General features: G+C 40.9%; 1 protein-coding gene across 1 annotated transcript; it reads left to right on the plus strand.

The window, feature by feature from the left end:
- The first annotated feature begins 715 nt into the window (after positions 1-715).
- Positions 716-30,557, plus strand: EPDR1 (ependymin related 1). The gene is made up of 3 exons (XM_055147123.1): positions 716-1,149; positions 27,023-27,231; positions 28,810-30,557. Exons 1-3 carry the CDS (start codon positions 731-733, stop codon positions 29,004-29,006), a joined length of 825 nt encoding a protein of 274 aa, XP_055003098.1. The 5' UTR covers positions 716-730; the 3' UTR covers positions 29,007-30,557.
- Positions 30,558-72,089: the final 41,532 nt, after the last annotated feature.

The raw sequence follows: 72,089 nt of genomic DNA on the forward strand, positions 1-72,089 counted from the left end.
TGCCAGTAACATCCCCATTGTGAGACTTGATGTTACTGTTTTTGGCATATAGAATATGCCACGGGTAGCTTGCCAGGCTCTGCCGTGCGGTAGCTTGCTGGGCTCTCCAGGAGGCACAGAGGAATTGAACAGGGTCTGCCATTGCAAGGCTTCTTATCTGATGTATTGTGTGCAAATATTTTCTCCCATTAGGTAGGGTGTTTTATTATGGTTCAAGTTTCTTTTCTATGCAGAAGCTTCCTAATTTTATGTAGTCCTCTTGTTTATTTTGCTTTCATTGTCTTTCCCTCTGTGGTCCTTTCATTGAAGAGAACTGGGAAGTCAATCTGGAAAGATTTGCCAGTGTTTTCTTCCATACATTTTATGGATTCCAGTCTAATGCTGAGGTCTTTAATCCACTTTGAGTTTCGTTTGGAGGTTTGGTTTTTTTTTTTTTTTTTTTTTTGGTTTTGGGGCCCCACCCTTGGTGCTCAGGTCGTACTCGTGGCTCTGTGATCAGGGATCACACCTGGTGATGCTCGGGAGACCATATGGGATGATGAGATGGAGGTAGCGCCCTACCCACTGTGCAGTTGCTCTCGTCCCCTGTTGCAAACTCTTTATTGAGGTTTTGTGATTCTCAGCACCGTAGTGATGATTCCATGCACCAAAACGCATCGTCACAGAGTGCCCACTCGCCCGTTTTCCAGTTTGGGGAAAGCAGGTGAGGTTCTTGACCAGGACCAGGAGGATGCGGCAACCTTGCTTTTCAGACGCGCCCTGCCTCGGCCCGCAGCGCCCGGGAACGGGCGGGAGCGCCCGGATCGGCGCGCGCCCTTTAAGGCGCGGAGGCCCGGAGGGCGCGGGTGGCACCGCTGCCACCGCATTTCCTGCCGGCAGCCGGGCGGCGGCACCGCGAGCGCCCGACGCGGAGCCCAGGCTGGCCATGGCGGGCCTGCTGCGGGCCGGCCTGTGGCTGTGCGCGCTGGCCCTGTGCGTCCCGGCCGGGGCGGCCCCGCGCCCGTGCCAGGCGCCGCAGCAGTGGGAGGGTCGCCGGGTGCTGTTCCGGCGCGACAGCGGCCTCCGCAGCCGCGCGCTGCTGGCCTACGACGGGCCGCAGAGACGCGTGCGCGTGCTGGAGGAGAGGAAGGCGCTCATCCCGTGCCGCCGGTGGGTCAGGCTCGGGGCTGGGGCGGGGGGCCGGGGCCGGGGTCTGGGGGCCGGGGGCGCTGGAGGAGAGGAAGGTTCTGGTTCTGTGCCGCTGGCGGGTCGGGGTCTGGTTTCCGGGGGGTCGGGGTGCTGGAGGAGGGGAAGGCGCTCATCCCGGGCCGCCGGCGGGTCGGGATCGGGGTCGGGGTCGGGGTCTGGGGTCGGGGTCTGGGGTCGGGGGCACGGGGCGGGGGGAGAGGAAGGCATTCATCCAGTGCAGCCGGCAGGTGCAGGCGGGTGGGCGCCGGGAGACCCCGCCCGGATGATGCCCAGCCCTGGTCAGCGGGCCGCCGCGGTCCCCGGGGACAGACCCGTGCCAGGCCTGAGTCAGGCCGGGAGGGCCAGGCCGCGTCCTTCAGCTCAAGGTGCCTTGTGCCGCTGGGCCTGAGGAGCCGTTGTAAGGTGGGTTTCTCTTTAAGGGGACAGGGCCACACTGGTCAAATAGGACTTCGCTGGCCAAAATGTGGGGAGTCCGTTGAAAATATAACCTCGCCCACTTGGAAACATCAAACTATGACGTTTAAAAAAAAAATGTTTACCCCCTGGTAGTTGGGGCTGGGTGGAGCCCCCCTCCGATGGTGCTCCAGGATTACTCCTGGAGTTCAAGGGTCACTCCTGGCCTGGACCTCCTGGGCCTCAAGACATAATGTGGTGCCCGGTATGGGGATGGAGCTTAGCCGTGCAAGGCAACCACCATACCCTGTCTACTATCTCCAGGAGCCCTTTCAAGAACATGACTTTATTTTGGTTAGTTTTCACAGGGCAAACAATGACATTAACCACAAACAATTTTTGAGTGGTAATCTCCATCAGACATGGCCCTGAGGATTTACTGTCACTGTCACTGTCATCCTGTTGCTCATCGATTTGTTCGAGCGGGCACCAGTAACGTCTCATTGTGAAACTTATTGTTACTGGTTTTGGCATATCCAATACACACGGGTAGCTTGCCAGGCTCTGCCGTGCGGGCACGATACTCTCGGTAGCTTGCCGTGCTCTCCAAGAGGGGCGGAGGAATCGAACACGGGTGGGCCACGTGAAAGGCAAATGCCCTACCACTGTGCTATCGCTCCAGCCCCCGAGGATTTACATATATGGTTTTTATAGTTCTCACAAAAACTTGGGAAATGTAGGTGTTATCTCTGTTTTGCAGAGAATATGAGGTCTGAGAGATTAAAAAGCTTTCTTAAGATGACAAAATGAAGTTTATTGTGTAACAAACCATTCATTCAAAAAGCAGTTTTCAATGCAAAGAAGGTGTTTAAACAGTGGATTTGGGACTTCAGGAAGAACATCATTGGAATCACAGTTTCCATACAGTATGAGGAGAGATGACCTGGGTGAAGTGAGGGCATCCTGGATGTGCTCCTAACCTAGGCATCGTCAGGGTGAGGAGTGAGGAAATGATTCCAGGTCTCCGTGTGTGCATCATGGAGCACGTGGGACTGAACGTGTTCCCCAGTCTGCAGGCTAGTCTCCCTCAGGGATGTACTGCGGGCCCGGTGGTTAGGTGGGACATCCACTGAAGGATATTTAAAACAGGAAGGCAATGACTGAATTATGAAAAGATCACTGGCAACATCACTGACGATGAAGGAGAACAAGAGTGGAAGGAAAAAAAAAAGAGACAACTTTTGTAGAAGTTCAGGTGAAAGACTGTACACTGGTTATAAGAAGTAGATGCCTGAGTGATTTATGGAAGAGGCTGGTTGAGTCTGGATCATGTGTGGGAGGGGCAGAGTCCTATAAGATGTCAAGAGGCGCCTTCCTTTCTCATCCAGGTGGGCCTTCTGAACTTCTGACTAAGCGTTGATTATTACTCTTTTGTTTTGCTTTGAAGTCTTGATGTATGCGTACGTGAATGGTGGAATTGAAGCTGGGCTGGGAGAGCTTTGAAGCAGAGTGCCACAGCCAGTCAATGGAGCAGGCCTCTCTCCACAGAGTATCTGCATAGTTGAAGAAATGCATCTCATTACAAAATGGCAAATATAGCTCTGAATTCAGATTCACAGTATAGATCTTTAGAGAAATCACTAGAACTTTCTGAGCCTGGTTCCTCATTAACAGAATATAGAGGATAATTCCTAATCCATTGCATTTTAATGGGGACTAGCCCAGCACGTGTCTACATTATAGCTCATAATCAACACCCTAGAGAATTTAGGGCCCAGAGACTTGCCCTCTGCCCTGTGGCTCACTCAAGGGCCTTTCCCTTAAGGGGAAGCAAGCTTAAGTACTAAACTACATATCTCAGTGAGTTCTATTACTGGTGAAGGCCAGAATTCTCCATTATAAAGACTAGGTCTTGGGGACCAGCATGATAAATAGGTAGGGCGCTTGCCCTCCCTGAGTTCAATCCTTGGCACCTGATAGGATTCCCTGATCATCTCCAGGAGTAATCTCAAAGCACAGATCTAGCAGTAAGCCCTGAGCACTGCTGACTGTGGCCCAAAACAAACAGAACCAAAAAAGACTATCATTCTGTCCTCATAGGAAGGACTGTGTGGGGGAGCCAAAGAATAGTCACGAACTGGTGATCAAAGAACTGGAGCAAATTTATTGCACCTCATGAGTGCTTGCTCATGAGTAATTTGCTCAATGTTGAGCTTTCCATCATGAATAGGACAGCCCCAATCAGACAAAGATGAAGGGATGCTTTCATCTATACCACTGGATGACTTATGGGTGCTGGTTCAGTGCTATTCCAGTGATGTTATTCCGGTAATGTTGATCGGACGCCGTTTCCCCACAGAGCCTGTATGGACAGTGCTTAGGTCTCTCCCAGCAACTTTCTTCTATGACTCTGTGGCTGGCGGGAATAATCTTTAGAAATGGGTATCATATCTTAAGTGGGGTCATGGCCAAATCTTGCTAGCCTAGAAACTTTTTGTTTTTCTTGTGGGGATTCTTCATTTCTCTGTCCTGTGATCCCTTTAGTGCTTATTTCACAGTTTAAATTTTACCAATTTCTTGGCAAAATTCTATCTCAAAATCTTTTCTGTATCAGATATAGAAAAGACATCATGGGCAAAATACATTTTTAAGTGCTTTGCATGAGATTCGTTGAATAAATCGGAAACTTTTCCAGGTATTAGCAATTTGGCCAAGAAACCAGATGTTATTTGAACAAAATATGGACGGGTTGTCACTTCATATTTATTAGCAAGTTGAAAAGTAAGTTTTAGAATTGGATCAACTTCTTAAGATTTTTATTTTGCATCCAGATAGTTATGGAAAATCCCACTGATAGTTACTGTGAAATGACTAGGATTTTCCAGACTTTCTTTTCCCTGAAATGATGGAAAACATGAAATAACTTTATGAGCTTCAGATAAGACAAGTTTTAGCAGAGAATGGGAATTATTAGTAATTGATCCCATTTTGTTGTCATGTCCCAGCTGTCTTTCTCACTCCTTGATTAAACTCACAGTATGATATTTGGAACACTGAGATAAAACAAGATTACTTAAATTTTATGGTAGAATCAATGTCGGTATTGAATGAGTCCTGGTAAGCCATCAGCAACACACTGCTGATTACTTACAAAAGAGTTACTTGGCATTGCAATTAATGAAGTATCGAAGTAGCATGAGGAAGAGACATTAAGAAAACATACATCAGTGTGGAGTCAGGAGTATTATCTTAGAAGACTTACACTGTCAATGCTATTAGTTTGAGACCATTAAAAATAACAAATTAAGAGAAAAATATGTCTTTGATGGAATAGTGAAAGGATAAGTAGTGAAATTTTTATCATTTCAAATTCTTTATCCAGAACATTGATTCTTTTTTTTTTTGGCTTTTTGGGTCACACCTGGCAATGTACAAGGGTTACTCCTGGGTCATGCACTCAGGAATTAACTTTTGGCAGTGCTCAGGGGACCATATGAGATGCTGGAAATAGAACCCGGGTCCGCTGTGTGCAAGGCAAATGCCCTACCCACTGTGCTATCGCTCCAGCGCCCTAGAACATCATTGAATATTCTTGAAGAAGAGAATATTCTTTCTCTTCTATTTTATTGATAATTGTCAAGTGTAGGTAGGAGAGAGCACGTGTGGACAGCTGTGGATGCCAAACATGCTCTTTCAAGTCTGTCTGCACCACAGTAAGACTTGAGACTTTTCAGAATAAGTTTTTTTTTTAATCTTTTAATTTAACTTTTATGCTATCTACCATGTTGATTTGAAATAATGCTGATGTTTTCTTCCTTAAAAGCTAAGTTCAGATTAGATTCAATTAAACTACAAAGCATGTATTCTGCTTTTATTATATCAAACTAATTCTTCTTTGTACCATAGTGCAATGAAATTGATCTCAGTTTGCCTCTTTTTGTAGCTGAATTAAAATTCTTCTTCCTCCCTTCTCCTTTACACCTAAGCTTGTGTTCATGGAGAAGTATCTAACCTTAAATACTGTGGTCCCATCTGCAGAAGACTGTCTTGTCTTGGAGGCGCCTGGTTACTCAGGGGCTGCCTAGAACTGCTCGCAGAAAAAGCATCTGCTGTGTAAGATAATTCCAAAAGAATGTTATCACACAAGATAACTTCAACGATCCTATGTGTTTGCAGGTCAGGATAAGACCCCCACTCCCTAAGCACGCTGGCACAGGGCTCCAGCCAAGCTGGAGACCGTGGGAATTGGGGGAGATGGTGGCCACTGAGGTCCATCACTGGTTTATTTGCGCCACCACCAACCCCATGGGTTGTCAGTTGTAAGTGAAGCTCCTAGTGAAAAAAAGGGGGGGAGCCCTGTGCTAGTAACCTCCATAAATATGTACTGTAATAATTTGTATATAGAAAAATTACTATAAAGTTTAACTTTATTCTTCCAGGGAAAAATAGAGAGTTCTTATCGTCCCCTCAAGTACATAATTTTATTTTATTCCAAAACCATGTCACTCTTACATGAAAATTGCATTCATAGTACATAGAGCTCCCCCACTCCAAACCATTTGAAAGTGCTGGTTATCAGCTTTAAGCCAGATATCACCAACCACAGATATTTCCTAAAGAAAATGAGAACATTCTCCTGTTCAACTGCCACACAGCCATAAAAATTAGGAAATTAAGATGGGTTCATTTCTGCCACCTGAAATTCAAAACTCACTTAAGTCTTGCCAAATCTTTTAGTGCTAGTCATAGAAAGGAACAATTTGCATTCAAGCATTACATTTAGGCATTGTGCATTTTTAGTCGTTCTGTGAGAAAAAGTTCCTTAGTTTTCCTTGCACTTGCACTTGATATTTTTGAAGGTTACAGGTCAGTTACTTGGTTCAATTTGTTTACCTGGTATTTTCTCATGATTGGATGTGAGTTATTACTATAAAGTAGAAATATCACAAAGGCGATGCTAATTGTACCTGATGTAAACCTCTATAAGTTTATTAACTGATGTCATCTGCAAGATTTCTCCCACATAAACTAATGCATCATAGGAATGTATTAGTTTATATGGGGGAAATCTATTATTTTACAGAGATATTTAAATTACTTAGTTCATGTGTTATTAACCCTTACATTTTTTGTTTATATTTACACGTACTTAAAAATTTTAATTCACTGCATTGTTCTTACTATTTTGGGGTTCACATTGTGGCATATTTTCCCAGTGGGGACTTCTCTGTTCATTTGACTTGTCTCCCTTATTCTTAGCTTTTGTACTCAAGAATGTCTTGAGTACAAAACATCATCTGTTCTTCTACTACAGTTTCAGAATATGACATACTTCAAGGTTAGTTACTTTCGTTCCTGACATTTTAGAAACTCCGCTCTCTGTCTCGGTCTTGGTTATGTCCTTGCCTATTGCGTAGCACTATGTCCAGGTCCTCCAAGTGAACAAAGCTAGGGCATGTACACATCCCAAACAACAAAAGCAACCTGTGCTGGTGTGGATGTGGGGAGAAAGGGACTCTCCTTCACTGCTGGTGGGAATGCCGACTGGTTCAACCCTTTTGGAAAACAATATGGACGATTCTCAAAAAATTAGAAATTGAGCTTCCATTTGACCCAGCAATACCACTCCTGGGAATGTATCCCGGAGAGGTAAAAAGGTATAGTAGAAATGACATCTGCATTTCTATGTTCATTGCAGCATTGTTTACAATAGCCACAATCTGGAAAAAACAGAGTGCCCCAAAATAGATGATTGGTTAAAGAAACTCTGGTACATCTACACAATGGAATACTATGTAGCTGTCAGAAAACATGAAGTCATGAAATTTGCATATAAGTGGATCAACATGGAAAGTATCATGTTGAGTGAAATGAGTCAGAAAGAAAGAGACAGACATAGAAAGATTGCACTCATATGTGGAATATAAAGTAGCTGAGAGGTACAAGCTTGCAATGATGCAATTTCTGGCAGATATTTCTCTGGACTTAGTTACTAAAATACTAAAATACAGAAATACAAAACCATGCGGCCACTAGTGCGGCCACTCAACCTCATATCTCTTCATTCTCAGCAATAGAAAAGAAATGATCAAATGCTTCCTTTTCAGCAGATCCGACTTTAGGGGGGAGAAATTCCAAACAATATTAGTGAGTTTTTTGTTGAAATATTGAATGTAATCAAATTAAAGTGAAAGTAAAGTGAAATTTATCAGTTACACAGGCAGGGTGAGGGTCTTGAGGGGTGGGGGGGAGGTTTACTGTGGTTCTTGGTGGTGAAATATGTGCACTGGTGAAGGGATGGGTGTTCGAGCATTGAATAACTGAGACTTAAACCTGAAAGCTTTGTAACTTTCCACATGGTGATTCGATAAAAGAATAAATTAAAAATAGCTAGGGCATGTAGGTTTGAATGCACACACACACATATATACATATATATGCAGACATACACTCATATATCATATATGTGCCCTCATTTACTCAAATATATACCCACCTTTACATCGACATTTATTTCTGAATCTCTGATTCCAGTCTGCCACTGCATGGCTCATCTTAATTTGCTTTCTTTCTTTTTTGTTGCTTACATTATTCAGTTGTGGTTGTTAGTCAACTGTTTCTCCTGCTGCCTTCTGATATGAGGATATCCTCGTTCAACTTGAATTCTGCATTCCCACCCAGGCCATGCTGATGCCCCTCTTACTTGACCCTTCATAGTAGCTCTGGACTAAATTTCTCAGTGTGAGGGAGGGAAAGATCATGGCTTTTTAATTTCTGTTTTGACTTTTACGGGGTTACATAATTTCAAGTCCACAGAATATGTGTGACTGGAAGAGGTAAGTTAAGTTCCACAAATTTATTTGATTATTGACCATGCTTTACATGGATTGGGCTATCATTTAAATAAAGCATGACTCAGGATTTCAGGAGAATGACTGTATTCTGCCTCTATTTCCTGCTCTTACCTTTGATGACCAGAGTCAGCATTTCTCTTAATTATCTCAGGAACTAAAACATCTTTGGGCTTATTGATCCTCAAAAACAATAAACCATTCTGATGTGCAATTCTGACTCATCTGGTGGGTTTATTGACCCAGGATCTCAGAGGGTTGATGTTGTCTTGTAGTAAGAAATAGACAGTGATGAAAATAAAGCTCCAAAAGGAGATAAGCTCAGGTGAGTAAAGGTAAATAAAATATAAAGCTAAATATTAATAGGAGGCAGAGATGGTCATCAAACTGTTCTTAAAGCATCTATATACTTCTCTTCTGGTATTAACCTTGAACTTTTTCTTTCTGATTCTGACCTCAAAGATGGTGGTCAAGGGCAAAATGCCCAAAGATCTGAAAACATTCCATCAATTAGTGGTTTGTTTTTCCTGGAATATATGTGATAGTCTTATATTTCCCCAATTCCAGTAAAATTCTTCCATTTCCCCCTCTTCCTAATTTTTATTTTACCCAGCTTTTAAGAAAAAAAATTCTCTGCTCCAACCAGCTAAAACACCACTCTCTTCTTCTGTTTCAAGCCAACCTCATGCTAACTCATTTTTGTCCTCTGATTATCTCCTGAACCCTCACCAATCAAACTTTCATCATCAGAACACAGAAACTGCAGTCAAGACCAGTATGCTTCACGTTATTAGTCAGTTGATTCTTTATCAGTTCCTATTATATAGTTGGTCATCTCCTCCATGCTGATTTGTTTTCTTCACATGACACCACCTTCACTGGGGTTCCCTCCTCCTCCTCCTCCTCCTCCTCCTCCTCCTCCTCCTCCCTCTCCTCCTCCTCTTCCCTCTCCTCCCCCTCCTCCTCCTCCTCCTCCTCCCTCTCCTCCTCCTCCTCCTCCTCCTCCTCCTCCTCCCTCTCCTCCTCCTCCTCCTCCTCCTCCTCCTCCTCCTCCTCCTCCTCATTTCCTCTACTCAGTCTCCATTGGTTTTCCTACTCTTCTCTTGGAACATGAATGCTGGACTTCTCCAGGCTTAAGCTCTCCATCCCTTTGCTTCTCTACACTCCTCTCCTGGTGATTTTCCTCTAGGTCATGAGTTGAATTGTCATCTGCCACAGAGAACTCCTTCATGCTTCGGTATCTGCAGCTGAGACCATGTCCCTGAACTCTACACTCATATGTCTAAGTTCTTGGTGGAGTTCTATGTTTAGGTCTCAAATAGGGATCTCAGTCTCAGCACATAGAAAATGAATGTATCCTCTGTAAACAAACAACAAACTAGTTAGTCTTCTTTCATATTACTTTATTTCAGCTAATAGGAACTCTAGTTTCATAAGACCAACCCTTGCTTGGAATTATCTTTTATTCACATATCAGCAAGCAATCCACAAGCGAATATTGTTGGCTCTAATTTAGATATAGGCCCAGAGTTTGAGTATAATCTCACTGTGTTCCTGGTCCAAACCTTGTCACTCTAGGTTGGATTTTTTTTGCTGGAGGCTTTGTCCAATTGGTCTGTTCTCAATAGAGCAGCCTGAATGATTCTGCTAAACAATGTATCATGTCACTTTTTTTGCTTGAAGCTCTCCAATGTCTCTTTCTGCTACAGAAAAAATAATGTCCCAACAAGGGCCTGACATCCCACAGCATCTGTACCCCAACCTCCTCTCTATATCTCTTTCTTTGTATTTTGGTGCTTTTATTTGGAGGTGAGGGTGATTCCCAGTAGTGCTCCATGCTTACTCCTGATGGATCGTACACAGTTCTTGGGATTGAACCTGGCCTTGTATGTGCCTTGTCCACTCTTCTACCTCTTCAGTCCCGCGTCTCAACTTTCACCTCCTCATTCTGTCAATCTACCCATCATCACCTTCTCACCAGATCCAACCCTCTGTCTCTATTTCAGCTTGCCTACCCCACCCATCACCACTGCGTGGCTTTGCATTGTTTTCTCTTCTTAGAAAAGCATTTCCCTTTAAAGTTGGATGACTCACTCCCCAGTTGGACTGTCCTCTTTGTCATATACCCCACCTTGCTGCCATATATATGTGAGATGCTATTGTTCAATAGACTGTTCATATTTTTATGTCTTTTCCGCATCTATCCCCCCACTCCCCTTTACCCAAAGGCTCTGTAAGGTCAGAGATTTTTGCTTGGTTGTTGCTGTTTCTCTAGAACCCTAGAATAGGACCTAACTAAAAATATTTTCTGGATACATAGTAAAATATGATTAATTATAACATATGTCCTTCTAGAAAACACCTAAAATGCAGATATACAAATAAAAAATTAAAAGATTATCTGTAACTTTCCAATCAACAGGATTACTATTTACTATCTTATTAATATCCTAAGAGACTGCTGGATGCACACTATGTAGACTATAGCACAAAATGTCCATAATAGAATCCCCCTCCTCAACACTATATTAATGTAAACCCATCCACACATATCGGTCTATTTCTGTTATCTTTGAACTTCCGACTTCTCCACACTTAGGTTTCAGTTCTTCACTTACTTAGAGGTTCCTTCTCTGATTATCCATCCCTTCCCTTCTCAAAGACCTTCCTCATCACATTTGGTTCTGTTTTCCTCACCTTGTTTTCACGGTGTGACATTGTCTTGGCAGTAATTTCTCTGGTGCTTATTATATGTCCCTCTTGAAACACATATAATTTTTGTCTTTTTTTTAATCAAATCCTCAGCATGTATAAGTCTTTGATAGATGGTTAGATTTAATATATATGTTAAAAGAACAAATAATATTTTATGGCTTTTGGATTAGCAAAATTATAAATATTCATGGTAGAAACATAAATATTGTGGAAGAGCAAAATAAATCAAATAAAGACTACTCATACACAGTTTGTCTAGCCACAGTTAATACTAGTATAGATATCTTCCAGATGTTTTCTGTTTCTGTAAGTACAATTTTAAATTTAAAATGGAAAGATACTATGTAACTTTTTGTTTAGTAAAATATTGCTCATATTCTCATGTCACTAATTTTTACAGAATAATTTTTAACATTTTTATGTTGTCACTAGCTTGTATTTTTTTGCACTTTCTATATATTGACCCTAGACATTCTATAACTCTATAAAAGAATTAGCAAACTTTCTTTCAGTCCTGCAGTCTTGAAGTTAGAACCAAACAAATTCATAAGCCCCCCAAAGTAAGCCTCTGGTCTTTTCTTGGGTTTAGTATCTAAGAATTCGCTAAGACATTATAAATATTTTCCCTCTGATTTGATCCATTTAGCATTCCTCAGAGTGTTGTTCATGTCTATAATTTCTTAGAAACTTTTTCATTTCATCAAAATGAATTATAGTAAATTCACACGATAGTCTCTTAATTTTACCTTACAAATCAATGATATTCTGTTTTTTCCAATGTCCTATATTCTTTTTTCCTTCCCAGTTATATTTTAATAATATAATCATGGATTTATATTTTATTATTTATTTATATTTTGTATCATCTATCTTATTTATAGAAGAATAACTTTCAGCCAGAAATTCTACAGACTCTCCATATTTTGGAAAGTGTTAAGTGTGATAATAGTGAACCTCTAGGCAGTTCACATAGATAAGGGAACACCAGTTAAAGTGTGGTTTGAGGATCCACACGGGATGGGAGATGTGCACTGAAAATAGAATATAGACCAAACACGATGGCCACGCAGTGCCTCTGTTGCAAACCACAACACCCAAAAGGAGAGAGAGATCAAAAGGGAATGCCCTGCCACAGGGGTGGGGTGGGATGGGGTGGGAGGGTGGGAGGGATACTGGGAACACTGGCGAAGGGGACTGGGCACTGGTGGAGGGATGTAAACAAAATGCAAACATGAAAGCTCATAAGTTTGTAACTGTAACTCATGGTGATTCACTAATAAAAAAAATAGTGCTTCCCCTCTAGAAGGGCAGATCAAGCATCTGCCAGAAAGATCCCCCAGATTCCTTTTATTTGTGAACCACTTTGTAGTCACTCTTTCATCAAGCACTGTCCTCAATATGCATTTTGCTCTTCAGCCTCTTTTGGAGAATGTCCCCCAGTATGGGTCAAGTTTACTGGGTCCAAGCCATTTCCTTTAGAAGCAGTGCCTGAGTGGAGAGACCCTCCGTGAGGCATTTTACCAGGTCCCAGCAGTTTTCTTCAGAGCAGAGACCATCTGAGTGGAGAGACCCTCTGAGATTCAGTCCTCTACCTGGGTGTGTATGATACCCTCAGACTTCCAAGGAAACGGAAAAGTCCCGGGACAGGTGGCTCCCAAACAGAAGGCATCCACCCCTATACAAAACTGTGTGGTGGTGCTTTGAATGACTCCTACCCTTCATGAAAAGCTGATTTTGTGTCCAAAGTTCAATTACCTGGGAAAGTTCTAGAATGTGAGCTCTGCCAATGAGTGAGTACCACCAGCCTACCCTAGAAGAATCACAAGAACTTCCTCAAGCTCTCCCTGACTCTTAGTTCATGTTGGTTGTGTGGCTTAGAAACAACAGAAATTTTTTTCTCAAGTTCTGGAAACTGGATGTTTGATCTGCTGGTGCCAGCGTGCTGGAGTGAGGCCTCTCTTCCAGGATGTAGACTGCGAGTGTACACAGGGTGAAGGAGCCAGCTTACCACTTCTCTGAGGGCACTCATCCTCTTCATGACTCCACCCTCATGACCTAATTTGCTCTCCAAAGCTTAACTGCCACTACATTAACTTTCCAACCTAGAAAACACAGAGCATGGGACTAGAGGAATATGCTGTTCTGGAACATCTCACTAGCTGCCAAAGATGCTCGTGGATAGGATGATGAGAGCCACAGGGTGGAGGGGTACAGGTTTTAGTCTGATGTAGGATTGTCAGATTCAGGTGAGACATACGAACATACACCATGAACGCTTGTGACATCATGGATCCTCTGACTGGTGTGGATTCCAGTGGTGGCTGTGATCAATGCAACACTCTCTGAGGTTTCTTGAACATACTTGCAGTGAACTGAGGAGAGCTAGAGTATCTGCACTGACACCAACAGTTCTAAAACATTACCCCTCTTAAACTTACAGAGATACCTATTTATTTATTTATTTATTTAATTGAGTCAGGGTGAGATACACAGTTACAAATCTGTTCATGATGTGGTTTCAGTCATACAATGATCCAACACCCCTCCCTCCACCAGTTTCCACTTCCCACCACCAATGACCACAGTTTCCCTCCCCCTGCCTGCCTCTATATCTCTATAGCAGGCACTTTCTCTCTCTCTCTCTCTCTCTCTCTCTCTCTCTCTCCTTCTGAACACTATGGTCTGCAACACAGATACTGAGAGGTTATCGTGTTTGTTCCTTTACCTACTTTCAGTACGTAGTTCCTATCCGGAGTGATCATTTCCAACAATCTGTCATAATGGCAGAGACACCTTTTGCATCGTGTAGAATAGTAAGACTTATTGTCAAAGTGTTCTACAAAAAAAAATATGTGTGTGCATGTCTGTGTGTGTGTTTGTGTCTGTGTGTGCTGTAGAGATAGATAGGTCCTAGCTATAGCAGGTGGGATGCTTCCTTGCATGTGGCTGACCAGGTTCAACCCTTGGCATTCCACGTAGTCCTCCAAGCACTACCAGAAGTGATCGCTGAGCTTAGAGCCAGGATCATCCCTGAATTCTGGGTGTGGCCCACAAACAAACAAACAAACAAACAAACAAACAGAAAAACAAAAATAAACTGATGACATGGAACATTCCAGTTGGAAAATCAGTCTCTCCCCAGAGCAAGAAGCTCCAGCCACCATGGAGCTGTCTGAACTGATTCAAGTCAAGATGGAGCAGTAATTGCTCTAGCAGTGTTCCCGGGTAGAAGTGAGAGACAGAGGCAGTAAATACAAAGAAAGCATGAAAGCTCCCAATTTCGCAGAAACAGAATTGACCTGTGGACAGTGTGTCCTTGCAAGCAAAAGGAAATACTCAACTCCAAGTTTAATAACCATTGAAATGCTGTGTGGGTGGTATATGCTGGGGTGGTTTAAGTGTTTCCGCTGACTGTGGCGTAAGTGCTTTTCATCTTGAGCCCTGTCCCCATTGCTCTGTCACACTCTTTATTTTAGATAGTGATTCTCTTCCTGGTCCAGGTCCTGGCTTACCTTGGGGCCCTGAATGATTTTCATTATAAAACTATCACTTGAAAGCCACAATAACTCATGGCTATTTTGTTTCTTAAATATAATCTTATCCAAAATTCAATTTTATGTAAAAATATAAATTGTTAATGAATGGTTATAGTTATATTTAAGCACGGTGGTGATTGGTATCTTTCTTCTGAACATAAAGCTATCTGCATGAAACTAATTTTGTGCTTTCCTAAACTCCTTAATACTTCTGATTTTTAGTTCTGCAAATTATAGTCTATCAGGACAGCATGAGTACCTCAGTTCTAGTAGACTGCTTCATTTTTGTATTGGGAGTGGAACAAAAGTCAGTTTGAATTTTTGTCCCATAAAAATATTTTTATTTTTGTCTACAAATAAAATACTATTTGCCTACATATTTCAGATAGACCATTGGAAAAAATGCTCTTCTCTTCAATAGCTTGAGCCTTCTTTTCCTCTTTTAAACTAGAATTAAAAAAAAAGTGGCATCTGTCATCTTACAGCTTCTTAACTTGCAAAAAGTCAAGTAAAAAAAATCAAATTATACTTCGATTTTGTCTAGTTAGGTATATTCTCAAGTAATTTAATTTTCCAGTTTTTACATGTGAATGGTATGAGTTTCAATAGTGAGTTTATGTCTAACAGAAAGGGCTTGAAATAGTGTTTTGCTTTTATGGCTCATAATCACTGTAGGGTGTAACTCAATCTCTCTGTAGCCAGAATGGCAAGTGGCTGTAGCTCAGTTCTTCCTGCTAAGAGTCAGCCAAAACACATTACTAATTTATTATATTGCATATTAAATCAATCTAGATATTGTCCAGCTTCTCCTATAAAAGCCAAAATATTTTTTGTAGTCACATTACAATATTGGTCCACTCCCTTTTCTGTAATTTAATATATCTTAGATAGCCAAGAAGTTCTATGTGGATGGAAAGAATCACTTGGTGCCTCTTTAGGAAGGAAGGAAGGAAGGAAGGAAGGAAGGAAGGAAGGAAGGAAGGAAGGAAGGAAGGAAGGAAGGAAGGAAGGAAGGAGGAAGGAAGGAAGGAAGGAAGGAAGGAAGGAAGGAAGGAAGGAAGGAAGGAAGGAAGGAAGGAAGGAAGGAAGGAAGGAAGGAAGGAGGAAGGAGGGAGGGAGGGAGGGAGGGAGGGAGGGAGAGGGAGGGAGGGAGGGAAGGAAGGAAGGAAGGAAGGAAGGAAGGAAGGAAGGAAGGAAGGAAGGAAGGAAGGAAGGAAGGAAGGAAGGAAGGAAGGAAGGAAGGAGGAAGGAAGGGAAGGAGGGTAAATAAGAATGAGTTTGATTTGAAATCAGAGTTTGAATCTCATTCTGATGCCATTATTACTAACAAGTTACAACAAGCTTCATATTTTTTCATTGTTTAAAAGAAAATAAATAGAAGAATGCTCGTAGTATGAGCCAGCAGAATTTGTCAATCTGTAACCTTTCCTACATTTTTCTTTTTTCCAGTCTGACAGTCCTGATTCAGAGCAAGAAATCAATTGTTTCTTGGTTGTAAAAGCTGTTGAGATTCTTCTATCAGAACTTGTCAGGCTCTGGCAGTTCAGAATCCAGAGTTAGCCAAATCCTTGTGTCCAGCTACTTCTGGGAGGGAAATCTCTCACATCCTATGAATAATGGTATGAAGTGGTGACTTTTGCTTATTTCATTAAGAGTGCTTTCAACTTAATGGTTCAAAACATTGTACTGAGATAAATGTCCACTGTAAGAATACATATTATTTTCCTCAGAATTCTGGTGATTCGTCTTCCAAAGTCTGAGTCGCTGCTGTCATCAGGGTCCTACATTCTTCTGTCTTTATCCACTTGGCAGTTAGAAAGCCAGGTCCCCATTGCAAGATGGCACAGTCTTGCTGTCATGCTTCAAGCATATGGTTCATATTCTTGATGTCATATGCTTCACTTCAGGCACGTATGACATAGCTTCAATGTGGGTGTCAGACAAGAGAGGAGAGGGGGAATACCTGTCAGGTTTTCCAAGAAAGCTAGCAAGCAACAATATTCTCTCCATGTTTTCCTTCTACCTGGATGTGGTAGTCTTTATTAACTAGATGTCATCTTCTGTGTACAAGTTTTATCAGTATTTTCTTTGAATTGTTAAGCATGAGCTGATGATAAGTACAACTAACATTACACTGGAGTGCATGTCTTATATGTGTGAGGCCCTGTGCTCAATCCCATCATTCCTGACCCTCTGAGAACCCTAAGTATTGCCTTAGAATTCCTAGAACTTGACCTGGATGGTCCTGAGGGCCCCTAGCACCAAAGAGTCCTCAATACAACTCTGGACCTGAACAGTGAACCTTTGCTTGGTTGATTGAACATTGATTGGAGTGGACCCAGGGTCCTTTAAATATTGCTTGGGAGGTTCTCCTAACTTTTAAAACTAGTAACAAAATTTTCTAAAACTGAGATTTTGTTAGCTTTCTCAAGTAATCTTCCTAAACATACTGAGCTTCAAAATAAGTTTTAAAAAATATTTTCATGCAAAAAAAAACCAATTAAAATTATGGGCATATAGCTCAACAGTAGCAGGAAGAAGAAAACCTTGAGTTCTTGACTTGAACTATTTTATAAGGTCTTCTAAATGGGCTGAAATAGTATCCTAAAGAAGAATTATACAGAAAGGGTGACTTTTCCTTTCTTATAATGGAGTAAACTTAGTATCTTTAAGAATGTAAAACACTTGGGGCTGGAACGATAGCACAGCAGGTAGGGCGATTGCCTTGTACGGGGCTGACCCGGGTTCGATTCCCAGCATCCCATATGGTCCCCTGAGCACCACCAGGGGTAATTCCTGAGTGCAGAGCCAGGAGTAACCCCTGTGCATCACCGGGTATGACCCAAAAAAAAGCAAAAAAAAAAAAAAGAATGTAAAACACTTAAAATTCCAGTGTTCTTTTTGTTACAAGACAGAATATAAAATGGAAATTTTCTTTCTTCTGAAAATCTAGTCTATCTATTTTACAAAGCTGAAAGTACAGAAATAAGAGCCAAGAGATAGTGTAGGGAGTAGGGCACTTGCAGGCAGCTGAACAGGTTTGATCCTTGGCTCTGCATGTGGTCTCAAGAGCACTTCTAAGAGTGATTCCTGGAGCATAGGGTCAGGAATAAGCCCTGAGTACCAACATGTTTGATTCCCAAACCAAAAAAGTTAGAGAGAAGAATGGTTTCATATTCAATTTATATTTAAAATCATAAATTGGAAAGAATTTAAGTCAGAGACTATTGAAGAAAATAATGGTATATGCTTCCTTTATTGCTGTAAAGGATGGAGTGTACAGTGGGCAAGTGCTTACCTTGCACACAGCAGACCTGAGCTCCATCCCTTGAGCCCCATCCAGGAAAAAAATTAAAATCTCATTACGAAATTTATGCAACATTGATTAAAGTTTCCATGTAGTAAACTGAATCCAACAGCATATTAACATATAATACATTATGATCAAATAAGGTTTATACCAAGAATAACAGCACAACAAGAATAAAAACCAGTTGATTCAATTTTAGGGAGTTTATTAGCATTTACAAAAATATGTGTTAAATCTCCTTAATGTCCAGAAGAGAGCTGCTTAAATTCAATTAACATTCCTGATGCAAAACATTTTAGTAGGATTTGATGGATGCTTCTTCAATGATATAAAATATGTATCATTATTAAATTGCAATATTGACACTATAGCTTCATTTATCACTAAACTCAGAAAGGAAGCAAAAATGTTTATTATCTTTGTTTTACTTAATACTGAGTTGGATTTATTGATCAAATTTATCAGGAACATAAAGCAATTTGAGGCACAGAATTAAAAAAGAAAAACTCTTGTCCAATGATATGGATACAACATGGAAAACATGAAAGAAATAAAGAACAAATTATCACTCTATCACTGTATCACTGTCATCTTGTTGCTCATCGATTGCTTTAGCAGGCACCAGTACAGTCTCCATTTGTCCCTGTTCCATGTTAGTGTAGCCCAATGGCATCTGCTCGCTCCAGGAACATGAAGAGCACGTTGTTGTTACTGTTTTAGCAACATCAAATACGTCACAGGTAGCTTGCCAGGCTCTGCCATATGGGCGGGATAGCCTCGGTAGCTTGCCAGGCTCTCTGAGAGGGGCGGAGGCTTTGAGCTTATTTGAGCTTATATAGCTGAACCAGAGGTGGTTTGTACATGTGTCTCCCACATACCTAACTTTTGGCTGTTGCATTTCTTGGTAAACTTGGCCCCAAGTTGTTGGGGTCTGGCCAAAGGTACAGCAGCAATATTGGGGTATCTGGAAATCTGAAGGCACCATCAGGCTGCTGATGCACTCGCCCACAGGTACAGGTTGACCTGCTGGTGGCACCATACCCCCCAAAAAATTAATTAAACTACAAAAAATTCAGGAGCATAGTAATAAGATAGTTCTGAAATATCAGTATTTTATCCTTTAGCAATAACAATCCATTAGAAGTTATAGTGGAAGAGAAATTCTTGTTTTAAAAAGAAATGATAGGGTTCTTGAATGGCCATGATCCCAGAGGCACACAAACCAATCTCGGAACCCAGTGGCTTTTGGCAGAAATGCATCTGGACTGATCATTAAACTATGGTTCTGTGCCACCCCTGGTGGGGAAGAGTGTTTATCCCTTCCACCTTCTCCCCCCCCCTCCCCCTTGTGGTGGTATGGTGGCCGTCATCTTTTAGAGCCTATTGGACATCCAGGCACAGAGACTGCAGTGACGAGACACGTGAGGCCTCATGGGATGGGGGGTGGAGCCCGCCCCTCTTCCAGCCCTGAGGAGGCCCCATATTGCCACCCACAAACTGCTCCTTCGGCTCCTGAATGGCCATGATCCTAGAGGCACACAAAACAATCTTGGAACCCAGCGGCTTTGGGCAGAAATCCCTCCAGACTCATTACTAAAATATCAGAAATCCAAAATCATCATATGCTCTTCATAATTAGCAATAGAAAACAAATGATGTAATGATTCCTTTTTCTGCAGGTCTGATTGTTGAGGAAAATTCCAAACAATAATGGTGGTTCTTTTGTCAAAATATTGAATGTGATCAAAGTGGAGAGAGAGTAGTGTGGATATTGTCTGCCACATAGGTGGGGGAGGGGTGGGATGGGGGTATACTGGGGTTCTTAGTGGTGGAAAATGTGCACTGGTGAAGGGATGGGTGTTTGATCATTGTATGACCGAGACTTAAACTGGAAAGCTTTGTAACTGTTCTCAAGGAGGTTCAATAAATTAAAAAATAATAATAATACAACATAAACAACTTAGACCTAAAGTTAATGGAAACATAAAAAAATGTATAGGAAAAATTTCAAAATTTTGTTCAAACAGAATGATATTTGAAAGTATGGAACAAAATTTTAGGGGGAATATGAAGATTCAATATCATCATAAATATTGCAAGTCTTCCTATACTAATATATAAAGTTGTCAGTCCCTCCTCCATTTGCCTCAATCGTTGTTGACTTTTTCAGGGGGACTTAAATAAGTTGATTTTACATTTGATATAGGAAAATTAGAGATCCCAAACATTAGGAAAATTCTGGAAAAGAAGGGGGCACAATAGGAAACTAGTACACTCTCCCATATTATGATACTGTCAAATTTCTGTAATTAAAATACTGTTACATATGCACACAAATATAGATGATTCAGTGGAATAAAATAAACCCTAAAACAGAGCCTCATATATCCAAAGTTACTGTATGATAAATCAATGGGAGGAAGGTAGACTTTCAATAAATAGTTTTGGAATTACTATAAAACTATGTCCATGTCTCACACAACACACAATAAGGTCCAAATGAGTTTTTAAAATAACAGTGCTCCTTGCAGACAGGAGAGGGTGTAGGGAAGTCCTGACTGCCACATCATAACATGGCCAGGACTGCTCGGTTGTTGGCCCTGTAAGATTTCTTTAGCGCTCTAGATTTATGCAGTCTGATGCATGCATGTTATACACAAAAAAAGAGTTCAAAAGGAAAGCTCTAACAGATACCATTTCTTACTTATCAAATAGGCCCAAATCCAGGTTAAACAACATGCTTTGTTGGCAAGACTGCCAAGAAAACAAACATTCATTCACATATGTAGAGGTGCTAAGTTGTACAATCTTATGAAAAGAAATAAGATAATATTTAGCAAAGTACTTTTTGGCCTAGTGGTTTTACATCTAGTAGTTTACCCTAAGTTTACTTCTCCAAAATAATAAAAATTATGTTTTGTAACTCATTGAGCAATAACACAAGAATAACACCAGTGATCACCATTGGGAGACTTACTAAAATTATGATGATCAAACACAATAGATCACTAAACATCCATAAAAAAGAATTAAGGCAATATCTTTTAACAATGAAAATATCAAGGTGCAGAAAGTATGTATGAATGAAGAACAGGGTGTATATTTTGTGCTATCTTTCTCAGGCAGAAGAGAGAAAAGTTACTATGCATACATAAATTTACCTTTTTTTCTGTCAAAAGATATAGGGGACAAAATTTGAAATGAAATATACTGAAGCAAATAAACTTGTTAGTGGTTTTAGGAAGCATGATTTTATTTTCAGAGAAAAGATATGTGTGTATAAAACAAAAATAAGAGGGGAAAATGTTAAATTTACATTGGAAATGGCGATAGGAATTCATGATTTTTTTAAATGGGTCAAGCATTGACAGTATGCATGACTGGCGCCCTGACACAGATCTCTGAAGTGGTCTTCGACTAGGAATCAGAAATCCCTATACTCTGAACATGAATTCATTTTAGAAGTCAAAGCCCTATCTTCAGAAAGAAAAAATTTTTTTAATTTTAATACTTTAATATTTAATATTTGTTAACAAGACTCACAAAGAAAGAGAAAGAGAGAACCCTAATAAACTGAATCAGAAATGAAAAAGGGGTCATCACAACAGAAACTGCTGGAATTCAAAAGATCATCAGAGAGTACTTTGAGAGTCTGTATGTCACGAAACAAGAGAACCTAGAAGAAATGGATAATTTCCTGGATTCCTACCACCTCCCAAGACTGCACCAAGAAGACTTGGAAAACCTGAATAGACCCAATAGTATCAAGGAAGTTGAAACTGTAATCAAAAGTCTCCCCAAAAACAAAAGCCCAGGCCCAGATGGATTCACTAGCAAATTTTCTCAAGGAAAAATAAGAATGGCTAAAAGGCACATGAAAAAATGCTCTTTGTCACTAATTATCAGAGAGATGCAGATCAAAACAACCATGAGATACCACCTCATACCATAGAGACTGGCACACATCCAAAAGAACAAAAGCAACTACTGTTGGTGTGGATGTGGGGAGAAAGGGTCCTTTTACACTACTTGTGGGAATGCCAACTGGTTCAGCCCTTTTGGAAAACACTATCGTCGCTTCTCAAAAAATTAGAAATTGAGCTCCCATTTGACCCAGCAATACCACTCCTGGGAATATATCCCGGAGAGACAAAAAAGTACAGTCGAAATGACATCTGCACTCGAATGTTCATTGTAGCACTGTTCACAATAGCCAGAATCTGGAAAAAACCTGAGTGCCTGAGAACAGATGACTGGTTAAAGAAACTTTGGTACATCTACACAATGGAATACTATGCTGCTGTTAGAAAAGATGAAGTCATGACCTTTGCATATAATTGGATCAACATGGAAAGTATCATGCTAAGTGAAATGAGTCAGAAAGAGAGAGACAGACATAGAAAGATTGCACTCATCTGTGGAATATAAAATAACAGAATAGGAGACTAACACCCAAGAATAGTAGAGATAAGTACCAGGAGGTTGGCTCCAAGGCTTGGAAGCTGGCCCCGCACACTGGAGGAAGGGGCAGCTTGCATAGAGAAGGGAACACCAGGTAAAGTGTGGTTTAAGGACTCACACGGGATGGAAGATGTGCACTGAAAATAGAATTTAGACCAAACACTATGGCCACGCAGTACCTCTGTTGCAAAGCATAACACCCAAAAGGAGGGAGAGAACAAAATGGAATACCCTGCCACAGAGGTGGGGTGGGGTGGGGGGGATGGGGTGGGAGGCTGAGAAGGTGGGAGGGATACTGGGAACATTGGTGGAGGTGACTGGGCACTGGTGGAGGGATATAAACAAAATGCAAACATGAAAGTTCATAAGTTTGTAACTGTAACTCATGGTGATTCACTAATAAAAAAAGAAAAAAGAAAAATACAAAAAATATGAAAAAATTTTATTTTATAAAGTAGTTTACAATATTTGATTACATTTAATATTCAAACACCTATCCCACTACCATTACACCTTCCCACCATCATATATTGGGTGTTTCCATTCCAAAGCCCAATTCCTGCCCCACAGCAGAAACAAAATAATATATTTTGTACTGTGTGTAATGAAAAACTGCTGAAAAGCTACAGAAATATCCTTAAAGGAAAGAGTGTGAAGATTGTTGCGCTTCACCCAGGGGCCATTAAGCCCATTTATAAGAGATCACTACCATGTTGTTGAAGGTTGAGCCTTGTGTGCTTTTACATATATAACTATAAAAAATATCTGTTTCCCTCTAAGATTGGTTGCCTCCTACTTTGAACCCCATCAAATGTGCGGTACTCTTGGAGTATGGGTAGGGTGTGTCCTATGAAGTGTCGCGGCTGCACAGTCCAGGATTAGGTTCACTCATGGGTGAGGCTCGATCTGAGCATGTGGAGAGTGGCTATGAGCATGGAGGCAGTTGAGTTCTGGAGGTTTTCAGCTGCCAAGTTGGGTCCCTGGGGTGGGGAAGGGCCTCACCCGGCCCCCTCTGGGGCTCTCCAAATGAAACAGCCTGGCACGGGGTATGGCAGCTCAGTTATGGTGAGTGTCATGAAAAAAAAATCTTGCAGTTATTTTCCCTGCTGCAGAACTTAAGATTTCAGGAAACAACATAAAAAGTTCATTGCAATCTCCCTGCCAGGGGCCAGATCTACTGTGCTGATTACGCCGGGCTGCCTCCTTCTGGCACTACGCTTTGCTGGGTGTCTGGCCAGGGACGCCATGAAAATGGCAGGCTGACGCTGACCTCGGGCTGGCCTGCCTGTCTTATCCTTCATGTCCTTCCAGCACCTCTCTTGCCTGTTCATACTCTAGCTGTGGAGTGTGGACTCCTGTCCATACAGCTTCCTTAGGTTCAGAGCCAGGCTTTGATCTGACCTGGGTTCATTTTCCGTTGGCTCCATCAATCCTCTCATCTATAGGTTATTACCCACAAAGCATCTCAGGTCAGTGACTCATTTCAACTCTGGCTGATCTCTAGGTTTTTTGACCTTATTCTCCTGGGCTCCAGGCCTCTATCCTATTTACACTGAGAAATGATATCTTTTCCTATTTTTTTTTTGGTTTTAGGGCCACACCCATCTGTGCTCAGGACTTAGTCCTGGCTCTGTGCTCAGGGATCACTCATGCAGTGCTCAGTGGACCATGTGTGGTATTGAGGGTTGAGCCAGAGTTGGCCACATGCAAAGCAAGCACCTGAATCCCTCTACTTTCATTCAGCCTGGAGAATTGATAATATTCTTTTTCCTGGTCATACCTAGCTGTGCTCAGGCCTTATTCCTGGCTCTGAGATCATTCCTGGCAGTGCTCAGGGATGCCAGGAATAGAACCCAAGTGTGCCCCTGTGTCAGGCAAGTGCCTACTTGCTGATATCTTAACTATGAAAATTTTCATGTATACACACAAACTACTATGTTATCTGTAAATCTTTCATGTCTTTATATGGAGAAGTAGGTATACGCATATCCACATAGAATTTTGAGGGGAAAATTATGTGGTAATAATATAAAATATTATTATGTATTTTTCCCATTTAGTTCATGTTTTTTGTTTTACTTATGGCATAGTTTACATAACCTTTGTATAATATGATGTCCCCATAAAACAATAGATATTTTGCAAACCCGGAAAAGTACACTTGAAAGAAAACATAATCATGAATTTTACCTGTATTCAGCTAACTCAGAATTAACAACTAGTCATCTTTGGAGATAATCACTTCCAGTCTCAAATTCTTAATTTAAAATAAAGTTTTACTTCTATTCTTGGGAAGCTCTGACCTTGAGAAATAGTGCTACTGACAGGGTTCCTTCCCTACTGTCACCCCTGGCCCAACAGGCACTGCAGTGGCCCAGGCAGTCCTGCCTTTCCCAGAACAGCGGTGCTGGCAGCTGTCCTGGATTCCAGATGATGTGTCAGAGACCCTGACTGTGTGCACAGCAAATACTGCTTGTGAGTCACACACAAGGTTCTAGGCAGAGCAGGGAATGATGATTAGAACAAAGCAAGCACCATGACTTGGAGGGGGTGGGAGAAGGGATCTTCCTGGCACGGCTGGGTGTATCCAACCTGGGAAGAACTGTTGAAATCTCTTCATTTCTGCTCTGCTTCCATTCACATGTCAGAGAATAGTCTTCAGTGGCTTCTGCGTTTACATAAAATACTTCAGTCGCAGAAGAGAACACTAACAGTTACCAAAGTACCACCCTCTGGGACTTCAGCTGGGTGATGCTCATCTGTCGTGGACTAATTGTCCATGCTCCAAATGGCCAGGTCACACACAGCCTGGCTGATAGCTCCCACTTCTCTGGGTCTGTATATAAAGGAACTAGAGATGTTCCCAGAAACAGACTCCTAGCATAGAAGGGCCATGCAGGTAGTGAGGACTAGATTGACAATGAGGTCTGTCTCCCATGAGCACATCAGTAAACGTTGCATGAAAAGGGTCAGAAGCAGGACTTGTAAATGGATGAAGATCCCCGTGTTTGTAATCTGTCTGTACTCTAATGCTAATGTAACTGAGCTCACATTTCCTACCATGGGGGTCCAAGTTCTCATGGCTGGGATTTAACTATGGAAGAAAATGGGCACCATCTCACCTCAAGCTCCTTCGAAGGATGTAGAGGTTGGTGTGCAATCTGTATGTTTGTTAAGCCAGACTAGCTTTCCTTTTCAGCACTGTTGTTCGTTGAATGGATGCTGCATTTCATTCTATATTCTTCCCACTTAAAAAGATCTGTGTTGGAATTTCACCCTTGCAGGTCATTTTAAATATATTTCAGAATAGTATGTTAGATTAACATATAATTTGTGTGTGTGTGCTGGTATTGATGGTTCTGTATTAGTTTCTGGAAAAACGTATTAGTTTCTGGAAAAACTGAGCTGTAATGTTAACAGTTGTGCTATTTTCAACCCATAGTTGTCATTGATAACAGTTTCTCTTAAGAAAGTAAACCTTCAGCTCAAACTAGGATGGAGGACAGGCTGTGGGAGGTGGGGGTGGCTGGTGAGACACTCAGGCTAAGGTTTGCATGTTTTGTTTTTTTTTTTTGCTTTTTGGGTCACACCCAGCAATGCTCAGGGGTTACTCCTGGCTCTGCACTCAGAATTACTCCTGGCGGTGCTTGGGGGACCATATGGGTTGCCGGGGATCGAACCCGGGTCAGCCGCGTGCAAGGCAAATGCCCTACCTGCTGTGCTATCGCTCAAGGTTTGCATCTTGACTGTCTTGATTGCTGATAAAAGGGACCCTTCTAGGTTCTTCTGCTCTCTGATATTGCAGGTTTTACTTTCTGAGTTAGGGCCTGCACTCTCACTCTGCTGGGTCAGCAGCACTGACCTGTGTCAGACTGATGGGCAAACACAAGGAAACTCAGCAGACTGCCTGAAACCATGCTGACTTTATCAAACACCCACGGCTGCAAACACCATGCAAAATGCTGGTGGGTAGCTCAGTGACTCCGCAGCCAGTCTGAAGGTACATCCAGCTCATTCCACACATGTGCACAGGCAACCTCAGCTAAAGGAAGCAATTGCTTTGTGTTCTGCTCAGGCCCTGCCATGTCAGGATCTCCTCCCACAGTGCACTTCTTCCCACTAGAGTCCTTCAGTCCTAGTAAGAGTGACACGACGGGACATGGTTCCTGCCCGCTTCTCAGTGGGTTCTTAATCTTCTGCCTTTAGTTTCTCCCTGTAATTCCCAGACTTGGTACTATAAGAGTGGCAAGCAAACCCTGTGGCTAAATGATGCCTCACAAACCAACTGTCAATCAAGGTCCCTGTCTTCTTCAGGGCCCTGTCCCCAAATCAGAGAATGACATGCATTAAGAGCTCCAGTGATTCTTAACTTTAGGCATCTGAGTTTCCATTTTTTTCTGTCCATTCCTGTGCCTGGTATCTTCATATAAGTAAACTGCTATCTAGTAAACAGAATATTCTCCCCCCTTCTTTTAATAGTAACATATTCAAAGCATTTGGTCTCTATGTTGATCAAATAAATGATTGCAAAATAATGTCTAGAATTTTTTTCTCTTTTGATCTTGCAGATTATTCGAATATATTTTGCTCTTTAATGATGGAGTGATGTTTCGGATTGAGCAATCCACCAAGCAGTGCTCCAAGTTCCCCCTGACGGAGCCCTGGGACCCACTGGACATCCCCCAGAACTCCACCTTTGAGGACCAGTACTCCATTGGCGGGCCGCAGGAGCAGATCACTGTTCAGGAGTGGTCAGACAGGAAGTCGGCGAGATCATGTAAGACTTGAAAACACATCCAGGTGTTACAGCTCACGAAGCATGAGGGAAAGTATGCTGAGTCTCTTAAGGAAGGTCGTTGTTGGGAAATTTCTAAAGTTAATCAAGTTTAGCCATCTTCAAAGTCCCTGTGGGCCCTGTAAGTTGGTTAGCACAGAATCTAATCTCTGCATTTAAAAACTCCCAGCTCTCAGGGCCAAGATATAACACAGTGGTTAAGGCACTTGCCTTGCATGTGACTGACCCCAGTTAGATTCCCTAGTACCATATGTGGTTGGTCTCCTAAGCTCCACCAGGAGTGATCCATGAGCAATGATCTGAGAGTAAGACCTGAGCACTGCAGAATGTGGCCCACAAAGCAAAACAAAAACAAACCAAAACCAAAATCAAACACATACAAACTCCCAACCCCCAAAGACTACCTGTAAATTTCTTTCATTTTGCCTTTGAGATTTAATGATTATTTGAGGTCTGTGACCAGGAGGTCTTTTTTTGGGGCGATTTTTGTATTGCATGTCTCATCATTTCTGAATGTTGTGATGGCCAAATCTACTGCCATCATTGGGAATATTTTCTTTTACTGATTATCTTATATCTGTTCTGCTGCCAATTTGTCTACCCCCAGCAAGACTGTTTAAATATAGTTATTATCCGCTGTGGAAATTTCCCCACAAATAACACAAGGGTTGGGATGTGACTCAAGTGATAAAACACAGGCATTTCCAGTGCAAACTCGGTTTCAATACCAAGGGTTCCTTTTAGCTCTGCCTGGAGTGACTCTCCCAACTAACAAAAGTTATCAAATATGGAACTACCATTGGACACAAAAAGTCCAGTCCTGGACATATACCAGAAAGAAATGAAAGCAAGGGCTCAAAGAAATAGTTGGCCACTCGTGTTTACAGAGACATTATAATAGTAAGAAAGTAGAAGCAACCTACTTATAAGCAGATAAACATGTTACACAAATGCAAGAAAATTTAAGCATTGAAAGGAACACTAATACTGACACACATCACAACATGTGTGAATCTTCAAGGAAATGTATTAAGGGAAGAAAACCAGTTGGGGATGACTGCAGATTCACATAGAGTGCTCAAGTTCATAGAATGGAAAGAGATGGTGGTTTGGAAGGGCTGGGGAGAGGGGGAGAAGGAAATGAACATTCAGCAGGTGGAGTTTCAATTGTAAGGGTGAAAAGTTCTGGAGGGGTGAGAGGGATACTAAGTGGGTAAGGTGCTTGCTTTGATCACAGCTGATCTGGGTGTCATCTCCGTCATCCTATGCAGTCCCCTGAGCATTGCCAGGCATGATTCCTGAGTGCAGAGCCAGGAGTAACCCCCGAACATTGCTGGGTATGGCCCCAAAACCAAAAAAATAAGTTCTGGAAACAGATGGTGGTGTTGATGAGTCCCGTCACTCATATGAGTCTCTCTGAATGCACCTCTCTGCCACGGAACTGTATTGACAATGGTTGCAATGGTACATTTTATGCAAATTTTATATATCATATGATAAAAGTAATATAGGAACTTTGCCTATCTTCTAAGCTAAAGTTACCTTCCCTTTCTCTTATAGATGAAACCTGGATTGGCATTTATACACTCAAGGATTGTTATCCTGTCCAGGAAACCATCACCAAAAATTACAGTGTGATGTTCTCCACGCGTTTTTTTGACATAGAGCTGGGCATTAAAGACCCTTCAGTGTTTACACCCCCGAGCACGTGCCAGGAAGCCCAACCGGAGTGGACAAGTGAGGACTGCCCCTGGTGAGCCCCTGAATGCAGAAGCAACTGCCTGGGGCATCTCGAGCCTGGAGACCCCATTCAAAAGGGACTTAACTGGGAAGAGATGAGAACCTTCATTGGAAATAAACCCCATAATTTTACAAACATTATTGTAATTTTTCCTGTATGCATGGGCTGACTGAAAGGCTGTATCTTCAAATGGGTGTAGAATGGAGAGTATGTGGTGACAGGATTGAACCCGTGGCTCACCAGTGGCTTAAGGGTTTCTCAAGCCTGTTGGGGTGTTTCCCTGTACACGGGCAGCAGTGGCGGGTTACTTCACACACAGGACTGTTTTATTGCTCACATTCCTGAACATATCATTGCTGACACTTGTACAATAACCACAGTCAGGGTGGTTTATAGTCTCTGTAGATAATGGGTATTTTATTGCCCACACCAAGGTGAAGACTACTCACTCTCTCCCTTTGGCACCTTTGGCACTCCCTCTTTGCTTATTACACACCCACAACCCGGCCACTAAGTGATCCATTCAGGTCAATTCTAGACCTGAGATCACATGACTTAAGAGCCTTATCACGTGACTCAATTGGTGTGAATGTTTTGGGAGAAAATGGAAAGGTATAAAGAAAAGTAACACTTTTGCCAAAAAGATTTTGTAAACAAGAGTCTGGAAAATTTTTGTGCAGGCCTGAGTAAGAATACACCAGATATGTTTCCCTTTTTTTGATGTAAGAATATTAATTTGTAGCCTGACTCATTAACATCCTTATCATTCAATGTAAAGTGGTAGGGAGCAATTAAAAAGTAGAACTGAACTTAGAGGTGAGGAAACCATTCGAAATGCAGAACTAGAGTTCCCTTGCACTTTTACTCTTTGAATGGAGTAATGTACTCACTCTGCTTCCCCTCACTCTTGCCTCCTTCCGTGTCACCTCACAGCCCCCTTACCCCGGCCTTCTGCCTATCATTCTTCCCTGGCTCCCTCCTGAGCTGCTGGGAGCTGCTCTCAGGCCTGGATTGCATGCAGCTGGAGCATGCTGATCTCCGTATTTGCTAGGCTATGTGCTAAGCTTTGCTTATTACACACTCACAAGACTGAGTGAGCTCCTTGAGTACAGGTAGCTTGTTCTCTTTCATTTTATAAGCCCAGTACCAAGTAAGTGCCTGGCACATGATTTGTATGCCCAGTACCAAGTAGTGCCCTAAACATTTGCGAGTGGAGAATATCAGACTCTCCTAGCCTTTGTACTTCCACCTATTAAATGGCATTAGGTTTGTTGATCCCTAAGAAGAATTCCAGTAATAAAACTGATGTTTCTAAATTCTTCAAGTATTGTATTTCCTCTGATCATCTATATATCTAACATCTATTACAAGAGAAATGTGTGACACCTGTATTACACTGAAAACCAACTGTATTACCATTTACCTATATTAGTTCAATAGACAGATTTAAGTGCAGCATAAGGCATTCTTTAATACATTGTCTTTATAATAAATATGGATTAACTTGGCTTAAAGAACTTGAAACTGCTGTCCAGTGAATAAATAAAACAATGTTATCAAAGCTGAATTCGGTTTCATCTTTCAAAAGTCACCATCTTAAAGCACACCTGAAACAGATATCTTAGTAATTCTTCTTTTGTTTTGTTATTGTTTTTGTTTTTTGGGCCATACCTGGTGGTGCTCAGGGGTTACTTGTGGGTCTGCTCATAAGGATCACTCCTGAAGGGCTGCGGGGGGGCGGCAGACAGAATTCTGGAGATCAAACTTTGGTCAGCTGCATGCAAGGCAAGCACCGTCCCCCCTGTATAATCACACTAGCCCCCCTCAGTTATTCTTGACCTGATTTTCCCCTCAACCCTCATGGACCATCATCATCATCCCAAGTTGTACCAGAATAATTCTTAAAGATATTTATTGCCTTGGGGCTAGAGTGATAGTGCAAGGCATTTGCCTTGCACTCGGCCGACCTAGGTTCGATTCCCAGCATCCCATATAGTCCCCTGAGCACCGCCAGGGGTAATTCCTGAGTGCAGAGTCAGGAGTGACCCCCGTGCATGGCTGGGTGTGACCAAAAAAAGCAAAAAAAAAATAGAAAAATAAAAAAAGATATTTATTGCCTTTTGTCAAACTCCTTAGTCAATTCCCAGGCCCAGGCTTTAGATATCTGTGCCTCTGCAAGATCTTCATACCTCAGCCCTTGCTTTTTCTCCAAAGCTATCTTCTCTTTGACTAATCACTACCTTAAGTCTCACCAAACCATTGATATCTCCAAGGCCTAAGCAGATCCCTGGAGTCACAGAACAAGCAAAGGCCATTCACAAGTAGCATCTGGAATGCACACATGGGGACCCTTTCACAAGCCTTCTTGGTGGTCCAAACAAAGGATGCCTTTGTGACAGTGTTTGTTCTCCCCTGGCATGGCCCCACAACTCTGGGAGCTGCTCACTTCCCCATCTACTGAAAATACATCAAATTAAGGAGCAGTATCACCCTGGTCAGAAGAGATTGTACCTTCTATTTGATTTGTAAGATTTCAAGATCCTAAGATAAAAAATATCTTTTTACAAAACAAGCTCAATTTTATGTATGAGTATTCTAGCATCAATGATCTTTAAAGAACTACATTAGGATAACAAAAGTGGAAATAGATTTTTATTTCAAAGCAGAAATAAGTTTTATTTATTACTAACTCAGCTGCACAAAAACATATTGGGCCTATAATTTGTTATATATTTTATTCAGTGATAATAATTGTTTATGATATCCCAAACTTTTACATCATATTGTCTTTAATAGAGCAAAATTCAACACAAAATTCAACAGGCACTCTTCTCATAAAATATAACTGCTATTATAATTTTTATTTGAGGTATATAGTTTACATAAAGAATATTTGCCAAAGAACCACAAATAATAAAGTGTTATTTTATGAAAATAATTTTTCAAATTCTATGCATTATTTAATAGCCTATCTATCTAGAAGATTCATTTACTCATTCTGGAGAAGCTTGGAAAATGTTGGACACCAATCTGAATCTTTAGGAGGTTACCACCTAGCTAAATACACTAACCTATTTGATTGCTTAATAGTTTGGTTAGACATGTGGGTATTTGTGTGTATCATAGAAATGTAGCCCCTTTAATTCTGCTCCACTGCCAGGAACAGAAGTTGTAGCTTCTTTGTGGGGTCATGGTACATCAGTCCTTTCGGGTGGAATAAGTAGCAGTTATCTGAATCAAGACCCCATTAAATCCTACTATATAACATGGACTTTTCTTCAAGGAAAAAGCAAATATGTAAGAAACAAATTTAAAATGTCTCATGAGGGAAAAAACACCCTAAAATAAGAAGCAGCTCTGTAATTACATTAGTTGACGGACATGATGACCTAGTCAGTTTAAGGAACGAAGGTGGGACAGAGAAACATGAAGATTGTTTGTTTGTCACAGTAAATTCCCAACCCAAAGGCACTGCTGTAGCGTGATGACTACATAAGAGAAAAGTTGAATGCATGCGGAGAGCATCATCATCGAGATATCTGCCCTTTAATTTCCCCTGAAATAGAGTTCTTACGAACTGAATGTTCCTTCTAAAACCACGGAACGCTGGCCCTCCTGCCCGAAATTCAGAACTGCTGCAGCGTATGCCGATCTGGACACCCCAGGGTGGACACCGCAGTGTGAGGAAGGAAGAAGCTGAGTGAGAGCCCACTGGTTTGGGAGTCTTTCCCTGGCTGCCAGTACATTTCTCCTAAAACTTGAATCACCATGAGATACAGTTACAACGTTGGTCATGATTAGGCTTCAGTCATACCCATTCCTTCACCAGTGTACATTTCCCACCACCATGTCCTCAGTTTCCCTCCCACCACTGCAACCCCCCCCCAGCTTGCTCTCTCTCTCTCTCTCTCTCTCTCTCTCTCTCTCTCTCTCGGCCCTGGAGCCCATCGCTGCTTCTGCCTTGCTGCCCTCATGCTCCCAGGCTGATGCCAGAGTCACTTCTGTAACCCGCTCGTTGCTGGGTCGCACACACGGGTCCGTTTCGCTTACATGATGACGTGCTGACATGGGACCAGCATGGACACACCTGCTAAATTTGCCTACTCTCGCCCGGGGCCTAGCCCATCTCGCTCTGGTCTCTAGCCCTTCCTCTGGGATTGGCACTATCCTAATTCACTAGTGTTCAGCAAAAGATGTGTGTGTGTGTGTGTGTGTCTGTCTGTCTGTCTGTCTGTCTGTGTCTGTGTCTCTGTGTTTCTGTGTCTCTGTGTCTCTGTGTGTGTGGAGGGGGGTGGGGGGACGCAAATGATGATTCTCTTGATTCTGCTTTCTGACTTTATTCTTTTATGGATTCTTCACAGGAAAAGGAAAGTCGATTTTTTTTCTCCTGCATCTAGACCAAAATAATAATAATTGACTTTGATTGTCCCCAGAAGTTCCCAAATGGGTCTATAGATTCTGAGTCCCAGGTTCCATTTAATCAAACCTCTTTCTTCTTAAATAGTTTTTTTCTTAAGACAAAATGATAACATTCTAACTCTCTTTATTTCTTTTTATATTATGTGAACCACTCCCAGTAGAACTTGGGATTCACCAAGAATACTGGGGTCAGGAGGTGATGCCGTGGCAGGAATTGAGACCAGTGTCCCACAAATTTATTTTATGAATGAAGTTCATCACTTTTGTCTTTACACATCTCTCCCATTTTATCTTCCTCTTTGCTGCCTTAGGTATTTTGTTTTGTTGTTTATGTCCACCGATGTACTTTTTCAATTTTGCTTCATCCGTTATATCCTTATGTTACACACATGTCTGAAACAATCCCATACTTGTCCTTTATCTTGTGACTTACTTCATTTTACCTAATTTTCTCGAGGTGCCTCCATCTTTCTGCAAATAACAGCATTCATTTCTTTTGGTAATGAATACTTGAAGAATATGCATTGTATAAATATACCAACATCTTCTTACTCAATCACTTGTCAATGGGCACTTCTTATTTTGCTTTCATATTTTAGCTAACAAATATAGCTGCAATAACTTCAAGTCAGATTTATTTCTTGTGTTAATGTGCACATATTCCTTGAGTAGATATCCAGAAGTGAGATTGTTAGATCATATGGTACTTCTATCTTTAGCTTTTTAAGGTAAATAGCATTTCCCAAAATTGTTGCACCAATTTGCATTGCAGTTCCACTGGGATGGCGTTTTGTCTCTACATCCAAACACAGAAATGATACTTCATGAAGTAAAATGCCTTCTCATGGATACCGGGGCAGTCCCAGCCGGGGCCGGTGCTCGGCTCTGGCCGAGTTTCGGCCCGGGTGCCCATGCCTCTGCACAGCCGGTGGATGTGGAACGAGCGGGAACCAGAGACAGCTTTAGGATTTGGGGTTCCAGCAAGTGCTTGCACCCATGTATGGAGACTGTGAACTAAGCTTTTGCTACATGCTGTTCCAGGAAGGGAAATGATTCATTTTCCAACTTAAATCTCCGCGGACTTAATTACTATAATACAGAAATTGTAAACCGCGCGGCCGCTACTGCGGCCGTGTGACATTTTTCTCTTCATTCTCATCAGTGGAAAACTTATTATCAGATATTTCCTTGTTAATAGAGCTGTATTCTTGGGGGATAAATTCCAACAAAAATAGTGAGTCTGTTTTGAAACTCTAACAACAATAGTGAGTTGTGTGTTGAAATCTGGAATGTAACCAAGGTAAAGAGAAAAGGAAGTGAAATTATCACTCACGCACGGGGTGGGGGGTTGGGGGGTGAGGTGTGGGATGTATGCTGTTTTTTTTTGTTTTTGTTTTTGTTTTTGTTTTGTTTTTGTTTTTATTGGTGGTGGAATATGGGCACTGGTGAAGGGATGGGTGTTTGAGCATTGTATAACTGAGATATAAGCCTGAGAACTTTGTAACTTTCCACTTGGTGATTCAATAAAATGAATTAAAAATAAATAAATTTAAAAAAATAAAATAAAATGCCTTCTCAGGAAAGGATCTATAGTAATTTCTTGTTTGAATCAGTTTTTTGAAACTTGCAATACATTAATCTAAGTTTTAATTTTACATAGTTTTTATAAACTTAATAGTTTTATCCTGACTGGTTTTATTTGATCTTATTATCTTAGATTGAAATGTTTTACAATATTTTCTAAAGAGTATTCAACACTTTCCAGCTCTAGCATACATCAACATCTTCCTTCAAGTTAATTTTGGACAATTTTATCTTATCCTCTCTAGAATTCTTTCTTCTCTTGTTTTGTTAAGTGCCTAGTGAATTCTTCAAAAGAGTCTTTGTAGATTTGGATATCATTTTTACATTGCCTTAATTTTCTTGAGATAAATAAGTACTATGAAATGTTAACATCCTTTGATATTGGGGGCAGGAAGCTGCTCCATTATTAGATGGCTTCTGATTGACTAAGAGTCTTCACTAGGAAACAAATATGTACAAGTTTCTGAAACTTTAAAGGCCACATACAAACTTTTCTCTTGTGTATAAAATGTGAATAACATTTGTAACTACATCATTAAATTATTTTGAGATAATTAAATTGATAATATAGGTAGAATGATTAGTACCACACTTAGTATTACATATTAATGGTCAATATCTTATAAGTATTATATTATTATTATTATTATTATTATTTCATGGTACCTCGGTCAATTCCAAATTACAGATGGTAGTTGAATAAAATAGAGTGGAAATAGCAATGTCATGTTAAAGTTATTTACTTCATCAGTATTTTAGTATGCCAGGAATGCTGTAACAATTCAGGACAATGTGGTTGACTTAACATTTACATTATTAGAAAAGTTGACTTCATTTTGGGACCTCTGTCCTTTTACTTCTTGATGATGAATTTCTTCCTGTTTTTATATTGTATCTGTATCTCTGCATTCTCATTTTTTCTAATGTTTAAGAATATTATCTTTAAGAATATTATCACATTTGATTTGGATGCACTCCCTGAATGCTTGTGTTACTTACTAAAGTCCCTATCTGAAAATAGAGTTGCATTCTTAAATCCTGGAGATTAGAACTTTAGCAGATGAATATTGAGTGTATGCAATTCAGCCTGCAACAACAACTATATTTCAAATACTAAGTAGCACTATGACAATGTGTGACAGTTAACAACTACTGACTCTTCTTTTAAGAAAATCATACATCCTCATCCTCTGTAATTTGGCAGTGTCTCCTGTGAGAGAGATAAAATGCATGGTCCACTGTCTTGTGACGTGAGTTGGTTAGTGGTTGATAAACATCGGTGGCACATCACACCCCCAGGAAGTTTTAAGTACCATAATTTTTATTATTTTCTTTGTTTTTTCACTCTGCCACAAGAACAGTGTGCATCAAACGAGGTCACTTTTTTGAGCCTAATGTTGAAATGAGAAACTTATGGAGTAGAGTTGCCTGGATGCTGTATTGCTGCTAATGCATACTAGCAAGTGACAAGTAAAGCTTTTTTTGCCTAAGTCACAGGAATTTGACAGATTGTTTATGGATGCACAAAAGACAGTGGTAGGGCATTTGTCTTGCATGCGACAGACCCAGGTTCCATTCCTCCGCCACCTTCAGAGAGCCCAGCAAGCTACTAAGAGTATCTCATCCACATGGCAGAGCCTGGCAAGCTACCTGTGGTGTATTCGATATGCCCCAAACAGTAACAAGTCTCACAATGGAGACATTACTGGTGCCCGCTTGAGAAAATTGATGAGCAACAGGATGACAGTGACAGTGACAGTAGATGACCAACATCAATAATAAAAATATGCATGCACAACTATTACTTTTTCTTGCTAAAAGGCACAGAAACCCAATATGTTATTAATGAGGTAACTACACTTACCCAAAAGTACCTAAAGGGAAACAGAAAAATCATTTCATGAGCTATAAAGGTTCTAATGGTCTCAATGATTTTTCCATTTTTTATTTATTTATTTTTTCATTTTTCTTTTCTTTTATTTATTTTTATTTTTATTTTTTTATTTTTAATTAGTGAATCACCGTGAGGGTACAGTTACAGATTTATACATTTTTGTGCTCATGTTTCCCCCATACAAAGTTCGAGAACCTTTCCCTTCACCAGTGACCATTCTCATTCTCCACCACCAGTAAACCCAGCATCCCTCCCACCCTCCCCAGTCCCGTCTCCCCCCCACCCCAAACTGCCACTATGGCAGGGTATTCCCTTTCGTTCTCTCTCTCTGATTAGGTGTTGTGGTTTGCAATAAAGGTGTTGAGCGGCCATTGTGTTTAGTCTCTAGTCTACATTCGGGACGCGTCACCCCTCCCCCGCATGACCTCCGACCACATTTTACTTGGTGTTTCCTTCTCTGAGTTGCCCAGAATGAGAGACCAGCCTCCAAGCCATGAAGTCAACCTCCTAGTACTTATTTTTACTATTCTTGGGTGTTAGACTCCTAGTCTATTATTCTATATTCCACAGATGAGTGCAATCTTTCTATGTCTGTCTCTCTCTTTCTGACTCATTTCACTTAGCATGATACTTTCCATGCTGATCCACTTATATGCAAACTTCATGACCTCATTTTTTCTAACAGCTGCATAGTATTCCATTGTATAGATGTACCAAAGTTTCTTCAACCAGTCATCTGTTCTAGGGTATTCGGGTTTTTTCCAGATTCTGGCTATTGTAAACAGTGCTGCAATGAACATATAAGTGCAGATGTCATTTCGACTATACTTTTTTGATCCTCTGGGATATATTCCCAGAAGTGGTATTGCTGGGTCAAATGGGAGCTCAACCTCTAGTTTTTTGAGAATTGTCCATATTGTTTTCCAAAACGGCTGAACTAGTCGGCATTCCCACCAGCAGTGTAGAAGGGTCCCTTTCTCCCCACATCCTCTCCAACAGTGGTTGCTTTTGTTCTTTTGGATGTGTGCTAGTCTCTGTGGTGTGAGGTGGTATCTCATGGTCGTTTTGATCTGCATCTCTCTGATGATTAGTGATGCAGAGCACTTTTTCATGTGCCTTTTGGCCATTCGTATCTCTTCCTTGGAAAAGTTTCTGTTCATTTCTTTGCCCCATTTTTTGATGGGGTTGGATGTTTTCTTCTTGTAGAGTTCAACCAGTACTTTATATACCATTGTTATCAACCCCTTATCTGATGGGTATTGTGTAAATATCCTTTCCCATTCTGTGGATAGTCTTTGCATTCTGGTCACTGTATCTTTTGCGGTGCAGAAGCTTTTTAGTTTAATGTAGTCCCATTTGTTGATCTCTGTTTTTACTAGATTGCTTAGTTCCGTGTCATCTTTGAAGATACCTTTATCTTCAATATCGTGAAGGGTTCATGAAGTTTTTTCACTATATCCCACCATTGTCTTCGGGCCTGGAGGGTTTCTTCTGATAGGTCTGCTGTGAATCTAAGGGGTGCGCCTTTGTATATGATCTCCTTCTTTGATCTTGCTACTTGCAGTATTGTGTCTCTGTCCACGGCATCCATCATTGTGACTATGATATGCCTTGGGGATTTTCTATTTGGGTCCCTTTTAGCTGGCACCCTTCGGACTCCTTGGATCTGGATGTCCGCATTCTCTAGCTCTGGGAATTTTTTAGCAATGATGTCTTTAATGGTGTTTTTTTCATTGGGATTGGTTCCGTGTGATTCCAGCACTCCCATGATTCTTATGTTGTTTCTCCTGAGGTCATCCCCTAGGACTCTAATTTGCTCTAGAGCCATTTTGAGGTCTTTTGCCATTATTTGTTGTTGCCTATATGCTTTGTGCAGCTCATCTTCAAGCTCACTGATTCTGTCTTCGGCTGTAGTCATTCTACTATTGAGGGCTCCTACGGAGTTTTTAATTTCATCTACTGATTCTTTTAGTTGTGTGACTTCTGTTCGTAGCTTTGAAATTTCTGCTCTCATTTCTTCCTGGATTATCTTGGTGGAGCGTTCCAATGCTGCATCCATATCCTCCCTTAATTTATTGGAAGTTCATTCCATAGTTGCTTTGAGTTCGTGAACCATCCTCACAATTTCCTCTTTGCATTCTTTATCTGAGAGGAGGTTATATTTCTGGGAAGTCGCTTCTGAGGTTAGTGAGATATTTTCTTGGATCTCTCCTGGTGGTAGGGATTTTCGCTGTTTCTTCATGTTATTATGGGCTTTACTATCTGGTGTTCTCCTTAGCTTGGGAGGGGTCTCATGTGGAGATGTGGGGAGATGCTCTTTTTACAAAGGACTTTTCTGTGCAACTTGATGTGTTCACTGAAAGTTTTTGTGAAATTAGGATAGGGTAGGTTAGTTGACTATTAACATATAGTGACTAAGATGACCAGGGAATTGTTCAGAGGAGTGGGTTCTATCAATTGTGGCCAAAGGACAATGCATGGAATGGCCTGTGCTCTGGAAAGAAGCCACGCCCACTTTTGAGGGCACGCCCCCTAAGATGAGGACACGCCCCTAACCAGCAGAGTGAGGAGTGGTCAGGAACAGAGGGCAGCGTCGGAAAGGTGCCAGGTGGGGGCTTCAGGGCAAGCCCCAGTCCGCGGCGGGCAGGGGGCGGGGAGGGGGCTTCTCCGCCCTGAGGCAAAGTCTCCAAGGGATTGCCTGTTTACCTGCAGAGTGGGGATTGGTCAGGAACTGACGGCGGCGGCGGAAAGGTGCCCCCATTTTTTAAATATTAGATTCAATTACACTTTCTCTCTTGAAGACAAACAATTGCATCACTGCAGCTCCTGTTGTATTGCTGCTCTGTGTTCTAGAGAGACATTAACTTCTGTTCTTGGAGAAAATCATTAAAGAGGAAAATTAGAGTTATTTGCCACTGCAAATACTAGGACTAAACCAGTGCAACTTCACTCAAATTAGCACTTGCTATCCCGAAATCCATACAAGGTACACAATGCTCTCACTTCGCGGACTAGGCTTCAACTTCCTGCCTTTACCCAGTTACTGAGAAAAGGGGGTTACTGAGTTAAGAGTTCAAAGAGTGGGCAGGATTTTGTTCACCAGAAAAATGAGAAGGACATTTAAGGCAAATGGCTCAGTTTAAGTAAAAGCACAAAGTGTATTTGAGAAATATCAACAGCTGGGAGTGGGAGAGTTGTAGTAGGGCTTGGTACAAATGGTACTGCTACTGAGCACAGCAGCATCCATGGTGGCAAGGGCTCCTAAACTGGTCTTTAGTAGGGAGCTTGCCACTTTGGGGGTGGGTGGAGGGAGGACAGGAACAAGATAAGAACACTACAACAATAGTGGAGAGAAGTGTTCACCTGGGCGCGAGAGAGGGAGCTGAAGGATAGTAAGCTGTACTATAAGCCATAGTGCCAAAAGTTATTTTTTAAAAAGTGCCTGCACGGCTCCCAGAGTGCTGCCAGTTGTAGCCCTGGTGGTGCCAGCACTGCTGGGCCTGGGCAGCCCCACATCATCTTCCAGACTCTGAACCACCCACCCACCATAGCCTGCTGAGTATCACTAGAAATAGAGCACTACATGAGCTCCCCGTCAAGGTAAAAACCATATATATGGATGTATCTTTTTTTACAAAGTGCCTCTTTAACCAGTCATCTGTTCTCGGGTACTCGGGTTTTTTCCAGATTCTGGCTCATTTGTGGAATATAAAGTTAGTAACATAATAGAAGACTAACACCTAAAGACAGAAGAGATAAGGGCCAAGAGAATCGCTCCACGGCTTGGAAGCAGGCCTCATGTGCTGGGGGGAAAGGCAGCTGGGATAGAGAAGAGAGCACTAAGTAAATGATGCTTGGAAGGATCACTCATGATGGTAGATGTGTGCTGAAAGTAGACTATGGACCAAATGTGATAGCTGATTAGTACCTGTATTGCAAACCATAATACTCAAAAGGAGAGAAAGAGAGAGTAAGAAGGAAGGTGCCTGCCACAGAGGCAGGGGGTGGGAAGGAGTGGGGGTAGTGGGAAATATACTGGGAATGTTGGTGGTGGAGAATGGGCACTAGAGGAGGGATGGGTACTTGAACATTGTATGAATGAAATATAATCACGAAAGTTTGTAAGTCTGTAACTGTATCTCATCATGACTCATTAAAATAAAATTTAAAAAATTTTTAAATGTGCCTCTCATAGGGGCAGGCCAGTGGGTAGACAGTTCAAACAATAGCACCAGTTGTTCTCAGCTACTCTCTTCTGGATGCGTTCAGGGACATCATTCCTGCTTGACACTATCATATCTCAATGAGCTTAAGTTGATTTCACATTAGAAAATCACTTTCTCCAGGAGAATGTTATTGTTTTTCTTTACTGAATCATTGACTCCATTTTCTGAGGGGTTATGAACTGATATTTGTCTTCCTTAAATTAAAACAATGTGGTTAGGTAGTGGTTTTTTGTACTTAGGTTGACTGATAGTTTCGATAAAAGAAGGAAAATTAAGAAAAAAAACGATGAGGATATAGTCAAAAGTTGATATTTTTACATTTTAAATATTTTATTGTTTAGCTTCTTGTTCTGCTTGTGAGCAGCATTTGATCAGTGGGTTTTTAAGCCGGTATTGGTGTGCTGTGATGGCTTTAAGATGTTTCATAGAAATTGAAAGTGACCTTATGCAGAATAATTCTTCTATTTTCTCAGGGAAAAATCTTATGAGCACAGGTATAAATGAACAGTAACTATTAATATTCATTTCTTAGTTTCATGTTTTCCAGCATTTCACCAGTAGATGTGTTATTCACAAAATGATATTAATCAAATATATGAATCCAATATGGTATATGGTATATCATCCTGAATATAATAACTGCCTTTAATTATTTTATTTTATTTTTTGCTTTTTGGGTCACACCCGGTGATGCACAGGGGTTACTTCTGGCTCATGCACCCAGGAATTACTACTGGCAATGCTCGGGGGACCATATGTGATGCTGGGAATCGAACCTGGGTCGGCCGTTTGCAAGGCAAATGCCCTGTATGCTGTACTGTTGCTCCAGCCCCTCTGGCTTAATTATTAATAGATTTATTGTTCCCCTTAAGTAACAAAATTTCACATTTTCATTGGGTGGTAATGGCTATTTTAGATATTTTAAAGAATAAAACAATTACTCACCAACTCTCATATGGAGAAAAGTGAATCAGCCACCTGGGTCCCAATTTTGTTCTCATATCTTTTTCCTTATTTTCCTTCTCCTTCCTTCTTTTTTCATTCATTTGTTTGTTCAATGATTCATTCCTATTAGCCATTCAGTCTTCATTTATTGACCTTTAATAGAGCTCAGATTACAAAATGGGGGTTGATTTAGAAATAACCATAATTCAGAGCAATATACAACAATCTCATTAGTCATAAAGGTCAATGGCTTTGATCCAGGGACTCACAAATGAATCTCAAAATGAATTAACTCCCTACAGAACTGTCTCTGAACCCCAACCATTTACAGTTTTAGAATTCCAGAAGCACTCAGCCACTTTTGTAGCTCTGCAACCTCTCTGATATTCAAAATAAGCAATAGAAAATAAATTATCTAGCATCTGCCCCTGATGGGAACGTGGTGGGAAAATTTGAAATAATGGTGGTGGGAAGGTGTAATGGTGGTTGGTTTGGTGTTGAAATATTGAATGTAATCAATTAATGTGAACAACCTTATGAAAAAAATAATAATAAAGAATATGGGAACCAAGAAAAGATAAAAATAAGGAAGTGGTAATTGTGAATGAAGTAGCCAAAAGACATGGACAATTCCTAAGATATACCTAAATTCTCAAGCATATGATGATTTTCTGTTGTCTGTAAATTTCTTTAATTTACCTAAAATTTCAGGAAAGACCTCAAATAACTTGGGATTTATTGAAATGTTGGTAAAATGCTGGTTCAATGTCTCCATCAATGCCAAGCTATAGATTACAAAGACTAACAGCAAATGAGGAAGATTCATCGGTGTCTGAAAGTTTTGACTGGAACATCAAGTCACAGTGAGAATATAAAGCTTTCCAAAAACTCAAAGTAAATAGAAGTAGAGTCACAAACTCGAGCACTGAGAGGGAAACATCCAGAAGCAGAAACACATCTACGGAGAGAACCTAACAAAGACACTGGTGAGAAATGAATACTTTGTGTGTTAGTGGAGGTTTGTATAAAACCCGGAGCCCCCAAAGATAGAATGGTTAATTGAATTAAACATAAATGAATGCCCAGATTCCAGTTTTGGTTAGGTAAGCACTTATTCACTATATTTCATCAATGATCACTAATTAATAAGCTTCCCTGTAAATTTTAAAACATCACAATCCTGCCAAGAGCATGTACAATCTATGTAAGGAGTCTGCTTTAGTTCTTTCCAAAGGTCCCTAGAAGTTTCTCCTCTCTGAGCTCCCCTCACTGACCTCCCTGGAGGGGCTCAGTTCTAGAGTATATGGAGAATCAGAAGGTAAAGGAGTCAGAGAATTTTTCTTTGGGGTAAATTCATGAAGCATTCACAAACCAAGATTAAACCTAGTATGACCAAGATTGGCCCAATAGAAAGTCCTTAGCTAGCACTGACATAAAACCAGAAAATAAAATAAGATCAAAAGCCAAAGAATAGGAACTGAGCTAAATTAGTAGGAAAAATCTAGTCTAGAATTCAATATGTAAGGACAGGAAGGGCTGGAGCGATAGCACAGCTGGTAAGGCAGTTGCCTTGCACTCGGCCAACCCGGGTACGATTCCCAGCATCCCATATGGTCCCCCCGAGCACCGCCAGGAGTAATTCCTGAGTGCAGAGCCAGGGATAACCCCCGTGCATCGCCGGGTGTGACCCAAAAAGCAAAAAAAAAAAAAAAAGTAGGGATAGGACAGAGTTGTCATATATGAACTTCTAAATCTATGGCTTGCTAATACTTCAGTCATCTGGATTGGATTGTTGGCTGACTTAGTTCAATTTAAATATATAGGTCCAGTAAAAATTGTATTGAGGAAATTGCTCAGAGAACTCCGCAGTAAGTGAGTCTTCTGTTACTGTAACAGAAGTAACAGAAACTAGTATGACTCGAAAGTTTTGGCTAAGCCATCAAGTCCATGAGCTCGGCTTTACAGTACAGGTGAAAATGTATTAATTACAAAAGGAAAGAAAAGCAGTTGATTCCTAATTCATCTGAAAAGTGGCTATTTTCATTTTCTTTGTTTTTCAGAACTCCTTCATGATTCCAACTCTTCACCAATTGAAATTAAAAAAAATTTTCCTATCTTCTTTGTAAGGATAAAATATACCTGTAAAAGTAAGTTATATGGGATTCAGTAAATGCAGAATAGAACCTTTCCCTTCTCTAACCTTTCTTCCCTCTCTCCCTTTCTTTGTCTATGCCTTTCTGTGATCACCCATGGGGGGTATATTAGATGCATCACCTCCTGGACATCAGACCCAAGGAGAGCTCCTGTGATTTTCAGCACACATACACATTTGCCACAGTGACCTTCAAGTGTCTGGCTTCCTCCCACACCATCTCAGTATGGAGATGCTCCATGCCCACACGGACGTAAGCAGAGGGCAATGGTAACCCTGAGTCAGGGTCCCTTAGGAAAGATGAGCAGAAACCTCAGCAAACTCAAAGCATGTGTTTTCTAGAGCAGGAGAGAACACAAGCTCTAACTCTCTGCCAAGTGTTTTCACTTCTGAGTTGGGAGACTTTGCTAAGAGCACTCAAACAATCACTGTTTGAAACTCCTTATAAGCAGCTCCTTTTCCTCTGTTCCGTGGAAAACCATATTAGTAGCTAAAATGATGACAGTTTAAATGAGTCTTGAAAGTAGGTGAAGTGACAAAGAGACATACCTGATAATCTTTCGTTATCTGTATTGCAAACCATAAGGCCTAAAAGGCTTCTTCTTCATGTATTTCACATCTTACATGAAGGACGTGGAGACATGTACAGGAGACAAGGCAAAGACCCAGCAATTTGTGATCTGAAAGTCATGGACAATCTGAGCACAGCAGAAACTAAAGCAGAGATTTGGAACAGATTATTTTGCATAGGCCTCAAAAGAACCAATCCTGCTGACACCACAATTATAGATTTCTGGTCTTCAAAACTTCAGGCAATACATTTTTGCTTGTGGCACTTTGTGGAGGTACAGATATTTTATCTAGAGGTAAAATTTCTTAGGCATGAAGTCCTAAATGCAGTCCTGCATGTGATGTCAGGAACAGACAGATGCCCTGAAGTCCAGGTCATGCAGGGCTGTATAAATGCTTCAAAACAACAAAAAAAGCAACAACAAAAAACTGAGGCAGAGAGAATAAAATAGACATCAAAGACTGTTACAAGTTAGAGCTCTGTTAGACACAGCACTTTTTACACTAACTCATCAAATCTGCTCCATAATGTAGGTATTAGCCCCCTACCCAATCCTATGCCCCATCCTCTCTCAGAGAAGGACACCATGCCCTGAGCGATCACAATTCATGTACAGATCTATATATCTCAAGAATGATTATGCTGGTAATAAAGTCTGAGTTTGCTTTACCCTTAAACCAAGGCTTTTTTTCCCAATCTTACTCTTGACTCTGAGCACGAGTGATATACAAGCTCCAAAGCACATGATCTGTGGTTTCCAAGATTGTGAGGTTACTGGGAGATCAGGGTTATGCTTATGCCAGTGGATTCAGAAGAAACAGGAGAATAGCTTTAAAAATTCAAAGGGAGGAAATCTACATTGATTTTGACTGCTTTTTTTTATTCTTTGGCATTATTGTAACTGTGATTAAGTTAACTATTTTCTCACAGAGATTTAAAATTAGGACTTTTAGAAGTGGGTAATTTGGATAAAACAGTTAGACAAATTCAATTTTTCATTCACCAAAAAATAACTTTCATGATCCACTTCAGGGCAGGTTCCATCTGTGTATGTTCAGCCACATAGAACATTGTGTCTGGATAGGGGATATGATGGCTTAGAATTCATGGTAGCTGCTCTTCTCTCAGATTAGTTACAATAATTCCAGTGAATACCTAAAGCTGCAGTAATACCCAACCTAATCGATACTGTATTTTCTCCCCACACTTATTTTACTCTGATAAGGTTGAATCCTCCATGAGCTGTGTTACGGATTCACCACCAGGATCTCACCATTCTACAAGGAAGTGATCATCGACATAAGGAGAGGGTTTTGGCAGGATGACACCATTTCACCAAAAGTCTTCAGTGCCACCCTCGAGAACATCATGCGATGACTGGAATGAATGCGAAGGAATAGGAATGAAGATAGACGGTTGGCAACTACACTACCTTCGCTTCACTGATGATATTGTTCTAATAACACCGAACATTAAGCAAGCGGCACGAATGCTGGCCAACTTTGACCGTGAGTGTGGAAAGGTCAAACTATAGCTGAATCTCATAAAGACAACGTTCATGAGAAACAGACTAGTTCTTGACGTTCCATTTGCTCTCAATGGAACGTCGAGAACTCAACATGACAAACGACCTGGCACCTGAGCTGTGCAGGAAGAAGAGAGCGGTGTGGAATGCTTTCAAGAGCGTTGAAGAAGTTGTTAAGAGAACGAAGAACCTCTGGCTCTGGGCACATCTTTTCGACTCCACCGTTCTTTCTGCACTAATATATGCCTCAGAGACATGGACCCAATGAAAACAGGATAAGAACGCTATTCGGGTCTCCCAAAGAGGAATCAGAAGAGGAATCAAAAGAGTTATGCTTGGAGTATCAAGTTTCACTCAAGTGAAAGAAGAAATCTGAAGTTCTTGCCTCCATCAACAATCAAGAATCAGAGATGCTATCTCATTTTCCAAGGTGTCAAAAATCAGATGGGCTGGACATGTAATGCAATTTGGAAATGACCGCTAGACTAAAGCTGTTACTGACTGGATTCCATGGGACGTCAAAAGAACGCATGTCTGCCCACCTACGAGATGGTCAGACTTCTTCATCAAGACCCTGAACGAATGGTTTGAGGCTCTTTGTGTTCCTGGAGCGAGCAGATGTCATTGGGCTACACTAGCACGTGACAGGGACAAATAGAGACATTACTGGTACCCGCTCAAGCAAATCGATGAGCAATGGGATGACAAGTGATACAAAGTTTAATTTAGAAATTAACTATACCAAAAGATCAGCAATAGTGGCAAATAATAAAATTTAAGAACTGTAACAGTACACTTTAATAAAAATTATGTAAATATGGTGTTCCCTTCTTTCAAAATATCTTACTGGTTTACTGTTTCTGGACCACAGTTAACCATGGATAACTAAAACGGTGAAAAATAAAATCATCAATAAAGAATAATGTATAATAAAGGATGTCCATATGTAACTTAACAATGAAATTATGTTCTGAGAAATACATCACTAGGAAATTTCATCATTTATAGATGTCAAAAAGCAATTACAAATCGATATGGTATAGCCCATTATGTACCTAGGTTACATTGTATAGCTCACTGGTTTTCAGCTGTTGGTCTACAATCTGGTTCTTTGCCTCATATTTCCTGCTGGTCCACAAATCAGTTATTTCTAGTCAATTTACAATGGTTTTCTCTTAGTGGTCCAGAGACTATTGTTGTCTGAAGATCTGATAAAGATGTTGCAAATCACCAAATAGGTATAGCCTATTTGGGCTCCTGTTGTTTATATGGTTCACTGCTGGCTAACATCAGCATCATTAGCAATATGTGACTGTAAACTGGATGATAAACAAGGAATATACTAAAGGCAAATAATATGAATAATATGAATTATTTATTCGAGTTGGGGGAAAGCTAGGTCTAGGTCTCTGTATGAGATTGAAAAGAGAGAGTGGTGAATAGAAGAAACATATGCAAAGAACTTTAGGCATCAGAGAATATGAAATATTTGAAAATTTGAATATGATTCATCACAGCGTGAGTGAGGAGTGGGAAGGACTGAATAATAAATGAAACTGGAAAATTGTACAAGAGCAGAGCATTGGAGCATGGCTCCCAGCTGTGTGATGGAGGGTGTGGTTACTCCAGAGAGCAACAGAATACCATTAAAGATGATCAGCAGAGATGCTTGTGGGAGAGAGGCATACCGGCCGTGGGAGCAACTCAGTCTAAATCCCAATTGTCTCATATTAAGATACAATAAGGACAATTGTAGAAAATCGATAGGTCTTTACATGATATAATCTTCAATCATCTTTGTATTATCACAATAACACAGACATAACTGATACGGTCTGCTAAGATTTTGGTTATATTTGTTACATTTCTGTAGATTTTTGTTATGTTTTTTATTTTTTAGTGGTATCTCTGGACATAGCACAGCAGGTAGGGTGTTGCCTTGCACACGACCGACCCGGGTTCGATTCCTCCATCCCTCTTGGACAGCCCGGCAAGCTGCCAAGAGTATCTTGCCCACATGGCAGAACCTGGCAAGCTCCCATGGCATATTTGATATGCCAAAAAAAGTGACAACAAGTCTCACAATGGAGACATTACTGGTGTCTGCTCGATGAACAATGGAAGGACAGTGTGTGTGTGTGTGTGTGTGTGTGTGTGTGTGTTAGTGATATCTCTACTTTTGCTACCAGAATAATATCAGTATCATAAAAAGTTTTAGGAAAAATTCCTGCTTTTCAAATTTTCTGGAAGAGTATGGGAAAATGGTCCTTTTTGTAGATTTGAAAGAATTCACTAGTGAATTCATCTTGGGCAGGGTTTATGTTTATGGAAAGACTTTGATTACTGTTCAGTTTCTGTATTAGCAAGTTTTCTTCTCTGATATTATGCTTTCTCCTGTTTCAAAACATGGGAGGTTATAGGATTCCAAAAAGTTATCCATTTCTCCTAGGTTCTACAATTTCATGGCTTTCTCACAGTAATCTCAGGAAATCTTTTGAATTTCTGTGGTATCTGTTGTAACTTCTCCCCTTTCATTTTTGATTTATTAGAGTTTTCTCTCTTTCTTCTTTGTGAATGTGATTAAGGTTTTTTTCTTTTTTTATGATTGTTACATTTTTAAAAATTAAAAAAAAATTTTTTATTATTAATGAGTCACCATGAGGGTGCAATTACAGAGTTTCGTGCCTGTGTTACAGTTATACAATACTCAAGTACCCATCCCTCCACCAGTGCCTATTCTCGTCCATCGATGGCCCCAGAGTCCCTCCCTCCACCCCCATGCTGCCCCCTGCTTCCCCCCCCATGACAGGGAATTCCTTATTGTTTTCTCTTTCCTTTTGTATGTTATGGTTTGAATAGAGATGCTGGGTAGCTAGCATGTTCTATCTATATTGTGCTTTCAACCCGTCTCTCCCATCCTGAGTGGATCCTCCACTACACTTTAGTTGGTGTTCCCTTCTCTATCTGAGCTGCCCTCTCCCCCAGCATGTGAGGTCAGCTTCCGAGCCATGGAGCAGGCCTCCTCGTACTTATTGCTACTATTCTTGGGTATTAGTCTCCCATTCTTTTGTTTTATATTCTGCAAATGAGTGCAATTTTCTATGTCTTTCTCTTTCTTTCTGACTCATTTCACTTAGCATGATACTTTCCATGTTTATCCACTTATATGCAAAGTTCATGACTTCATCCTTTCTGACAGCTGCATAGTATTCCACTGTGTAGATGTACCAAAGTTTCTTTAACCAGTCATCTGTCCTCGGGCATTCGGATTTTTTCCAGTTCTGGCTATTGTAAACAGTGCTGCAATGAAGATACAGGTGCAGATGTCATTTTGACTATACTTTTTTGCCTTTCTGGGATATATTTCCAGAAGTGGTATTGCTGGGTCAAATGGGAGCTCAATGTCTAAGTTTTTGAGAAGTGACCATATTGTTTTCCAAAAGGGCTGAACCAGTCGGCATTCCCACCAGCAATGTAGGAGGGTTCCTTTCTCTCCACATCCACGCCAACAGCGGTTTGCTTTTGTTCTTTTGGATGTGAGCCAGTCTCTATGGTGTGAGGTGGTATCTCATAGTTGTTTTCATCTGTGTCTTCCTAATGATTAGTGATGAAGAGCATTTTTTTCATGTACCTTTTAGCCATTCATATTTCTTCCTTGAGAAAGTTTCTGTTCATTTCTTTGCCCCGTTTTTTTGATGGGTTTGGATGTTTTCTTTTTGTAGAGTCAACCAGTGCCTTGTATACCCTTGATATTAACCCCTTATATGATGGGTATTAGGTGAATATCCTTTCCCATTCTGTAGATTGCCTTTGCATTCTGGTCACTCTCTTTTGTGGTGCAGAAGCTTCTTAGTTTAATATAGTCCCATTTGTTTATCTCTGTTTCCACTTGGTTGCTCAGTTGCTTGTCATATTTGAAGATACCGTGACTAAGGGTTTTTCTATCTTGCTTATTCTTTCCCCAAAATAGCCCCACAAACAGTTCTTGGGTTGGAGAGATAATACTTAAGGTAGATAGTTGTCACCAACCAGGTTGGATCCCTGACACTCCACATGGTCTTCCAAACCCACCTGGACCACAGAGCCAGGAGTAAGCCCAGAATACACTTGTGTGGCCCTAAATCCAAAAAACAGTTTTTGGTTTTGTTGATCTTTGGGGATTTTTTCTATTTAATTACTTTCTACTTCAAGTTTTATTATTTCCCTCCTTCAGCTTACCTTGGGCTCTTTTTGTTTCCATTTTCTAGTATTTTCTACTATTTAAAAATGTGTGGTTAGGTTATTTACTTGATCCTTTTCTTGTTTCTTGATGAATGTTTGGAATCTATAAACATCCTTGTTTTTTGGAGGTGGGGTAAAGACAGCAAACGGTCGTGCTTAGGGACTACTCGGGTCTCTGTGCTTGGACGTGACCCTGACAGGCCTACGGGCATGACATGTGCTGCTGAAGATTTAATCTGGATTGGTGTCGCGTGCCACTTCGACCAGCAAAGAAACACGCAACCCGGAGATTCTTCTTGCAGCGATTTATTCAGGGACCTTCCCAAGCATTGGGGAAGATGAAGAGGAACGGGAAAAAGAAGGAAGGAGGAGGAGGAATGAGGGAGGAATGAGGGGGAACCTACTAGCTAGGCAGCTTCCCCCCTTATATACCTCTCGCTGCTTGTTTACGCCCAAGTGTCTGCAGCTGATAGACTAGTTACAGCTCGTGGGCATGACAAGACATCCTGTTTCCTTATCAGGTGTTGTTTTCGAAGCACGGTGCAATTAACAAGAAAAGTATCATGCTAAGTGAAATGAGTCAGAAAGAGAGAGACAGACATAGAAAGATTGCACTCATCTGTGGAATATAGAATAATAGACTATAAGACTAACGCCCAAGAATAGTAGAAATAAGTACCAGGAGAATATTTCCATGGCTTGGAGGCTGGTCTCTCATTCTGGGTAACTCAGGGAAGGGACCACCAAGTAAAATGTGGTTGGAGGACATGTGGGGGAAGGGTGAGGCGGGTGGAATACAGACTAGAGACTGAACACAATGGCCACTCAACACCTCTATTGCAAACCACAACACCTAATCAGAGAGAGAGAACAAAAGGGAATTCCCTGCCACAGTGGCAGGGTTTGGTGTGGGGAGAGGGGTCTGGGGAGGGGGGGAGGGATGTTGGGTTTACGGGTGGTGGAGAATGGGCACTGTTGAAGGGATGGGTTATTGAACTTTGTATGGGGGAAGCATGAGCACAAAGATGTATGGATCTGTAACTGTACCCTCACGATGACTCTCTAATTAAAAATAAACTAATAAAAAAAAATAAAATAAACCTAATCTGAAATTAAAAAAAAAAAAAAAGAAAGAAATAGGTGTCCACGAAGCACTGTCCCGGAGGCTCTCTACAGTTGGCCTCAAACACTCCTTAGCATTGTTTGGCATGGGATCCCAAATAAATAATTATAATAATAATAACAAATAAGAGGATGAAGGAGTGAGAGGGGTCTATACCAATAAATGGCTGATTTATTAAAATGTAATTGTTCTAAATATACTCACTTCAACTGCAAAAACTTAGCTGTAAATATGTTTAACAGTGATGCTAAATTCTCATCTCAATCCTTTTGGGGTGTAATCAGGACATGGGGTAGTGAAATGAGGACTTTGATTCTTTTCTTTAGTTTCAATTATCTATTTTTAGATAATATTTTTAATTATTAAAACTTTAAAGGAAAATCTTTTGGAATTATAATTAGAGATTTTTAACACCCAAATTATGTGGAAAATAGTTCCATGAACTGGTAAGTAAATTTAGAAATTGATTAAGAGCGTAAATGTATGATATAAACATAAATACTGTTATATGTTTGTTTCTTAATTTAAATGTATTTTGTTTCTTATAAAGGTTATTTCCAGAAGTCTTGTTTTCTTCATGGCAGTGTAGATATAATTTTTGTTCTAATTTTTTCCACTTTAGATTTTGGGCCACACTCAGCTATGCTGAGGGTTTACTCTTGGCTCTGTGCTCAGGGATAACTTCTGGTGTAGCCCATGGGACTATATGTGGTCCTGGGAGTCAAACTCAGCTGGGTGACTTGCAAGACCAGTGCCTTCTCTGCTATGCCATCTCATGGATCAATTTTATTTCTCATTATGATTGGAATATTTAAAATTATTGATTTGAAAAATGCCTTAAAAATGTCTTCTATCTCAACACTTTCAACAAACACACTAGTAAGAAGTCTGTCCTTTAAAACATTCAGGTTGCAGGCTAATGGGCAGGAGAGGTCTTATCTCCATTCATAAACTGTGTACTCCCTAGGACATTTGTCCCATCACTGTCCTCACCGTAGGTGACAGGAAGGAGTCACATACACAGTTAGTGAGAAGGCCATGTCAGTCCATTTTAGCTATCATAAAAATACCACAGACTGGTTGGGTCAGAAATAACAGACATTTATTGCTCAATGTTCTGGAGTCGAAGCAGTGCCAGATCAAGGCATTGGCAGATTGAGTGTCTGATGTGAGCCAGCCCCCTGCTTCATGGAGAGCTAGCTATCTTCTCCTCAAATGATGGAAGGGGCAAGGGCATTTTCTCAAGAGCTTTTACAAGAGCACAAATCCCACTTGTGAGGGCTCTATTCTCATGACCCAATTACCACCCCAAAGCTCCTCCTAATGGTTAGAATTTTAACATAACCAGTTTTGAGGAACACTAGCATTCATGCTGTTTTATGTTACAAATGGAGAAGAAATGGCTGGGACTTAAATAAAAAATGAGCATTCTAGTTTGAACATGTTAAGTTGAAGTTTGTTGCATATAGTCAACTGGCACCGAGAAAATACAGTTGATTAATTTAATTCTGTCTCAACAGGAGAGAGATTGGGGTCAAATATAAAATGTGTGATATATGTGAACACCTAAAGTTGATTGTGTTGGATTACATTGCTGTGGAGTGAATGTGAGTAGAAATGAACTACAGGCAGTGTGGCACTCTGAGTCTGTAAACAAGGAACGCTTCATGGGTCTGAAGATGAGTAGTCACATAGAACCTGTGCTTAAAATGGTCTACGCTTGGTTTAACACCATGCTTACACTATCTTGACACTCTTAATAAATTTTTAACAAGGAGTCTATACTTCCATTATGTACTTTGTTGTGTATGTTACTAGCTATATAAGGATCAAAAAATGGGGGCCAGAGCAATAGTTCAGTGGTAATGGAACTTACCTTGCATGAAACCAAACATGGTTTGATCCCTGACCCTCTATATAGTCCTCTGATCCTGCCAAGAGTGGTCCCTGAAAACAGAACCAAGCCCTGAGAACCACCAGATGTGGCCCCAAGACCAAAGAAAAAAGTGAAGAAACAATGCAGTAGACTGAACCTAAGCAAGTAAAATCACTTTAGGTGCATGCAGAGAATGATAGATTTCTATCTGATTTGAGCACTGATCTTTGGGTGTGATTGTTACCCAGGATGACCTGGATAGTGGAAAGAAAATAGAGAAAGAAATAAGAGTAAACACTGAATTCAATTCTTGAAGTATTTTCCTATGACTTGGAAAGCTTACATTGGAAAAAAGGAGAATCAAGATAAGATTGTCCTGAAATAAAAGTTCAATGGCATATTTCTCCCCTAGTGAAGATGATTTAAGGAATTGGAAAAATGATGAGTGGAAATAATTACAAGAATCATGTCCTTGAGGAGAAAGAGAGATGGTTTTACCGTAAAGTGGAGGGTTTGTCTAAGATGCAGATGAAAGACAAATGGGCTTGTGATTTCTAGAGAAATTTACAGTTCTGGGTGCTTATGAATTAGAGCTGAAGTATTTAACAGAGACTAGGAAGCAAAGAGGACATATTTGAGGAGATGGAAGGGAGAATAAACCATGTACCAGAGGGTGGGACAGTGAGGAGTCTAGAAGTGACAGGCACACGAAAGCCACTACAAGTTGTAGCTCTATAAAAATGCCTCTGGATTATAAAGTTCTCTACCTGACTACAAGAGCTTTCGCTCTTGCCTTTTGTACTATTTATTTTTTTTTATTTTTAATGTAGGAGTACTGCTATTTATCCAGCCATTGATTAAACTGATTTAATTAGGTGTGAACTCCACTCTTCTGTACTATTTAGGAGTTCCAATTCTCCAAATATTTCTCAGCAGACATATGTTACTTACATAGTAAGTTTTTAAACTGTGATCAGAGGATAAAAGATATGATGTATGAGAGAAACAATTATGATTATGGGAGACGAATGGGAATTGACAAGAAAACAGACACACAGGCTTTTATTAAAGGCAATGCCCACACAACAGAGGTTCTGTCCAATTTTCTGCCTAATATTAGGAACAACATAAAAGATCTTTGAAGCCCTTCCAGGACATCAGATACACTGTGTCTCTAGGTCTGAATCACTGGTCATATTTCTTAATTGAGCCTAATAGAACAAATGGTGAGGGACAATGTGGATTCTGGCACTATTTTTGCTGTCAATATTGATTCTTCAATGGGTATGGGTCCTTGTCTGCATTTTCATAAGTGTCACAGTGTTGAGATGGCCAATAACCTGTCAAGAATAACCGGACATCTTTTATCCACAAGATCATAAATACACATATTTTCCCTTTGTGCTTGTTAAACTGTAGAGTAAATGTCTCTTCTCAGAAGTCAGCATTGTGAAAGTCTACTTTCATAGTGGGGTTTTTGTTTGTGTGTTTCTAGGCCACATCTTGTGGTGCTCAGAGCATACTTCTGATTCTGTACTCAGCGATTACTCCTGGCAAGGGTCAATGACCATATGAGACATCAGGGATCAAACCTCGGGTATGCCACAGTCAAGGCAAACACCCTACTTGCTGTACTATTTCTAGAGTCCCTTTCATAGTGTTCTTAATAGCTTTGCCTTGTCCCTTGAAATTTTTCAAATATTATTGACTACAAAGAGCATAACCAAAAGAAGAGATAACATGATGTTATAAAGGGACTTTTACACATCCAAAACACTATAAAAATTATAAAAAGTAATTTCAAAACAATTGCATCCTATTAGGCTCCATAATGGTAAGTCAAATTTGCTTTTGCTCTGTGATAGATGGGGTGGTAAGTGGGAAATCTCTAGGCAATATTTTAAACTAAGTTCCTCTGGACTATTAACCCACATCTTTTTGCTGAAATATTTATTGAGATTATAAATCTCAGCTCTCAGGAAGAGTTGGGAAGGGATAATCTGATGGCTAATGCACAGCTGTGTGGGTGTGGAGGCAGTAACTGCATGGAGAAGTTGGGGAGGGGGGTGTTTGGATCCCTGAGGGTGGTGAGTTCAAGAGTTCAGAGTCAAGAGCAGCTGTGCAGGCCAAGTTCAGAATTGTATGTTAGGAGAAAGGGAAGGCTATTTTTCCAAGTTGGAAGTAATTCTTAATAATAAATGTATTTGGATTGTGTCACTCCTTCGTGAAATAGTAACATTGATGAATTCTATGACTGAACTTTTCCATCAGGTATTTTCCCTTTTTGTTTTTTGAGTTTTAAAAATTAGCATAGCTTTTGTTTTTTAATTTAATTTTCTTTTTATCAAGTTGTTTTTGATGATATATTACATTCCAACACCAATCCCACCACCATTACACCTTTCCACCACCTTTATTTCCAATTTTCCCAACCAACACCCAAAACTAGTCCAATAACAGGCCCTAAATAATTTATTTTGTGTTGCTTATTATAAATAATTGCTGAAAATGATCAAAAAAGATTTCTTTAGAAGAAAGTGTGTGAAAATTCTTGTAACTCACCCTGGAGCCATTAACTCCTTTTTAAGAGATTATTAACATGTTGTTACAGGTTGAAGCTTGTATGCTAATACTTTCTTAATTGAGATCGGTTGCCTTCTACTTTACATCTCATCCAGTGTGGTGTGATACTCCTGGCATATCAGTGGTGTGGAGTATGAGATGTCGCTCCAGGAATTCTAAAATTTTGAATGGGGTGATACAACTGGAGTTAAATTTTTTAAGTGGATGGTGACTATGGGGTCCAGAAATATCTCTACAGCTTGTTGTCTCTTCCAAGATTTGTTTATAAGTCTCTGGATCATGGACAATTAATGGATGGTGCCAAAGGCAGTTTGTGGGCATGACCGCCAGGCTTCCTGAAAAACAGGGAGATGTGGGGAAGGTTGCCCATCTTCAACTCCATGAGATCCTGGGGATTTTGGTCACAAAACCCACGTACCTGAGTTTTTCAACAGATTCATTCCTGATCCATCATGCATTTCTTATAAGAAATGTATAGTTTGGCAGATTTACATATTAATTATATTTGTACACAACTGTAAATTACTAAGAGAACAGATTACATATGTGTGTTTGTATTTCCATTGGAAACAGAACAGATAAAGAATAACGACTATTTGAGCACTGGTTCTAATTTGAGTACAGTAAGTATGAACTTTGAGAAGAGTAAATATAAATCAATTGCTGGAAATGATTTGCAGTTAGTTCTTTTCCAGAGGAATACTTGAAATGTGCATTGAATGGGCTAAAATGTGAAGGCGAAAGACATAATTATTGTTTTTAAAGAGTTCAGAATATGCTTAGAAGCAAATTTCTAAGATTTCACAAGGAAAAGCTCAAAGAATAGCATGATCAGTAGCTTATTAGATAATTATTGAAGCACATTTGGACGATGATATGCTAAAAATTGAAGTTTTTCCTTAAGAAATACAAATTTTCTGTGCCCAAACCTGTTGACAGCTAGGCCACCTTAAAATGGTGTCCTAAGGGAAAAAATCAGTAAGTTCCATTATTCATTTATGCAATGAAAATAATATATGTGGTTTTCATAAAATATTTATGCAGATATCATAGATATTAACATGTTTAACACACAGCTTATTATCTGGTTCCTGAGATATGGCATCCATGGCAAAAGTCATCAAATTGAGTAAACCTATTTTTGCTGCAACCAGTGGTGCTCAGGGATCTCCCTGGCTGGGCTCAGGGAGACCATATGTAGTGCCAGGGACCCCAGCCAGGCTGGCCATGTGCAAACACACTACTCACTGTACTTCTCTAAATGGACTACTCTAGCCCCGTTTCCCCAGACACTTTTGAATCAAAGGACAACCTCAGCTTTGAGGACAAAGGGAGTCCAAGCACCTGTAACATCTGTGATCCTTTCTCTTCTCTCTGGGAGCAAAAGTGGGTTTATATTGTGGTTGAAGGGTCTTTATATCCACATCTGAATGCTTTTTTATTATTTTTTAAATTCTGATTTGAAGTGTAGTTATTAAAGTGTGGTACTCAAAAACGAGTCTCCCTTCATAGCTAACATTGAAGACTGACCTCAGAATTTTTCCATGGAGGCTTGGAGGATGTATCCTCAACTGAGGATGAATCTACAAAAATAAAGAAGACCTTGCCAGTTTGGGTGGAGGATTCTCACTCGGCATGTCTGGGAATCATATGCCGGCTCTGCTTGAGCCAATATCTAGAATTCTGGCAGTTGAGGAGGATCACAGAGTGATCTGATCTGATGAAGAGCTGAAGAGGGGAGGATCAATTCAAGCTTTTCCAGACTCATTATATTCCCCCAAAGCAATAATGACTTTTTATATTCCATCACACTGATACAGGGAAAATTTTAGTTCATAGACTAAAGAATTATGGGTCTTGGAAATCTTTTGTTCATGGAAACTGGTAACAGGTCTTCCAAACACTCTAATGATATTTGTTATCTTAATGCACCTGTCCTTCACCCTTCTAACATACTCTGAAAAATTTTAACAAATAATGATTCATTTTATATTCTAGTGTTTTCTTGTGACCACAGCTGTGATCACTTCATGTCCAGCAAGTATTTCTTTGTTGAGTGATTTAGGGAGGGGTGGAAAGTGGAATGAAGAGTTCTGTGGAAATTCTTAAACGCTCGGGCGTATTCTCTCCCGATTTGACTCCAAGAAATTCCCACTCATGCAATCTGTCCTATCATACAGAGTTTTGCTTTAATCGACTCAACTTAGTGAGTTGAGTTAGCCATCTATGATGAATGATGAATGCTATTTAAACTATAGAAGCTATGGGAGGCAGGAACAAGGAATCAGTTCCTTCCTATAAGTTATTTTTTTACTCGACTCTGTTATGACCTGAACTTCTGCTGCCTCTGCCTTCTCTTCTTCCTCTCCCCCCCCACGCTGTGTATAAACACAAAAAAGAAAATAGAGTGGGCACCACACCACACTGGGCACAGGGCACAGGGCAGTGGCACTGTCTCTCCTGCCACCCGCGTTTGGTAGTCTCCAGCCGCTTCCCCCACCCCAGGGAGGCTGATGGCAATGATGAGGAGGGCGAAGGAAAGAACGGAGGCAAGCCGGTTGGTCTCAATCGCAGTTTATTTCAATCTCCTCTCTATACACTCCCATCTCTCTCTCTCTGCTTCTTCCCCAAACCCCCTCATACCTCCACCTTAAATCCCCCACATCCGGGATCAGGGCTTACACATAGGTGTGGTCACAATCAATAGGGCAATAGGGGGTAAAGTTCTATCCCTTAGGGGATGCTCCTTCTAGAACAGATACTCTTTCAGCAGGACATCTGCCCAAGAGCGAAATCCCATGGGTGTGTTTCTCCTCTCCTTGACCAACTAACATATAAGCATTCATATTATTAATCATTTTGTATGGGCATAGCAAGAGATGCATTAAGCTTATAGAATTGCTCTCCTGGGGTCATCTCGATCTCAGACTACAGTGCTCAGGCCAGATTAGTCTTTCCTATCCCTAGCAGGGTCCTAGTCTCGTCGTTGCTTTTGAATCATCAGATGACATGTCCATGACCAAGCTCTTAACATATACTTAAGCATTAGGCGCTTTGGCCAGGCCCATCTCGATGCCAGGGTAGCACATAACTCACTGCTTGCCCTGGGTCTGTCCCGTCCCTTGTCGGGACCCTGTTTTGGGGGGCAGCTGAGAATTAATTTGAGAAAGCAGATGCCCAGGAGTGAATAATATTTGAAGCCAATTAAATCCCACGTTACCAAAGCATATTAACAACTGTCTTTCTTTGTCCATACAAAAAGGATATTGTAAACTATTTAAAAGACATAAGGAGTGAAGAAAGGCAGTATTCACTTACAATGCAAGTACACTGTCCTAGCAAGGTCTGACCTTACAAATTAACAGAGTCTGATTAGGGGAAGAGCTGAATGACTAGTTGGGGAAGGGAGCATAGACGTGGTTATGGATAAACAAAGAAATGGTAGTGACTCGGGAGCACCTTGATGGGTATGACTGATATGCCTAAGCTCCTAGTGGCAGGGGGAGCAGGACATACCAATGTAGTCTAGAATTGTTTAAAGATTATTACCAGATAAAGCTAAAGTCTTTATAGCAAGGGAAAAAGGACAAACCAAAGTCAGGCCTAAAGTATTTAGAGCTATATTCCAACACCCCCCTCTTCTTTTTCTTCATCTTCCTCTTCCTCCTCCTTCTACTGTTTCGCATCCTCCTCTACCTTCTCCTTCCCTTCAACCCTTTCCCTCTCTCCTAGTTGATCTTAATTCTTTTAGATCCAGGAAGGTGCCACCTGTCACCACAAAGGCAAATCTGCAATGCCTTTGCAGATTTACCTGCAAATAGCTTCTTTAGAACAAAAGTCAGGAGTCCTGGGCTCCTCTGTGTTATAGGGCTAAGGTATCTCTATATAGCTCAATGACTGCATCCAACAAAACTGAAATATTATGGGACCCAAACTACAATAGTTAAACTTAAAAATGTATCTGTCAGAGTTGCAGTGATAGTACCGTGGGTAGGACACTTGTCTTACATGAGGATGACCTGGGTTCAATCCCTAGGGTCCCATATGCCCCCATAGCACCATCAGGAGTGGCCCCTGATCTGTCAAGGAGTTATGTTGGAGTAGGAGAGAACCTGATGTTGTTATTGGAGGGATGAGGGCACAGGGTGGAAACATTGTATGCTTGAAACCCTATCTTAAACAACTATGTAAATCATGGTGTCCAAACAAAAATTGAAATAAAAATAAAAAATCAGGAGGGAAGTAGGAAGTCTGATTATGGGTGTAGTGTTACATGAAACTATAACAGTATCACAAATCATAACACCTCAACAAAGATGGGGAATGCACTCACTCCCTAAATTAAAAAAGCAAGGTGGAGAGATAATACATGGTTAAGTCACTTGATGTGCACCCTTCAAATCCCACTTAGAATCCTTACATTAAATATGATCCCTGGAGCAGCTCCAACCTCTTCTGGAATCTGTCTTCACACAAAGGTTCTTTTTGCTGTTTTCTCATTCTAACACTGCATTATCTCCACTCCCATTCTTCATGACCAGCCCAGCCTTGCAGTTCTGCTGCATTTTTGTTTCCCATTCTGTTTTACTTTCCCACTGTCATCACTCTGGTTCATATTTGTAGGTCACAAGAGACACAAAAAATCATACTAAACTATCTCATTAATTATAGTGGAAAAATTATAAATTATTTTGGGACATTTAAAATATCTTAACAGCACATTGAAAATTCTTTTATCATTTGTTATAAACATGTAGATTTTTTTAAAGTAGCAAAGCCAATACACTAAAATTTAAAACATTGAAAATGCCGAGCCATAAAATTTTTTACAGAAATCTCACTAGCTCTGATTTTTTTCTATGCAGTCAGAAATCACTCCCCCTTTTCTCACATGCAGTCCAGAGGGGGCTTTATTACGCCTGGGCACATTCCATGCTTCTTTCTAAGTCTGACAGTTTAGAAACCTCCAGAGTTTCTCAAGCAGTGATAGTGTCTATGTTCCCACAAAGAGCGCTTTCTCTTTTTACACCATTCATCTTTTAGACTTGCATATGTAGCTTGGTCAACTTGAGTTTCTATCTTGCACTTCTATCTTTGCTGTACCTCACCTCTTAGCTAACTTCCTCTTAGAATTTTCATTTTATTTAAAATTATGAATAATCATTAGAAGAAAATGAGAAAATATAACTATATGTTTTACTGTTTTTGAACCAAACAGAACATGGCTGATCATAAACAAACCTCGAAAAAAGTGAGCTACCAATCATGATATGTATCTATATGTGCAGTTATTTGTAGATAAAAGAGGAGACAGTAGAAGTGCTAGCTTCTACTTGTTCTAATGGCTATCCACAGGAATATTGTGGTAACTGAAATCCAAATAGCTTTGTCAAGAGACTGGTGTCTTGGTTGTTCTGTCACTGCTGTTGCTTCTCACAATAGCTTTTCATGAAATAAGTTACAGGACTCCTGACCTTGCTTAAATTTGTACTTTCTGAGCATCACATATAATTGTTATCCACAATAAAATGGGTCTGAAGAGCTTTCTGGTTTTTTTGACTTTATTTTCTTAACCAAACGTGATATCCAAATACTCTCAGAATATCCAAATACATCAGAGCAACAGCTAAACCCCTACACATCAAGTAGGTAGATCTTCCCAACTTGTTGCTTTATAGGTGACAGAAACATAGAGGCTTCTGCCTCATATTCAATCTGTTCTGTGCCAATTCAGAGTTTGGGCAGAGTGATGTAAGTGTGCCTGTTTCTCTCTCCTGATACAATGCGATGCAATTCTTATTTCAGGGTCTCTGTTTTGATCTCTCAGAAATAAAATAATATGCCCAAATAATTCATTTATGTACTCAAAACATCCTGTGAAGAAGCAAAGATGTCTTTTTCTGAGGACCTAGAGTCAAACTGGACCCACTTTGCACTGATCTCACAGGGAACATAAGTGAAGGTTCATACTTCCTGAGACTGGACAGCAAGAACATCTCACATTCTTCTGGTGACAGCTAGAATTCTCACACTCCTTGCTTTCTTAGCTTACTAACTCTTGGAAACCCACTGCTATTCACGATGTGAGAAAGCCTGATAAAGCCCATGTGTGAAGCCCAAATATAAGTACTGTGGTCAGTAGCACAGGGAATTACTACTATCAATGGCAAGCCATTTAAGTGATGCATCCATATGATTCTTGCCCTTTAGTTATCAATTCACTCCCCCATTGCTGAGACTCCTGTTAGTGTTTCCTTATGTCCACACTAAATCTAAATTCTTGACTCAGAAAATCTGTGCATGCACTCATTGTTTATTTTCAGTTTGGAGCCACAGCCACCTATGCTCAGGACTTGAACCCTGGCTCTGCTCTTAAGGATCATTCCTGGCAGGGTTTGGGAGATCATATGAGTTCCCAGGATTGAACCCAGATTGAACCCACATGCAAGGCAAGTTACCTATTTGTTGCACTGTCTCTCCAAACCCACTTGTTTTGTTTTGTTTTTTAATTTATTCTCCCAATGAATTCTCAAAAGGACTGAGGATTACTCCTGGAAATTTTTGGTCAATCTGGGCAAATGGTGCCATGGTCAGGCCAGCGAGCTGGTGCTGTTTGTGCCCTGTAGTGCCAGTGACAAGCAGAACCACACCTGTTAGCAGGTATGGCCATTAGGGGTCTCCAGGGCCCAGTAGTGCTTAGGGGGCCATGTGGTGCCAATGCCGCAGAGTTCCAGCCTTTTGAGCTATCTCCTTTTGAGCTAGCTCCCCTCTCTGCATTCACCATTGTCAATACTGCTTGAGTTTATAGGGGTCTGTTTTGAAGCAACAGCAATAAACAAAAATTCTTGACTCTGCAACACACTTAAAATGATCTGTTCAGAACATACCGGACAGCCAGGTACAAGACTGCAGTGACGAGACATGTGGGGCCTCACTGGATGGGGGGTGGAACAGGCCCTTCTCCCACCCCAACGAGGCCCGAGTTACCACCCACGAAAGGCTCCAGACTTATTACTAAAATATCAGAAATCCAAAACCCAAAAGGTGTACACATTTCCTGTTCTGTCTTCATGTGGAACTCTTTGAGTTAATCCTCTGTGAAAGGAAGGCAATTCTTATCATTTTCCATCCCATTGCTTTCAGTAACCTGGTAGAGATAGGATAGAACATATAACAACCTTTTCTTTGTTTTTTGGTGATGCTTGGGGGAACATGTAGTGTCAGGGATTGAATTTGGGATAGCCACATGCAAGGCAAGCACTAAAATACCTGTGTTATCTCTGGCCCAGATAGTGGGTTTTGTTGTTGTTGTTTTGGGGCCACACCCAGAGATTCTCAGGGATTACTCCTGACTGCACATGGGAGTTACTCTTGGTGGTGCTTGGTGGTCATATGGGATGCTGGGGATCCAAACCAGGTCGGCTGCATGCAAGGCAAAAGCCCTACCTGCTGTACTATTGCTCTTGTGCCAATAACGTTTTTTCTTTTCTTTTTGGATCATACCCAGTGGTGCTCATGGGTTACTACCTTGCTTGTTGCTCATGATTTGCTTCCAAAGGTATTCAGGGATCAAGTTGTGCCAGGGATTTAACTTGGGCCTCCAGCATATAAAGCATGTGCTCTAGGCCCACTGAGATACCTGGTCAGTCTTTACACGAAGTCCTATCATACCTTCTATCTCTATAAAAGAGTCATAGAATCTCTGGACTATATCAGGAAGTAGGTTTTCCTTTGAAATGAAACCATACAGAAATTCCTCCAGATTTAATTATTAAAATTTCAGAATTCCAAATTTCAGACATCATATACTCTTCATAATCAGCAATAGAAAATAAATTATCTAATGATGACTTTTTGGCAGGTCTGATTGTTAGGGAAAATTCCAAATAATAATGGTGGGTCTCTGGTTAAAATATTGAATGTGATCAAAGTAGAGAGAGAGTAAAGTGAAAATCACCTGCCACACAGGCAGGGTGGGGGTGGGATGGGGGGTATACTGGGGGTCTTGGTGGTGGAAAATGTACACTGGTGAAGGGATGGGTGTTTGATCATTGTATACCAAAACTTAAATTTGAAAGCTTTGTAACTGTTCTCAAGATGATTCACTGTATCACTGTATCACTGTTGCTCATGGATTTTCTCGAGCAGGCACCAGTAACGTCTCCATTGTGAGACTTGTTGTTACTGTTTTTGGCATATCAAATATGCCACAGGTGCTTGCCAGGCTCTACCATGCGGGTGAGATACTCTTGGTAGCTTGCTGGGCTCTCTGAGAGGGAAGGAGGAATCAAACCCAGGTTGGCCGCATGCAAGAAATGCCCCACCCGCTGATTCAATAAATAAAAAATAAAAATATAAAAAAATTTTAAAATGATCTGCATGGTAACATGTGTATTGATTGTCTATTATTTATGTTTTTTTAACATTTCCACAATGCACATAGGTAGCTTGTGTGGTCAATAAAGACATAGTGAGATGATTGATTAGAAAGAAGAAAGAGTCCAACTGCCTCCTAGGTTGTTTATAGTTGGACTCAAGGAAGAAGAAGCTCTAACGTACAGGGTTCATCTTTTTCTCATCTATAGAAAGCACATCACTTCTTGCTATCACAATGCATTAAGTAGCTTTTTTATAAGTAGTTCCCAAACTGTAATAAAAGAGTGTGATAATTTTACATATAGCATTGCTTAGACAGAAATCAGATTATCCCTTACAGCTAAATACTTTATCCTGGAAGAAACCCATCTGGAATCCCACATTACCCACTTGATTCTCCAATTCTTCCTATCTTATCTCCTGATTTGGGTGGTAAGTGATATTTAGATCTGTCTGGCCAAAAACAAAAAATATAGCAAGATGGCTTTGGCCCTTAGAAGAAAGAGGATGTCTGAAAAAGCAAATAAAGATAAATTTGACAACCACATCATAACAGACTTTCAAAATATTAGTAAAAGTTCATGTGCCAGGAAATGCTTGTAAATCAAATAATCAAATTCAAATATCCTCACAATTAAGTAATTTTTACCACTTAACTTATCCTTAGAAAGTTAGTGCAATCTCCAGGCAGTCCAATAAGTACATCAATAAAATCTTCCCTCCATCTTTAGTGGGGAAGAAGGATTTACTATCTCTAGAAATAGATTGTCTGATTAGAAGAAACACTATTGAACATGAATCATACAGGTAAGTCTTGAAACCATTATAGCATGAAGATTATTTTCTGGTGGCATTTCTCAGAGACAAAGAAAAAAGTTTTATCCATGCAATTGGAGGCTGATGCTTTCTACCCAACTTCTTGTAGTCTTAAAAGAAATAATCTTTCAAAAATTCTATTTTGTCATAGAATATTTGGATATTAAATGGAGGGATGGCAAGTCCTTGAAGGGATAAGAAATGAAAATATCAAAATTATATCTTTGTTACATGGGTGGCCAAACACAAAACCTTTGTACTAGATTTTTGTTTTCATTTTTTTATCTTGGCAGCAAAAGTTGCCCTTACACTTTTAAATGTCTGTACAATCATATGGTATCAATAGCAAATAGATGATGTCCAAAATGTCTCAGATCTACTCTAACAGACATTAAATATGAATTCTCACAAATCACTAAAGCATGTTCACTCTGAACTCTAGCCAGATTTTTGACCTTTTCTTTCTGGGTCAGTTCTGCAAGAGTTATATAGCTGAAATAAGATTCAAACTGATGCCTAAAACATCCCTTGGAATAGCCAAAATATTTGTTTTATGACTCTGAAGCAATTTCCAGATCACATTGCATTCATTTGCAGAGTTTTCTAGACTGTTCTGTTTACAGCATATCCCAGTATATCCAATATCTTACAATCTTTTGTTTCAAGAGTTGGACCGGGAAGTTGGAGAGATAATGCAAGGTTTAAAGTCTTTGCTTTACATGTGGTCAACCTGGTTTGATCCCTGGTACTGTGCATGGTCCCCCAAGAACATCTAGATATGATCTGTGAACACAGTCAAAAATAAGCCCTGAGGGCCAGCAGAGTTAGCTCAGTGGGTCATGTACCTGACCTGAGTTTGAGCCCTGATACCCCATATGACTCCTTGAGTCTTCCAGGAGTAAGCCCTGAGCACAGAGCAGGAGTAAACCCTGAGTACCACTGGTTGTGGCCAAACAAACAAATTAAAGAAGCTCTGGAAGTGTGATCCAAACCCTCCCCCAAGTAAAATAGACTTGGATTGCGGTCTTTTGAGATGGCCTTAATACTCTGCCAATTGACAGTTACCATAATCAGAGAGAGTCTGCGCCAATTATCTATTTTTTTATATCAGTATCTGTGGTAAGAATGGCAAAGACATAAAGATTTTAAGGTGGTATTAATCACTTGTATCACTTGTAGTCCTGTTGATCTTCAATTTTCTCAAGCGGGCACCAGTAACACCTCCATTTGTCCCTGTCGCAAGCTAGTGCAGCCAATGATATCTGCTTGCTCCAGGAACAGGAAGAGCCTCAAATCGTTAATTCAGGGATTTCACGAAGAAATCTGACCATCTAGTTGGTGGGCAGCCACGAGGTCTTCTGATGTCCCATGAAATCCAGTCGGTCACAGCTCTAGTCCAGCGGTCATCTCTGAATCGCATTATATGACTGGCCCATCTCATTTTTTATGCCTTGGCAAATGAGACAGCATCCCTGATTTTTGACCATCGATGGAGGTCAGAACTCCGGATTCCTTCTCTCACTTGAGTGAGACATGATATTCCTAGCATAGCTCTTTCGATTCCTCTTTGGGAGACCTTAATAACATTCTCATCCTGTTTGCATAGGGCCCAGGTCTCTGAGGCATATGTTAGTGCAGGAAGAACGGTGGAATCGAAAAGATGTGCCCAGAGTCGGAGGTTCTTCTTTCTCTTAACCACTTTTTCGACGCTCTTGAAGGCATTCCACGCTGCTCTCTTCCTCCTGTGCACCAAGTCATTTCTCATGTTGAATTCTCGACCCAGGTACACATAGCTGCTGCATTTGGAGATGTTCATTCCATTGAGAGCAAATGGAGCTTCAGGGACCAGTTCGTTTTTCATGAACATCATCTTGTTGAGATTCAGCTGCAATCCGACCTTTCCACACTTGTGGTCAAAGTCGGCCAGCATTTGTGCCACTTGGGTAATGTTTGGTGTTATGAGAACGATGTCATCAATGAAGTGGAGATGGTGTAATTGCCGACCGCTATCTTCACTCCCATTCCTTCTCATTCCAGTCGTCGCATGATGTTCTCGAGGGCGGCACTGAAGAGTTTTGGTGAAATGGTATCACCCTGCCGCACCCCTCTCTTCACATCAATGATCATTTCCTTGTAGAATGGTGAGATCCTGGTGGTGAATCCACAATACAGCTCTCGGAGGATTTTGATATACTGAGTTTGAACGCCCTGTTTGGCCAGGTCTTCCATGACCGCCTCAGTCTCAATCGAAGGTCTTCTTTAAGTCGATAAACCTTAGACAGAGCGGCATCTTGAACTCTCGCAGAACTTCAATGAGTTTGCTCACTGTGTGGACATGGTCTATTGTGCTGAATTCCCTTCAGAACCCGGCTTGCTCGCATGGTTGTCCTTTGTCTAGTGTTCTGCTTATTCTATTTAGGATGACGCGAGTGAACAACTTGTAGACGACAGACAGCAGGCAGATTGGGCGATAGCTGCCGATGTTGTGGATGTCTCCCTTCTTGTACAACAGAACGGTCCTACTGGTTTTCCACTGAGACAGATCCTTGCATTCAGACAGGTAGTGTGTGAAGAGTCGAGCCAGTGACTACACTGATGATGAGTACTGGCGGCAGATTCCTCAGGTGTTCGGGTCAGACCTTGTCCGGACTAGATGCTGTGCGCGTCTTTACCAATGAAATGGCTTGTCAGATCTCACAAGTGAGAATGTTGGGGACGACATATCCATCCTGCAGAATTTGGTATGTGGGCAGGTGGACATGACTGTCAAAGAGAACCGAGTAGAAGTCGTGAATAATCCTCTCCATTGCCTTTCTGTAAGATGTGATAGATCCATCGGGACATCAGAGGGCAGTCATCTTGGTCTTGTAGTTGGGGAAGGACAGGTGAGCATTGCAAATACTTTTCTCGGCTTCTGCTGCACTGGCCAACACTGCTGCTCTTCTCTCTTTGAGGCCTTCCTTTATCGCATCTCTGCACAGCTTTGTGAGCTCAGACGTTAGCTTGTGGTTGCCTGAGGCTCGCGCCAAACCATATTGAGTAATGAGCTCGAGAGTTTCCAAAGACAGGCGTCTATTTGTGGCTTTCTCAGTCTAGGCATTCCTCGCACAGACATGGAGGTGTTGAACCAGTCGATCGTATTCCTCATCGATGTTGTCAAGGACGGCATCTTCCCACATTGCTGCAGTAGTGCCAAAGAGCTCCCAGTTGGTGGTCATTCTGGGAGTTGCCTTATTAGACTTAAATTTTTCAGACTTTTCTCCCCGCTCTGTGAAGTAGAATTTTGCACGAAGGAGATGGTGGTCCGATTCCGTTTGGAATTTTGGGACAACAGCGACATTGATTGGTCAGGCAAAACCTTTGATTGAATATGATGTGGTCAATTTCATTGTGGAACTGCCCACCTGGAGACTCCCATGTCCAGCGTTTAGATTCGGCCTTCTGGAACTGTGAGTTACCATGGATAGTCTTGGTCAACATGATGAATTCAGACAGTCTCTCACCCTGATCATTCCATTCTAGGCCATGGATCCCAATGTGGAGTTCTTTGGGCAACCTTCTCGAACCTATCTTGGCATTAAAATCACCAACGATGATCTTGTAGAAGGTGTGGTCTTCTTTATAGAACTTCTCCAGTTCCATGTAGAACCTCTCAATTTCTTCTTCATCATAGTTGGAAGTTGGTGTGTAGACAATGAAGATAGAAACTGCAGGCAGTGAGCCACATCTATTCAAGCGTAATCGTCCAATTCAGGTTGTTAGGCTGTGGAGAGCCTCCACAGGACCGGGTGCTTCATAAACAGCACCTGTTCTTGTTAATTTCACCGTGCTTTGAAAAACAGGATGTCCTGTCACGCCCACAAGGTGTAAGAAAACAGGATGTCCTGTCACGCCCACAAGGTGTAACTAGCCTATCAGCTGCAGATACTTGGGCGTAAACAAACAGCGAGAGGTATATAAGGAGGGAAGCTGCCTAGCTAGTGGGTTCCCCCCTGGTTCCTCTTCCTTCGTTCGTCCTTCGTCCATCCTTCGTTCGTCTTCTTTTACGTTTGCATGAGAAGGTTTCTTAATAAATCGCTGCAAGAAGAATCTCCGGGTTGCGTGTTACTTTACGTTAGGCATTCGAATGAATCGATGCTCATGGCCAAGTTCGTGTTGACAAGGACACCACTGCCACCAACACCTCTGTTGTCGCATGTTTTGAGAAACAATTCTTCTCCAGTGTCGATAATGGCATGATGTGATTGACGTCTCCTCATTTTGGTCAGACCAATGATGTCGTACTTGATCTTCTGAGCTTGCACCATCAGGTCCTCGATGGTGCAAGCTATCGAGAGTATCCCGCCCACATGGCAGAGTCTAGCAAGCTACCCGTCGAGTATTCGATATGCCAACAACAGTAGCAACAATTGGCCTCATTCACCTGTCACCGAAAGAGCCCCCAATATGGCAGCGTTAAGAAAGATGAGCAAGGAGAGTCTGAAAAAATCTCGGGGACGAACTAGACTGCCAAAACAAAGAAAGACTAAAATGATTGTCTGTACTTTCAATGCATGGACACTGGCATCAGAAGCATCCATCAAGGTGGTATTAATAATAATTTAAAATAAAGAGAAAACTTGATGGAATTCTGAATGTGAGTTGCAAGGGGAAGAGAAAGAAAGTCAATTCTGTGTTCTTGGGTTTGACCTAGTATGAGGCAATGTGCATGATTTTGTTTCACTACAGCTTTGTGCTAAGCCAAATTATGTTTTGTTAACATATCTGAGTAAGGAGTAGGGCTAATTGAAAAATATATATCTTTTGTATTGTAATATGGTTGCCAATGTCATAATTTAATACCTTCTCCCAAATTAGACACATAAAATTGGAGAAGGGAATAATTGGGAATAATTCTAGCTAAATATCAAGACTAAAGTTCCCTGAAATTAGGTCACTGATCAATAATTCTAAAATTCAGAGTCAATGAAAGTGCCCTTACTTCCAGATTCTGTAAATATTCTATTTTCTTAGAAACCTGAAGTGCGAGAAATTCTCCTGTTAGTTTTCTAGCTATAGGACCTCAAAGATAGTACAGAAATTAAGGTGCTTGCTTGCAAGCAACCGACCTCAGTTCCATCCCTAACATCACATGTGATCCCTAAGACCTGCCAGGAGTGATCCCTGAGCACAGAGCCAGGAGTAAGCCCTGAGTACTGCGTGGAGTGACCCCAAAACAAACAAATAAAAAATTGATCAAAAGGTGACTTTAAACAAATACACTTAATGATGAAGTATACTAAGGAATTGTATTGATAAAGAGAAGAATATGACTAACTTCACTAAATCATTCAAATCATTGCAACTCTCCGTTGTAATAAGAAAAAATAAAACTCCCCTCCGCCAGGTAACTTCAACTCCAGATCGCGCTCTCTTTTTCCCGCCCCTCTGAAAGAACTCTCACGCAGCCCAGCCTGGGGGACTGCCAGGGCGGAGTTCCCTGTCCTCCAGCCATCTGACTCTCTGCTCACAGTTCTAGCCAACCACTCCCCTCCGCCAGGTTACTTGGACTCCAGATCCAGCCCACTGGCTGGTGGGGGAGTGTCCTTATGTCAGGGGGCGTGGCCTCAAAAGGGGCGTGGCCTGTTTTCGGAGCAGCTGCTGCTAATGCAGTGGAAGTTATTTTTCCCCATTCCCTATACTGCGCACTTAGGTCACAAATATCTATGACCTATTTATTGGAAGAATAACCTGGCCATCTCAATCCCTATATACCAACAATGCATCCTAATTCCAGAAAAAGTGTCAGGAATACAAGAAGGTACACAAAAGCCCTCATAACAGATCATAGCCTCAAGCCTTGACTAGAAGCCCTACATAAACTAGGAAGATCACAGTAATGTAAGGAACTATTCTAGAAGGGGGAAAAGATTAACATTGTCGATTTAGCTCACCTAGAATCCCCTCCTGGAGCAAGAGGAATAGCGATATAGAATCGGGAGGTTTCACCTCAATTGTTCCATAACAACATGAAGAAACATTGAAAAAACTTACCACAAAGAGAAAATGAAGAGATTCCAGAAACCTCAATAGAGGTCACCCACAAATACAACCTCCTCTCAGATAAAGAACTCAGAGAAGAAATTGTGAAGATGGTCAAGGAACTCAAAGCAACCATGGAATGGACAACCAATAAACTAAGGGAGGATATGAACACAACCATGGAACGAAAAACCAATAAACTAAGGGAGGATATGAACACAGCCTTGGAACAGACCACCAAGAAAATACAGGAAGAAATGAGAGCAGAAATTTCAAAGCTACGAACAGAAGTCACACAATTAAAGGAATCAGTAGATGAAATAAAAAGCTCAGTAGTAGCCCTCAACAATAGAATGACTGCAGCAGAAGACAGAATCACTGAGCTTGAAGATGAGCTGCACAAAGCCTACAAACAACAACAAATAATGGCAAAAGACCTAAAACTGGCTCTAGGGCGAATCAGAGTCATAGGGGATGACCTCAAAAGGAACAACATAAGAATCACTGGAGTACCAGAAGCACAGGGAACTAATCCTAATGAAAAAAACACAGTTAAAGACAGCATTGCTAAGAAATTCCCAGAGCTGAAGAATGCGGGCATCCAGATACAAGGAGCCGGATGGGTGCCAGCTAAAAGGGACCCCAACAAAAAAACTCCAAGGCATATCATAGTCACAATGATGGATGCCGTGGATAGAGACACAATACTGCAAGCAGCAAGTTCAAAGAAGAAAATCACATACAAAGGAGCACCCCTTAGATTTACA

The sequence above is a fragment of the Sorex araneus genome, chromosome 1, assembly GCF_027595985.1.
Source record: "Sorex araneus isolate mSorAra2 chromosome 1, mSorAra2.pri, whole genome shotgun sequence".
NCBI lineage: Eukaryota > Metazoa > Chordata > Mammalia > Eulipotyphla > Soricidae > Sorex > Sorex araneus.

Excerpts from the sequence above, each read along its gene's own strand:
- EPDR1 (XM_055147123.1), top strand. The coding sequence starts at position 731 with ATGCGGCAACCTTGCTTTTCAGACGCGCCCTGCCTCGGCCCGCAGCGC. Across the intron at positions 1,150-27,022 it reads GCGCTCATCCCGTGCCGCCG|ATTATTCGAATATATTTTGC; the intron begins GTGGGTCAGGCT and ends TTGATCTTGCAG. Across the intron at positions 27,232-28,809 it reads CAGGAAGTCGGCGAGATCAT|ATGAAACCTGGATTGGCATT; the intron begins GTAAGACTTGAA and ends TTTCTCTTATAG.